This window comes from Glycine max, chromosome 12 (genome assembly GCF_000004515.6).
Source record: "Glycine max cultivar Williams 82 chromosome 12, Glycine_max_v4.0, whole genome shotgun sequence".
NCBI classification, from domain to species: domain Eukaryota; kingdom Viridiplantae; phylum Streptophyta; class Magnoliopsida; order Fabales; family Fabaceae; genus Glycine; species Glycine max.
In genome coordinates this window covers 11,460,273-11,532,361 of record NC_038248.2, presented here as the reverse complement: position 1 = coordinate 11,532,361, position 72,089 = coordinate 11,460,273, and the positions used below count along the sequence as shown (strand labels likewise).

At 34.8% G+C, this 72,089-nt stretch overlaps 6 protein-coding genes, 1 long non-coding RNA gene, 1 other non-coding gene and 2 pseudogenes across 11 annotated transcripts in view; 6 read left to right on the top strand and 4 right to left on the bottom strand.

Annotated features, from left to right (window-relative positions):
• The window catches only part of LOC100778867 (early nodulin-like protein 2), a 1,862-nt gene extending 977 nt beyond the window's left edge, over nucleotides 1-885 (top strand). The window contains exon 2 of the mRNA XM_003540873.5: nucleotides 398-885. Within this exon, the coding sequence (XP_003540921.2) occupies nucleotides 398-762 (365 nt within the window). The 3' untranslated portion in view covers nucleotides 763-885. The remainder of the gene's footprint in view (nucleotides 1-397) is intronic.
• A 12,927-nt stretch (nucleotides 886-13,812) lies between these two features.
• On the bottom strand, nucleotides 13,813-14,789 carry LOC100778327 (pentatricopeptide repeat-containing protein At3g24000, mitochondrial). The gene is made up of 2 exons (XM_014764677.2): nucleotides 14,786-14,789; nucleotides 13,813-14,425 (listed from the first exon to the last, which is right to left on the bottom strand). The coding sequence occupies exons 1-2, from the start codon at nucleotides 14,787-14,789 to the stop codon at nucleotides 13,935-13,937; spliced, it is 495 nt and encodes a 164-aa protein (XP_014620163.1). The 3' UTR covers nucleotides 13,813-13,934.
• A 5,649-nt stretch (nucleotides 14,790-20,438) lies between these two features.
• LOC100817338 (uncharacterized) lies at nucleotides 20,439-21,371 on the bottom strand. Its single transcript, XM_006592377.4, has 2 exons — nucleotides 21,231-21,371; nucleotides 20,439-20,972 (listed from the first exon to the last, which is right to left on the bottom strand). The coding sequence occupies exon 2, from the start codon at nucleotides 20,956-20,958 to the stop codon at nucleotides 20,689-20,691; it is 270 nt and encodes an 89-aa protein (XP_006592440.1). The 5' UTR covers nucleotides 20,959-20,972; nucleotides 21,231-21,371; the 3' UTR covers nucleotides 20,439-20,688.
• Nucleotides 21,081-21,184, bottom strand: LOC112998612 (small nucleolar RNA R32/R81/Z41). Its single transcript, XR_003263706.1, has one exon. It is a non-coding gene; the product is annotated as a small nucleolar RNA R32/R81/Z41 (small nucleolar RNA).
• A 12,256-nt stretch (nucleotides 21,372-33,627) lies between the features above and the next one.
• LOC100777269 (22.7 kDa class IV heat shock protein) lies at nucleotides 33,628-34,339 on the top strand. The gene has a single exon (XM_006592376.4). The coding sequence runs from the start codon at nucleotides 33,872-33,874 to the stop codon at nucleotides 34,322-34,324; it is 453 nt and encodes a 150-aa protein (XP_006592439.1). The 5' UTR covers nucleotides 33,628-33,871; the 3' UTR covers nucleotides 34,325-34,339.
• An 8,536-nt stretch (nucleotides 34,340-42,875) lies between these two features.
• Nucleotides 42,876-47,905, top strand: LOC100776191 (L-type lectin-domain containing receptor kinase VII.1-like; annotated as a pseudogene).
• A 2,288-nt stretch (nucleotides 47,906-50,193) lies between these two features.
• On the top strand, nucleotides 50,194-51,052 carry LOC121173238 (tubby-like F-box protein 8). Of its 2 annotated transcripts, XR_005887683.1 has the most exons (3): nucleotides 50,194-50,264; nucleotides 50,635-50,870; nucleotides 50,988-51,052. XR_005887683.1 is itself a non-coding variant. In XM_041007727.1 (2 exons), the coding sequence occupies exons 1-2, from the start codon at nucleotides 50,622-50,624 to the stop codon at nucleotides 51,042-51,044; spliced, it is 306 nt and encodes a 101-aa protein (XP_040863661.1). In that variant the 5' UTR covers nucleotides 50,513-50,621; the 3' UTR covers nucleotides 51,045-51,052. The 2 variants fall into 2 exon arrangements, 1 of the variants encoding a protein (XP_040863661.1); XM_041007727.1 differs by lacking the exon at nucleotides 50,194-50,264 and having other exon boundaries at nucleotides 50,513-50,870.
• Nucleotides 51,053-51,757: 705 nt separating this feature from the next.
• On the top strand, nucleotides 51,758-53,220 carry LOC100775646 (uncharacterized). Of its 3 annotated transcripts, XR_001383830.2 has the most exons (5): nucleotides 51,758-51,848; nucleotides 52,072-52,216; nucleotides 52,331-52,472; nucleotides 52,708-52,835; nucleotides 53,182-53,220. It is a non-coding gene; the product is annotated as an uncharacterized lncRNA (long non-coding RNA). The 3 variants fall into 3 exon arrangements; XR_001383831.2 differs by lacking the exon at nucleotides 53,182-53,220 and having other exon boundaries at nucleotides 52,708-52,838; XR_001383832.2 differs by lacking the exon at nucleotides 53,182-53,220 and having other exon boundaries at nucleotides 52,325-52,472; nucleotides 52,708-52,838.
• Nucleotides 53,221-55,222: 2,002 nt separating this feature from the next.
• LOC102662537 (zinc finger MYM-type protein 1-like) lies at nucleotides 55,223-69,299 on the top strand (annotated as a pseudogene).
• Nucleotides 69,300-69,839: 540 nt separating this feature from the next.
• LOC112998534 (uncharacterized) lies at nucleotides 69,840-71,428 on the bottom strand. Its single transcript, XM_026124593.2, has 4 exons — nucleotides 71,103-71,428; nucleotides 70,934-71,020; nucleotides 69,978-70,050; nucleotides 69,840-69,878 (listed from the first exon to the last, which is right to left on the bottom strand). Exons 1-4 carry the CDS (start codon nucleotides 71,414-71,416, stop codon nucleotides 69,840-69,842), a joined length of 513 nt encoding a protein of 170 aa, XP_025980378.2. The 5' UTR covers nucleotides 71,417-71,428.
• Between the last annotated feature and the right edge of the window lie 661 nt (nucleotides 71,429-72,089).

Sequence of the window (72,089 nt, the reverse complement as noted above, 5' to 3'; positions counted from 1 at the left end):
CCAACTATTACGCTGTCTGCGTTATTGCCTGCAAAAAAAATACTATACCAAATCTGGTTCTAAATTGTTCAGTTTCATAAGCCACATGGATGTTCAGAAATTGATACTCTTCAATTTTTTTTATTCCTATGTTTTTGTTATATATATCATAACATCTAGTACATTCACAGTTATTTTTCATTTATTTTTTCTCTCGGTGTAAATTGACACTTGGGTGTCTATAAATCGTTTTGGTTAAAAAAGATTAGCAAAGATAAATGTAACTTATGTATTATTTTTTCTCAAAAAATTGGTATTAATTTTGTTTAACATAAAAATAGTAAAATTAATCTATAAATGGTTAATAGAATATTAATTAATTCTTATTATTTTTTATTTTGGGGTTGCATGCATGCAGATTTCAAGTACAATAAAGGGAGTGATTCGGTTGTGGTGGTGAAGAAGGAGGACTTCGATTCATGCAACATCAACAACCCCATACAAAAGATGGATGGTGGTGATTCAACTTTCCAACTTTCCAACTCTGGCCTTTTTTACTTCATAAGTGGCAACCTTGACAACTGTAAAAATGGTCAAAAGCTCATTGTTCTTGTCATGGCTGCGAGGCAACCAATTCCTAGGGCTGCGCTGCCACCACAGAAGATTCCGGCAACCAGTTTGACTTCTCCGGCACCGACGCCGACGGACAATTCGGGTTCAGGGAGGGTTGGTGTGAGTGTGGGGATTGTTTTGATGTTCACTGGCTTTGTTGGGTTGGTTTAGTTTGTTGGTGAGGCATATGGATGAGACTTGTGGTTTTGAATTGATGGCAAAAAATAATTATTGTTTCCCCATGATTTGTACTTTGTATGGGTGTTTGATTTGAACTTTGTTCTTTTTGTAGGATTTTTTGGATTGAACTTTTTTTTTTTTTAATGTTGTGGTGGAATGATTGGTGATGCATAACTCACAAGTTTTACATTATTTTATTGTAATTAACTATGTGTTTTTGTTTACATCTTCAATTTTTTTACAATGTACTCCTTCCTTCCGTTCTTTTTTTAACGGTTAAATTTAACAGAAAGTTATTTTTATTTTTCTGTCATTTTTAAAGTTCAAGAGAACATTAATTTTTTTTTCAATTATACCCTTATTTCCATTAATTATTTTAACATATTTTTTTTATAAAATTAAATAATAAACAATTTAAAAGGTCAAAGATAAATTGATCATCTATTGATTAAAACTTTACTGGATATTTTTACTTGACAAAAGTTTCTACACTCTCATCGGCTCGTTGACTCTTGAGTAAATTAACTCTTTTATTATCGAGTCAACGAGCTAGAAAATTAAAAAAATTAGACCAAAATGTAAGTCATTTTTTTATTATTTTCTGTTTGTTTAGTATTTAATATACCTTCATTTAACACGTTATTCTCAAATACAAAATTTTTACCTTTAATAATATCAAATCATTGTTCTCTAATAATATCAAATTTTCGATGAGAATGATTTACCACTATTATAACATCTACAAATTATTATTTAGTAGTAATGTATTATTACTAGACTTAGTTATTTAAATATTCTAAACTTTATGATTTACTGTTTTCCTTTATTATATTGTTAAAATTTTTAATTAGTATGTTATTTATAAATATTTTGTTATTATTTTTATATGAAATAGACTCTTATGAGTCTATGAGTTGAGTCTATGTAACTCTGACAAGTATGTCTAAACTCTCGAGTTTGATAATTTTATTCCCAATCAATTTTTTTTATATTTATGATAATACTTGTTGTGAACCAATGGTGAACTAGTGCTTCCCACAAGCATTAAACACGTTGTAGAGATAGAGAAATTTATTAGAATAACACTAGTACTAGCTTCATAGAAACGTGCAGTGGGAGAAGCGAAATGAGAAGTGCATAATAGGAAAACTACTCACAATGTCACTGAAAATTAAAATGGTGTAATAGATTTCCTTGGTTATAAAAAAGCACTGGTAGTACAATAATAGAGTTTGAACCTAAAATTTGATGGAAATTACTTATTTAAGTTCTCTGCCCAGCAGATTCTAGTGAATTACTTCATCTTTCTCCATTCTCTCCTTATCAAAGTCATTAATAAAGAAGTTTATTCTCACGAGCAGTGTTTTAAAATTCGTAAGTAATATGAAAGTAATTTTCTTCTTCTTTTGTTTTTAGTAAATGACGATAAAAGAATGGAAAAAAGTTTATTCTCACGAGCAGTGTTAAAGTATGAAAAAAAAAAGTGATACAAAGGAGAAATTCCATTAATGGACATCAGTCAAATTCTTTAATGCATATTAAATATTTATTATCTTTATTAATAATTAATCTTTTTTAAAAAAACTTGACTAACCCAAGATTATATGAGTAATTTTTTTAATTATAAAAGAATACAAACTAAAGAAATATTATATGTTCTGTAAAAAAAAAAAGGCATACTATTATATGAGTAAAATGTTTTTTTGGTGAAGTCAATTGTTATCAAAAGGAGAAAATTGAACAAATGGATAAGTGGACCAACCTAATTTACAAAGCCGGCCCAGGATATATAAAGTGGATTTTTCATATACGAATAACATCAGATTGGGCAGAACATTTTAAATAACTTATTAAGGATATGTTCAGTATAAATTCTAATAAAACTACTTTTTAGAAGAAAAAAGGTTAATAAAGTTTATTTTAAAAATATTTTATATTAAAATATTTTGTTTGATTGATAAACAAAATACTGTTAAAATAAAAAATAATATTATTTGAATCTCACTAAATTAATTCTTTTTTATCTAAATTATAAATATCTTTCTTGTGAGTTGCGATGTAATTTTATTTTCAAGTTGAGGAGGACTGTTATGGATAATAAATTTTTTAGTTGAATATTTAATATAATTACATATTAGTACTTGAATTTGAGACCTATGTTTAAGCGAGAACAATCCACACTAATTTATTCACGCGATTGGTGGTACTAAATTAATTATTTCTCGTATAAAAAGTTATAAATTTTAAATTCTTTGGTAACCGATTCTATTCATTATAGAATTGATTTTAAAAATAAAAAATATTATTAAACCAAATAAATTCTATTAGAATTTCCAAAAAAACTGTTAGGATTGATTATTTGCATCACTTACTTACGGATCAAGACAAACAGGTACTAAAATAACAATTTCGGTTCCCACATTGTCATGCTGTTTTTCTTTTTCAACTTGTTCCACCTTTTCTTTTAGATTTTTCAAATTTATTTTAACATTTTGGGTATTATTTAATGATTTAGTAACTATATATTTAAAAAGTATCATTGGGCAAGGGAGTTAGGTAAAAATCAAAAACACCAAAAATATTCTTTTAAAATGAATAAAATGCATTGATAAATTTACCTGTAGGTTAAATGGTTAATATACATTAGAGTTCAAATTATGGTTTAAATAATTTCGGTAAATTATTCTCCCTTCTTGTGAGAGATACGAGTATTATAATTATTATTATGGTAAAGTATGAAAAAGAACAAATAAAAAGTTACCTTTTGTTTGGTTAGAGAAAAAAAGATAAATAAAAATGAAAAAAAAATCAATGTGAATTTCATATTTTTATATCTCTACTTAAATTCAAATGTTTTTTTATTCTTTTTTCTTTTCTTTCATTTCTTTCTAAACAACCAAACTCACCCAAAGGAAGAGTAGAAGAGTCCAATACAAGACCCTCTTGAATCCCATCCGGCGGAGACTTCCAGGATTGCTCCTGGACATGAGCATGCCTTCCCCACCCTAGCAACCTATCTGCTGCACTTATGTTATCTCTCTCATTTATTTCAAATATATATTTTTTATGACAAATTTGAATATATGACACTATTTAATTTATAAATTTTTTGTTAAAATTTCATTAACTTTTATTACAATTTTTTTAAATGATTTATTACAAATTATTCTTAACAAAATAACTTTTACGATAACATTCTTATGACGGATGTAAGTATTAGTGTATTGCACCGTCCTCTTGTGTTAAGGTGTATACATCTCCTTCTCTTTTGACAAATGCAAACAATTACTACAATTTACTCTTTTTTTTAAATGTTGAAAATAATTATATGACTATACTTTATCTTTATGGATTTAAATATTACATTTTCTCTTTTTTTATTTATTTAAAAATACACAATTTTTTTTCTTTTAATAAATGAAAATAAATCACTATTTTTCATTTTTTTTATATTTTCTATAAAAATATAATAATTTCTATTAAAGAATAATTTTGTTACTAGGGAATCATTTGTTAACATATTTGTGTATTTATTTTTCAAGAAATACATTTTATTAAGTTATTTTATTTTTAATATATTTTCGGTCATAAATTCTTTCTCCATTGTCATTGAGCGCCATTTCTTGCCTTTTATATACTGTCTCTTCCTATATATATACGAAGAGGTAATATTGAAATGCATATTAAATCAAATTTCCATTTCTACAGACTTGGTTGGATATGCTTGCAGTTTAGAATACTTTTCAAGGCAAAGATTCCCAAACAAAAATTTGTTGTAAGCTAAACACGTTAAATCTATAAACTGAACTTGTTTATAATAAACTAGTTAGACCAAAATGGTAAGTGAGGGATATGAGGTCTGATATGAAAAGGTGATGGCATATTATACCTCGAATAAGATGCTAAGATAATTTTAATTTGAGATAACACTTTAATTTGATATTCTGAATTCTTACACTTTAATTTGATATTCTGAATTCTTACTGGAACTGAGGATAAGGATCGATTGAACCCATTTAAGGTTTAATATGTGAAGCTCACGTTTTAGATGAGTAAAATAAGTTTGATAAGTAAAATATATGATTTTTTTAATGTCCATATCTAGTCCACAAAAAGCCCACAAATAAACTAATGAAGCTGTCTGCGGGTCAAAATAGTAATTTAAAAGTTATTTTTTATAAATAAATATTTTTAAAAAGTAAAAAATATATAAAATTAGAAGAAGAAAAAATTGACATTATTTTTTAAATTAAAATCTATCACACTAAAATATACTCATATTTTAAACATATCAAATTAATAATAATAACCTAAATTAATGATCAAAATATTAATATAAAAAATTAATAATACTTACATATTAAACTAAGACGAGTTAAACGGTTAGTTCACAAGTTCATAGATAAAATCCATACAGATTTAATAAGTCGAACTCAAAATCTTGATATAACTATGTAATTTTTTTTTTTTTAAGAAAAAAACTCTTTATTGGCAAAGTCCCCAGGCATAATGGACCGATTTGTGGATTTGGAATCATATACCCATCCCTAATTATTAATACTTTAGAAATTTAGTTTATTAAAATAATTATAATTTTAATCCTCTAGATATTTTATTATCATCGTACAATTCCAGAAAAAAAAAAAGAAGAAGATTTACCTATATGAAGAAGGTTCACAGACTAAAGGAAAAGAAATCAAGTAATGTGCTTGACAACATCCTAAGTCATCCTATAATGTATATATAGAATACTAATGCACGAGGAAATGTGTTCAAACCATAGATGAAACATATTACTCTCACTCTCATAATATCCCAAGTTTTTCTACACAAATCAAGAAAAATTTAATAAATAAATGAAAGACTTGGATAATTTTATTAAATTAATCTTATCATCATTAATTTATTTATAAACTTTGTTGTTTATTATTGATATTATAAGAGATATAAGTAAAAAAAATATCAGTTACATTGAAAAGATAATGACAATTATTTTGAGACTTATTTTTTTTTCTTCTTACATGATAATTATTATGAGATGGACTTGAGTCAAATTCAATCAAATTTGATCAACATTACTTGGCCTTACTTGTTGATGACTTTAGAAAACTGTTATTTATCATATGCCAAAAGCCAATTTCTTATTTGTGAATTGTGATAGATAAAATCAATTTGAAAAATGTTGTTTTTAGTTTTTTTTTCTTATATAAAAATTTACATTTTCTACTTTTTCAAACTCTTGTGGACTAAAGAATATTTTTTGAATTTAAAAGACTAAAAAAAATATAAATATTGGTTTTTCTAGTTTTACATTAGTTCATGGGTTTCAATCTTTCTCATCAGTGTCATGCTCAAATCCCATACCTATTTTCCAGCACACCATGATTTGTCTTTGTCGCCTCCAAATCTTCCTCACCATTATACTCAATCACACTTTCACCACCAAGACCCTATTCAGACATTTTGGGGCTTAAGACAAAAATATTAAAGAGGTCTTTTTTTTTACAAGAATTTTAAAGAGACTTAGTATATTATATAAAATATCAGTTTTTATATTAATTTTCTAGCTATTTTAGCTGCAAAATCATTTATCAGAGTTTTATAATCAAACAATTTTAACACTTCACTTTCAATAAATAAAATAACTAACTCATTCAATCTATCTTGTAACATTGTTGATTTTAGATATGATTTAAGTAATTTTAATTTTGAAAAACTTCTTTCAATAGTAGCAACTGTTACAGGGATTGTCAATAAAATTCTAGATGCAATGTAAACATTTGGAAAAGAATCTAAAGTGTTAATATAACTCAATACTTCTATTGGTGTGCTAATTTTTTCTCTTAAAACTTCTTTTAGTACTTTTAATTCTGAAAATAAATCAAGACCATCAATATCAGAGTATTCATTAAACCTTAAAAACATTTCAAGATTAATACAATATTTTTTCAATTCATCCTCATCTAAAGCTTTAATTTTTTTGGAATCAAATAAAAAACCAAAAATAGTCTCATATTATAAAAATTGTTCAAATCATGTCTCAATAGAATTAATTGATTGATCTAATATGTATAAAAAATACTCAATACGAAAAGATTCTTCATGTTTGTAATATCAGAGATTGATTAATTCAATAGAATTAATTGATTGATCTTTTGTAATAGTCAATTAATTGATTAATTCTCCAAAATTAGTCTCCATTGTAATACTCAATTAATTGATTAATTCAATGGAGATTGATTAATTCAATAGAATTAATTAATTGATCTAATATGTATAAAAAATACTCAATACGAAAAGATTCTTCAATAGAATTAATTTCATGTTTGTTTTAATTTAAAGTATTAAACTAACAATATCAGAATATGATTTTTTTTTAATTTAAAGTAAATGGAAACTAATTTTTCTATAATTTTCAAATGAATTATAAACTTCTCAAGTGATTTATAATATATCTATTTGTGTACATATATTAAAATTTTATAATTTTACTAACAGAATAATAATAAATAATAAAAAATATATTACCTAATAATTTAAATTTAAATTAATTTTTTATAAATACATATAAAATTAAGATCTTGGTGGGAGGCCTAAGGCAATGGCCTAATTGGCCTTACCATTGCCACGACACTGTTCACCGCATCCACCACATCCTACAAAGTTCTTTAGTCTCTTCTCCCATTGCATTCTTGTTTTTTATAGTATCTTTCACCTCCAAATTGACTCCCCACCATTACCCTCATCCCTCAACAAACCTCTCCAACCACCATATTTTGCTTCCAAAACCTCACTCCCACAAAGTGTTTTCTTGATGAAATAAATTTCATCTCCATTTGGCTAAAAGGACTTCATTAAATAATTTTAGGTCCCTCACTCCCAACCTACCATGACTTTTATAAGACAATGTTTAGTGTGTATGTTGTGTGTTAACGGATGATTACATAGAAGTGTTCTTAACACTTGTAGCGGAAAAATTAGGATATATTTTGCTTTCAAAACATACAACAATAATAAATAGAGAAAAATAGATTTGTGTATCCGGATGTGCATTCTTGAAGTAATTTTTTTTTCTTTAATAGTGTGAAGATACTACATGTATCCACATCGAGACCAATCCATGTTATCAACTCTTTGATGAATGAAACTCTAAAGAACAATTTCTCTTTCTCCTTTTGAGGTCTAAAACTAGACTTGAACTTTGCTAGTTTGTGTCTAATGCATTTTGCCTTAGATATATGCTTCTATCCATATGAATTTGGACATTTTTCAAAGAAAAAAAAAAGAGATTTAAAATAACTTTATATCTTTTTATCATTATAAAAATAAACATTATTTCATATATTTTATTTTAAGAAGGTTCTTGATATAAGACAAAGATAATTCATAATTAATCACATGACTAATTACGATAATTAATCTCATTCATGATATGTAGCAATAGAATAGTATTCTTATTTTATGGATAACTTCCACAATTATAAAATAATACCCCCCTTTTATATTAATTATATTTTTTGTGCTAGCAAAAAATATAATAATATTCCACTAAAATATTTATTTGATTATATTAAATTCTCTAATTTAATTATCAAATAAATTATTTTCTTTTGCAAATATTAGAACACTCGTTTGTGTGTTATTATGTAAGTTCAATACTAAATCGGTAGTAAATTTATCATAGAGTTAAAACTCATTACCAAGAGTTGATGGATTCCTTCTTGATTAATCATTAATTCTACAAGTATTTAATCATATCCAATATTCATTCATCTAGTGCCCTAAGATATTAGGTGTCCGAAATTAAAATATAAGGAAGCTATTATATTTCTTCTTGAAAACTTCCTATTGACATATCCACGTAATATTAATTAGTATGAATTCTCAATTAAATTAGTTCAATGATAACATCTGCATATACATCATCTATATGTGCAATTTAATAAATGAAATCTATTAGTCTTTATCCAATAAAGACCATTACATATATATTGATCTATCCGGATTATTGATGTCCTATTTACAATCATCCAACGATCAAGAACAATTTATATTAAACTTATAAAAGACTTGTTTCTCATTATCATAATCAGTATCGTGATAACAAACTTTTAATTTTAATCAAAGACTTGCCAAATTAAAAATTTAATAAAATAATAAATATGATAATAAAATAAAGAATAATTCTTTACTAAAATTGATAACATGATGGATTGGATCTTAGACATACATATTTATCTTCAACATTAATATCACAGATTTTTTTATTTATAATACATAAATAAAATCAGTAATTGTTACATAAATCAATTAATTACTTATTTATAGCATGTAATTGTTTAATAATAAATGTAAGATAAGAACATATCTCACACTCCCCTCAAGTTGGAGCATATATGTCATATGGTTCGAGCTTGTAACAAATGTGATCAATCCGGGAACCTTTTAGAATTGACAAAATTAATGGTAATTTCTCGTGAGTACCTTCTCTCTCACAAAGTGACAATCTATCTCTATGTGCACGGTTCGCTCATGAAAAACTGGATTTCATGCTATGTGGAGAGTGACTTGATTATTGATAATTCATGTAGTAGCTTGAGTGTCACCAAATTTGAGTTGTTGGAGAAGTTGTCTATGCATGTATTCTCGCAAGAGGCTATTGCCATTGCATTGTATTCAACTTCAATACCAGATCTGACAACTATGCCTTGCTTCTTGCTTCTCCGTGAGATCATATTCTCTCCAATAAGAACACAATACCCAAAAGTGATTCTCCTATCTAATGGTGACCCTGCCCAATCAGCTTTAGCATAAGAAATGATCTTGGTATTGATGATCTCCGGAGCAAGATATTCATAGGTTCCAATAAAGTAGTTAGACCGTGCACTAGTAGGCTCCACCATAAGTTGTGGCAGAGGACCAACCTGAGAAGCTATGTCAGCCTTCATCTTCGGAGCAAGATATTCATAGATTTTTCTCCAGCAGATAACAGAATGGAAGTAAAGCAGGAAACTTGCCAATCTAGTTGGAGACAGAAAGGAAAATAAGGAAATACAAATGGAAGAACTTTTAGTTAAACAATTTCAGGCTAGCGTAAAGTGCAGTTACTCATTTACAATAGAATGACATGATATAAAAATTCAAAAAAAAAATTGTAGGTTGGTATTAGTAGTAATAGCCATACAGAAAGCATAACGAATAACTAAAAAAAATCCTATACACTAAACAAGAAATTTTCTATATATTATCTTTAATATTTCATCAAATGGCAACAAGTAATGACAAACAATTGGAAAAAAGAAGTCAAGAACAATATTATTGAAGGAATATTAATTAATTCAAATCAAAATAAAAATATGGAAACTTTTCAGACTTATGTACGAGTGAGCAAAAGAAAGTATACAATGGGTAGAGTATGAATTTTAAATGTATTTCCAAAAATAACTCAATAAATACATGCAAGTATGTAACAACCTCACCTTCTACCTAAAAAGAAGTTAGGTACATCTCACTAGCCCATATATTTATGTTTCAAATAAATTATAACCATAGTCACGGTCAAGACTTACATTTACTTGAATTTTTGGACCAACCTTCAAGCAAATGGAGACTGTCACGCCACCTAATAAGAAGGGAATTTTGCGAACTCAAGTAGAAGCAGAGCGATTGGGCGATAATATTTGGAAAAAAAAAACTATCCCATGATACCTCTCAATGATTAGATGATATTGTTAATAATTGGCTCTACCAATAGTCCCCACATGAGCAGAAGCCATCACGAAAATGATGAAACCGATTGGTGTCTCTTACAATGATTTCCCTCTTCACCACCAATGCTACATAATTTATTGATGAGTGGCAATCACCAGAAACCCTAATATTCTTCATAATGCGTGTAGTGGATCTAGGAGGAGTATTTAGAAAGGCCAATGTAAGAGCCAACTTCTCAGTATGATATTGAAAATTTAGTTCCTTCTCTTGTTGGTCTACGAACAAAAGCACATGACTAGTGTCAGGAACATAGCCAATCTCCTTAATTTTCTGATTAAGCTTCTCCCACATTTTATGGATCTTCTCTTTCTGTGGATGAGCAGCGTCGTTTGCCACAAACACATGGACAGAATTTTCAATCTCAACCTAGCTACATGTTGGTTCCTTCTTCACTCCACTATCTTTCATTATCTTTATGACTTTTGCAACATCCCCCCACCTCCCAGCTGAGGCATACATATTGACAAGCAATGTATGTGTCCCTCGACATGAAGGATTAAGCTCAAAAACCTGTTGAGCAGCATAAGCACCCATTTTGGTGTTCTTATGCATCTTGGAATCACCAAGCAAAGCACCCTAGATAGCCACAATGGGCTCAATTGGCATTTCTTCTATGAAACTCTCTGCTTGATCAAGAAGACCAGCTCAGCCAAGAAGATCAATAATTGTTGCATAATGCGACACTTTTGGTTCAATACTGTACTTTCTCATCAATCCAAAATAATGTTTACCCTCATCCAAAAGTCTAGCATGGCTACAAGAACTTAGAACAAAGAGGACTGTTATATCATTGGGTTCAATCCCAAAGCTTATCATTTCTTCAAATTGCTGCATAGCTTCCTTCCCAAGCCCATGTTGGGCATACCTTGTCAACATCGAATTGCAAGAAACAACATCAACTTTCACCAATTTGTCAAAAAACTTCTCTACATCCCGAATTTTGCCCAACTTTGCATACATGTGAAGTAGTGTGTTCCCCACGTAAACAACTAACTTCTGACCCGGTTTCATCAAATGTGCAAGAAGCCATTTCCCTTGCTCCAAACACCCCATACTCAAATAAGAACTCAAAATCCCTGAATAAGTAAACTGGATCGGCTTATAAGCTTCCATTTGCATCCTCAGATACAAAGCCAAAGCCTCTTCTCCTTCCCCTTTCTTAGCATAACCGCCTATCAAAGCATTCCAAGAAACCTCATTCTTACACCATGAATTATCAAAAACCAACTATTCCTCCCCTAAGTAGCCACACCTAGCTTACATATTCACAAGGGAACTCCCCACAAACACGTTAGAGTGACATCCATACATCCAACAACTAGCATGAATCTACTTCCATCATTAGAACTCACCATATACTAATAAATCTCATGTCCACCATGAATGAATGAATGCAAAGCTTGCAGAAAAATAAGGTTCAAGGTCATGGGAAGTAGATAGTGAAAGAGAGAAAAATGGAGAAAAGGAAAAACTGAATATTATTTTGGATAATGTTTAAATAACCAATCTATCTTTACAAGAATACATTGAGCCTTATATAACTAATGCTAGTAAACTGTTACATAATTGGATACAAGAGTAACTAACTAAACTAATAATTAACTTATAACTAACTAATGCTAGTAACAGTGGTAATCTATATCTCTAATACTTTCCCGCAAGCTAGAAAGGGTTGAAAACAGTTTCCAGCTTGGAGAAGATAATACATCTACATTAAAGGAAATGAAAATAAAGTATGAAAAATTGGAATATAGCTAAACATGCTGGATATACATCGGCCAAAATAAAAATTTAGAAACAAAATAAAATGTAGGTGCGACCATGGTGTATAGCTCCTAAAAATCTTCGACCAACATCGACCTCCTTAAACTTCTTCCAACGTCTCCACAACATTCGCCCCAACAAATCAAGTCTAGAGCAAGCATCAAAGGCAAAAAATAAGCAAATCAAAGCTTAACCACCAAGAAAAGGCAACAACAAGACCACTTCGCAGAAGCTCAAATCATCAAAGCTTAATCATCAAGAGAAGAAGCTAAATAATGCTTAATCACTCAAGATAAAAGCAATCAAAGCTTAACCATCCATGACAGAAGCTAAAACAGTACTTAACCACCATGGACAAAAGCAAACAAAAGAATAGTACTTAACCACCACACATAACAGAAGCTAAAATCATCAAAACAAGCCTAAAAGGCAAAAAATAATAAGCCAAATATCAATTAAACATTAAGTTGTATAGTAGAAAAATGAATCTATCTTCAAAGTTAATTTTGTACAAACAGGTTGTGTGCAAGAAAACCTTATACCAAATATCAATGAAACATTGAAAAGATTAATCACCAAATGGTTGGTGTGTACCTTTTTGAAATAGTGCAAGACTTCAAATAGTAGCCAGTATCTTCAAAATCTTCAGAAGCATTTAATCAAACACCTTGTAGGCAAAAATTGGGCAATGATAGACATAGAGAAAACCTCAAGATCTACCAAACTCAAAGGCATCTAACTCGACATCAAGCCTGAGATAATAGTTCCATATGCATCCTCGCCGTAAATTGTCACTCACGGTGGAGGAAGGCGGCACACAACGATCAAAAATCGCCTCATGGTAGCGAAGACCAAAAAGATAGAGGGGTTTTGTTGTAGACGTAAAATAGCGCTTGAAAATCGTTGTCGCGGCAGAGCACGGTGGCTGAATATCGTCGACCCAGCGAAGAATGGTGGTTGGAAATCATCGACATGGCGGAGAACGGTGGCCAGAAATCGCTGACGCGATGGCGGTGACAAATGTTTAGGGGTTTTGTTATGGACAGGGAGAGGAATTGATTAGTGGTGGTGGTTTCACAAATCGTGACTCATAATGGCCAGAAATCAAAGGAAAGGGAAAATTTTAGGTTGTGTTTTGGAGAAATTTTTAGGAAAATGTAATCGAAAAATGAAAAGGGAAATATGAGAAGATGAATAAGGTTGAACGAAGGTAGGTATTGGTCAGAATCGACGACTCGTGACGGAGGACAACAACGACGATGAACGGAGAGGAAACGATATTGCTCTGATAGCATGATAAATCTCATGTCTGTCATGAATCAATGAATGCAAAGCCTACAAAAGAATAAAGTTCAAGGTCATGTGACGTAGATAGTGGAAGAGAGTAAATGGAGAAAATGAAAAAGTGGGAGAGCGGAAAATGGAGAAAAGAAAAAATTGAATATTATTTTGGATAATACTCAAATAAGAAAATCTCATATTTATATGAATACATTGAGTCTTATATAACTAATACTAGTAAGTTGTTACATAATTGGTTACAAGAGTAACTAACTAATGCTGGTAACACTAGTAATCTATATCTCTAATATATACCCACAACACTTCACCAAGCTTGACAATATGAACTAGTTCAGCTTTGTGCCCTCACTAAGTATTCGAGGAAACAACACGAGCGTGTCCTTGGCCCTTTCATTCTGAGCATAGCCACTAATCATGGAGGTCCAAGTAACCATGTCCTTTTGCAGCTTTTCGTTGAACACGTGTTGTGTGTCTTTCAAATTTCCACACCTAGCGTACATGAATAGAACAAAGTTCTGAATAACAAGGTCATCTTTGAATTTGGAATTGAACATGTGGAAGTGCACTAGTTTTCCTTCTTTGAGCTTCCCCAACTGGGTGCACCTCTTTAACAATGTGTTGTACAGGGTTAGGTCTAGTTCAAACGAACCACAGTCAATGAGGTCCAGAACGTGAAGACCAATTTTGGAGTTCAGACTCGGCCTTAGAAGGTTCTTGTTGTCTATAACATATGCTGAAATATCTGAATCACAAAAAGTGGACTGAATTGTAGATAGAGATTGCCAAAGTGTTCGAAAGCTATCAAAATGTCGTTTAACTGAAATGGAAAAAAAAAAGAGTTGATAAAATGAGTTAACATGTAATGAATAAATTAAAATGAAATTAATCATGAGAAATGTTAAGCTCGTGGGGGGGGGGGGGGGATAGGAGCAATGATTTGAAAACCAAAAAAAGAGGTTTCACATTGGATCATCCCCTCCTCAAATTCTTAGTTCTATTTGGGATTTGTTGGCAAATTAAGCTGAGTAATAATTAGGAAAAAGGTTTATTGGCTATTTAGGTGTGGGTGTTGTTGGGTTGGGTTTAGCGGTCTTTATTGGATTGAGTCCATAATTTTGTTTGGTTTGCATCAAAGTTTTATTGGGTTGCATCTAGGGCTATCAAAATGGACTCAAACCCATGGGTCAATCTCATCCACAAGAGGTTTATATAAGGTCGATGTCCAAAAAGGAAAAAAATTACAATTGACTATAAAACTTGACTCAGTCCATCTGGAGTGAACTTGGGGTAGGTTGTGTTGACTCACTTTTTGTATTTTATAATATTTTTTTAAGACTTTAAAGTGTTTATTCATTTAACTAAAAATAGAATAAAACTCAACTAAAATACACTTTAGTATTTTGAAATATTGTTCAACATTATTTTATTTAGTGTTTTGTTCAAGACTATTTTTTATATTCTTGTTATTATAGTTATAGGCTTTTAGCTTATGATAATATCTCTTGTTGTGGTGTGTGAATAGTAAAAGATTTAATTTAACTCATATTTTTCTAATTTATTCAAATTTATTTTTCTAAAAAAATTAATTCTTTTGTTGAATTTTTTTTTTATAAAAACAAATATTTTTTTTTTAAATTTTAGGTGGGTTTGTGGGCCAACTCGTTTAACCCACAACCCATGATGAATCACGGTAGATAACTTTTTCCTAGAATCAATATTAAGTGGATTGGGTTGAACTGACCCGTTTAAGGGATAAGCCAAAGTGATTTTTTTACATATTAGGTCAACCCGTTTTGACAGCTCTAGGACGAAAGAAGTATTTAAGTAATAATACCTTTAAGTTTCTCACAATTTTCATTTTGACGTACTCTTTCATTTGCATGCCATGACGACAACATAGTTATAAATCTATCCCGGCTAAAATCTCAATGGAGAGGATACATTCCCCCATCTTCAACAGGTACAACATTCCCTAAGTTTTTTATCTACAAATTCATTAACATGTGATATATACTACATCAATGATACGTTAAAATCCAATATGTTCATCTGAAACCAATTTAAAACCTAGAAAGATTCATAAACTAAAGAATATAAAACTATGCATATCAAATAGGTGTCTGGGAGCAAAAGGCCCACATTTCCAATGTGCTCTCGCTTTCCCTTTACATATGTTACAACAAATATTATGTCAATTGATCCTCTTCGATGATCAATCCACGGTTATTTGAAATGAATTTCCACTTTAGTTTTTGTTGCATAGATACCTTGATCTGGCACATTCTTGAGTCTCTTCCTTCCTTGTGATGGACCTGGAAGAGGGGGGTCATGCCAAGTATCCGCTTGGGATCATGTCTTCTTAGGACTATTTTGGATGTACAATTCCATTTCGGTAGTAATTTTTCATTTCAATTGGAAAGTACAATTAGATGTTTGGGATAGTATAAATGATCAAGGGATAGTAAATCATATTACGGGAAAATTTTGCTTAGAGTTCCATTGCCAGTAATGGTTGGCTCCGTGGTTTCTTATGGGCACAGGCATCCCAGGTAATTCAGTCTTGTATTTGATTTCATGAAAACCTCATAATACCCAAAAGAAAGAATCGTCATTGCAAGAGTCACTCCATGGGAGGAACAAAGTGTTCAGTTTGTTGCTTTTACCTCAAGCACAATTGATGTGAAAAGGTTCAATCCTAAAGGAAAGTTTCAATTTGAAGTAGAAGCAAACAAATTAAACACTGCGATTTAGCTGAGGTAAATGCAACTGTTGGAGATATACTTTTGTAACTGCATAATATTTTATTTTTCAGTTTTTAAAATAGGATTTAGTAAATAAGTTGATTTCCTATATTTTAGGAGTAAGTCAGTTTTAATGGATTAGCCTAGTCAATAAGTGGTTCCTCTTATCTTTAAGAAGCAAGTTAGTTTTAATATTCTGTTTTGCTAATATCTTGTTATCTAATTAGTTTATCTTTTGCTATTTATTGTATTGCTGCTGAGAACAATTTGAATTAGAATAGAATAATTCTATTTCCTCTGCATACGTATTGTCTCTCTTCTCTCCTCTATTTTTTTTATAATTTCCTCCATAAAACCAACAATTGGTATCAGAGCCTTATTCTTACGGGACCTCTACCATGGAAGGTGAAGCAAGTTTTTCCCACATAACTCTTCCAATCTTTGATGGAGAGAATTATGATCTTTGGGAAGTGAAAATGCAAGAAGACAAAGGCGAGGTCATGTTTGTTCACTGGTATTTCACAAATGATATTCATTAGAATCATGACTCTTAAATCACCCAAAGCAATTTGGGATTATCTGAAAGAGGAATACGCTGGAGATGATAGAATACGAAGCATGCAAGTGCTGAATTTAAGGAGGGAATTTGAGCTTCAAAGGATGCAAGAGTCAGAGACAATCAAAGAATACTCAAACAAATTGTTGGGTATTGCCAACAAGATAAAGTTGTTGGGAAGTGATTTTGCTGATTCGAGAATTGTAGAGAAAATTTGGTAACGGTGCCGGAGAGGTATGAAGCATCTATAGCTTCATTGGAGAACACAAAGGATCTGTCGAAAATCACATTGGCAGAAGTGCTACATACCCTACAAGCTCAAGAGCAGCGAAGGCTGATGAGGCAAGATCGTGTTGTCGAAGGTGCTTTGCCCGCCAAACATCATGAAGTTGATGAAAGCAAAAAAGATTTTTTCAAGAAGAATCAACCAGCAAGCAGCGAAAACAGTGCAAACAACCAAGGTAAGGATAAAAAGAAAAATTATCCACCTTGTCAGCATTGTGGCAAAAAAGGTCATGCACCTTTCAGATGTTGGAGGAGACCAGATGCAAAATGTAACAAGTGCAACCAGATAGGGCATGAAGCGGTGATCTGCACCAACAAAAATCACCATGATGAGGGAGCTCAGATTGCTAATCAAGAAGAAGAGGACCAACTGTTTGTGGCCACATGCTTCTTGAGTAGTGAATCAAGTGAAAGTTGGTTGATTGATAGTGGTTGTACGAACCACATGACATATGATAAGACTTTATTCAAAGATTTGAAGCCAACTAGTGTCTCAAAGGTTAGAATTGGGAATGGTGGCTATATTCCTGTAAAAGGAAAAGGAATTATTGCAATTTCAACGTGTTCATGTATCAAATTAATATCAGATGTTCTTTATGTACCTAACATTGACCAAAACTTGCTAAGCGTAGGTCAGTTGATTAAAAAGGGATTTAAAGTGTCCTTTGAACATCAACATTGCTTTATCTATGACAATTTTGGCCGGGAAGTTCTAAGGGTTAAAATGAAAGGTAAAAGCTTCTCATTTGATCCAGCAGAGGAGGAGCATACAACCTATTTCACTCAAGTCACACCCACGGAATTCAAGCACAAGAGACTTGATCATTGCCATCTTGAAAGAATGCTAAACATGAAAAAAAGGAAATATGCAAAATAAAATTTGAAGAAATTTCAAATGGAGGAATGCAAATCTGCTAGCACACTAATGAATCAAAAGGAGAAGTTCAGAAAAGAAGAAGGTGTTGATAACATTGATGAAAGATATTATGGGAGCTTGATTGGATGTCTAATGTATCTCACTATAACAAGGCCAAACATTCTATTTGCTCAAAAGAACAAAACTAGAATTTTTGTTGACAATCAAGTAGTCATTGCTATTGCAAACAATTCCGTGTGTCATGGGAAGACTAAACATTTCAACATCAAGTTTCATTATTTGATAAAGATGCAACAAAGTGGTGAAGTGAACTTAATTTATTGTAAGTCTAAAGATCAACTGGCTGACATGTTTACAAAGTCACTACCTATCAACAAACTTGAACTCAAAGAATTGGAGTTTGCAGTTCCAAAAGCGCAAGAAGGAGTGTTGGAGATATACTTTTGTAACTGGATAATATTTTATTTTTCAGTTTTTAAAATAAGATTTAGTAAATAAGTTGATTTCCTATATATTAGGAGTAAGTCAGTTTTAATGGATTAGTCTAATCAATAAGTGGTTCCTCTTATCTTTAAGGAGCAAATTAGTTTTAATATTATGTTTTGCTAATATCTTGTTATCTAATTAGTTTATCTTTTGTTATTTATTGTATCGTTGCTGAGAACAATTTGAATTAGAATAGAATAATTCTATTTCCTCTGCATACGTATTGTCTCTCTTCTCTCCTCTATTTTTTATAATTTCCTCCATAAAACCAACAGCAACAAACCAAACCCCGTGTGCTTCTCTTGAGTAACTATGGCAATCAACATATTCACATATTCCTTGGCATTGTTGCTTTCTGGAATGTATTGTGTGATAGACTCTTCACGGTACATTTAATCACCTTTAAGCAAATCATATTACTCTATTAGGAATATTAGGAATATGTGATGTCTATTACTTAAAGGAATGATGCACATAGCAGGAGAAAGATAAAAATAATTATCCCAAACTTGTCGATTTACTAGGTGCCAAAAGTCTAGCTATGACTACTGGGGGTGGGCAAAATGAACTGCTGGATAGAATTGAATTGATACTAAACTGCATTGAATTGGCTCATAAAAAACTGATCTGAACCGTCCAGTAGTTCAGTTCTTTTTAGCAGTTCAATTCTATTGATTTTTCAGTTTTTTTTCATCACCGGCTCACCGCAAGTCTGCAACAGCCCCCCATCGTATAGCTCACCAATCATATCCCTTGTATGTGAGAATTTTTGGCACAGTAACGTGACCAATCATGCTCACGCATTATCTTCACAAACAGGCGAATATATCTAATAACTCTAATTAGGTTATTAAATTATATAGTCATTTCATAAGTGAGACCAAAAGCAAAGAAGCTTATGAATTATGTTTGTTGTCATGGAAACTTTTGCCACTTTATTTTTTAGATGCACGACAATAATTCTCAGTTTGAGGTGGGATTCAATTTGATAAATGTTAATTTTTCTTCATAATAGCAGAATTTTTTTATTGTATATTTGCATATAAATTTTTCTTTCTCCAGAGGCTTCAAGTACAACTCCAGTACAATAAATTCCTTCGCCTATTTCTTTTGAAATCTGTTAAAATGAGAAGAAAAAAATTGTTCATAAATTTAAAAAACCGAAATTTTCAAAATGCTCAAACTTATCCTTTGAAGATTGGTCATGTACGATTGTTAATACACATTATCTACCTTTCGAATTATTGTTCATAATTTTCTTCTAAAATCAAAATAGACATTTATATTACATATTTTTTATGGCATCTCGGCTTAGTATTTCATTTTTTTTTTTTCTTATTTTGTTATGTAGAAAATAAAAAGAAAGAGACTCGTATATAAAAATAACAAATATTCTTTTTTTTTTGTCTTCAAATAACATAAAATATTCTAAATAAAGAATGAGATATGACTTGTATAAAGATGTTTTTTTTTATCTTTATACTCAATAATATTTAGTCAAATCATTATTAAAATTGAAAATAAAACAATTATTTTCTCAAACACAATTATCTTTATTTGGAGCAGTTCTGAAAAGTTCAAAAAATAGTTAAGCTCAGTTCAATGTGCTTTTAAAACAATTCGATTCAGTTTGTCCAAATTGTCTGACAGCTCAATGTTCAATTTGGAATTAGGTTCAGGTGAATTACGTTTGCAGTTCACCATAATAGATGGGTTCAATTCAATTCAAACAGTCCTACCTATCACAAATAGAAAGCTATTTCTCCCTCAACCTCAAGAAGACGAGGTTATAGCCCATTTGTATTCCTTATGAAACAATATAAGTCCGTTTCTTTCAAAGAAGGAAAAAAGAAAAAAAGTCTCTGAGTAGAACATAGATGCAATCTCACAAGAAATCATACTGAATGATTGAAAAGATGCAGAAAATATACACAATGCTCTAATTTATATTCAGCATTGAGCACTGACTAGTGGCCACAACAAGTAACTAACCATAACAATCCATTTAGCAGTAACTAACTCTAATAGAATGTTTACTAAATATCCTTATAAGACACACACTCCACTTCATGTTTTTTTCTCTAGAAAAAAAATGTATATACATTGAAAAACAATAAGCATGTGAAGATTGTTGATTAGTTGATGTGACGAGGAGGGAGTTGACCTTTTCTGAGAAAGGAGAGAGAGTACTCTGCAGCATCAATGAGATCCGCAATATTGTGCAACGAGCGTTCATCGGAGCCCACCCAGAACATTGCACGCGCCTCCGCCTTCTTCGCCAGCCTCGCCGCGAAGCCCAGCCGCAACTCCGGCGAGTTCAGACCCCGCAGTATTTGCCGGTACAGAGACAGCACGCGGGCCCTGTTGCGGCCCAAATCCTCCGCTGTGGCCCATATCCGGCCCATTTTCCAATTCGACTCTGCAACAACAGCTAATTAACGCATCAACATGTTCGTTCGTGACTTCGTGTCGTAAAATTATTCAATTATTTGATTAAATAAGTGAATTAAAAAGAGAGGTGTGGGAATGGTGAGTCAGAAAGAACGTAGCGATAGAAATTGGATCATATCAAACACATAATGCTTGATTATCACCGTTTCTCTTTGTTTATGGTTTTCATCATTTTCACCTTCACTACCACACCAGAGAGGAACAAATGAAAGAGTATTGTTGTTACCTGAATCGAAGAAGCTGCGATGAGAGTGAGGAATGTGTCAATGACGGCTTTTAAAGCGTTTTCAATTACAGGAACAACTCAAACAAACCCTAACTCCCAGGTTGGACCGAAGCTTCCGAGTTTAAGCTCAGTTTTATTTTGGGCTTTAAGCCCATTTCGATCAGTACTTGCTTTCTATTTATTTATTCTTTAACTAAACTTTCTAGCCGTGAAAGCCGAACACTAGATAGTACAGCATAAGGAAAACAATGTGAAATTTATTATTATACTTTTTTACTATTTTTAAAAAATTTTAATTATAAGATCTTTTTTTAAAAAATTATTTTTTATAAGATCATTTTTTAATTTCTAAATATATTAATTATAATTTTTTCTTATATATCTTTACTTAATTATTGTTTCTTCAAATATTAATGAAAAATAATTAAATGAATAAAAAGTTAAAAAAAATAATTTAAATATGATTAAATATATTAATTAATTTTTTTAAGAAACATGAATTAATTAAAAGAGTCTTATAATTAAAAACTGAAAAAATATTAATCATTTTAATACAATTGGTATTGTTATTATTATAAAATAATATATTATGTATTATATATCATAATTGTATGTCACACATGTATACTAATAAGATTTAAATTGTAAATAAATTTTATCACCTATTCTTCTTATAACATGGACAAAAACTCCAAAACTAACACTTTACAATAGGCAGTCACAATAAAATCAAACCATAGAAGGATCTTGCACTTTGCAAGAGAGTTATCATAAAACACCAACCCTTGCAAAGAGTGATGAAATTTGGAAGCTAGGTTGTCAGCCACACTATTAGCCTCACACAACACATGTAGGTAATCTTCACATTCCAGGAACGCCATAATGGAACAACGACCCAATTGTCTCGTGAACCCATTTATCCAATGGCCATTAGCATCACGAAGCACCCCACCATAGCTAGCCTTTTCACCACCATTAATAACAGGCATCAACATTATACTTGAAACAACGCCCAACAGGTGGCTGCCAAACAAAACCTCAGAGAAGGGTTGCCTATGCACAGAAATCTGCATGGCTTGATCAACTCCCAAACTAGTAAAAATAAGCTCATTTCTAGCCAATCAAATTCTCCAAATAGTAATACCAAAGATTGTTCTGCAAGCACAAGGCCACTTGGTAATGCTTGCCCTGACCAAACAAATTAGAGGAGAAAAAGTTACCAAATCAATATGATAAGAAGAACTCAATCTAGCCCAAACTTCCTTAACCATCGAACAATCCCGAAAGATATGAATAGGAGTTTCCGTCATATATAAACTCCACATAAGGGGCATGAATTGTGATATGATAAACCACACTCTTGCCTTTTGACATTCGTTTTAAGCCCATCTTGCAACACCACCCAAACAAAGCAACCTTACCCAATGAGGTTCCTTCCAATCTCACACAAAGCTATGATTAAAACCATTTCTCTGACCAGAATTGTTAAGGGCATCATAAATCGACTTAACCGAGAAACGATCATCAGGGGTTAACCCCCAGATAGGCCTATCAGCACCACCCAACAAGTTAGGCACATGATAGGCAAGAATTTCAAGTAAAGCAGAGAGAGGAAGGAAACTTGAAACACACTATCAATATCCCAAGCTCCACATTGATTAATTAACATGACACCTTTTATCAAGTAACACTCTCGTTGGAAATGTTTTTTTAAAGACAAAATGTTATCATATCATATATAAAAGTAAAGGGGAATACAAAGTTGTTCTATACAAGATGTACACCGAGCAATATAAATATATTGTGTTCTAAACCAAAAAATCCCTTATCTTATCAACAAAACCAACATCACGTATATTACTCCAATGCATCCAAAATACATTCCTTAGGTTAATGCACCACAAAGAGAAGAATAAACCAAAATGCTTTCCAGATCTGTGAAGGAACCATTGCCATGACATCACCAACAATGCCAACATTTTGTTTCTGAAAATGATGGAGTTCCTAGAAATCCAGATACACCAAGACCTAGCATGCAAAAAAAAAAATGACTCAATTTCTCCGCTTTCCTTTGCAACAGGCATCTTCCCATCTGTAAATATAGTTGTTCAATATCCCGTGAAATAACAAGAGATACCCAGCCACCTGAAAACCAACTGTTAGATATCAATAATTGATGTGATCTGAACTCAAGAGCAATCAAACATCAAGCTGGTGTGGGGGTGTGATCCTTGATACGGTGGAATGATGTGAGAATTAAAGATGAATTTCCATCAGAATTGTCTTTGAAAATCACTATTATAAAAAGTTTTTTTCCCTACAAAATTTTTTAGGACGATTTTCAACTGTTTAAGAGATCACTCCCGTGTAAAATCAACACTTTTTTATGATGGTTTTGTCAAAAAATCATCTTAAAAATTAATTTTTTAAAGATAAATGTTTCTAAGACAATTTTCAAAAAAGAATCATCTCACAATTCTCTAAAAAATCATTTTAAAATATTTATTTTTAAAATGAGGATTTTAAGACGGTTATGTAAAAAATTGTTTTAGAATATTTTTTTAAAAAAAATTTATAGATTCTAAGATGATTTTATTAAAAATTGTCTTAGAAAGTAAATTTTTTAAGTTGATTTTTTGAAAACTGTCTTAAAATATCATAAATTTTTTTTTAAAAAATTACAGGATTCTAAAATGATTTTTTGAGAAATCACCTTAAAAAGTCTACTTTTATAACGATTTTTTAAAGAATCATTTTAAAATACAGTATATCTATTTGAAAACTAAATTATCATTTATAATATATTAAAAGTAAAATATAAAATTAAAATTATTTTATCTTTATTTAAATATAATTAAAAAGTTATAAACATAAAAAAATTAAATAAAAAATTTATTTAAATATGATTAAAAAGTTATAAACCTCTTGTATTATTTATACGCTACATGTCTTTGTACAAATTATTTCAGCACACTAACCTAATTCACCCGCATTTTATCAGAAAATTTTGTATTCCAATTAGCATAGTATCTTATCACTTAACAACTTGAAAATTGGATACATTAAATTCCCTGTTTAACGGAGATTAGATTAGCATAATATTCACACATTTAAGTTCTTTAACCTTTTAAGACTATTGATTCTTGATACTTACAATGAACATTTTAGATTTTTCTATTCCCAAATAATTTTAAAAAAAAACGAAAAAGACTCATTTATCTAAATCCAAAATTTCTTCACGCACCCCTTCCCCCAATTCCATATAATCATACCTTCAAACCATGTCTTCGGGTGGTCAACCGCTGCAGCAAGATCACTGTTTGAAGCCAGTACAACTTTATCATTTTCTTCATCTTCACACTACAAAAAAAAAGACCAGCTTGCATTAGGAAAACGAGAAAAAACTAATTGAAGAATATAAATATAACATCTTAAACTTACCAAAATTTGGGGAAGGTTCATGGGGTCAATATAAATATAACACGTCACTTAATACTTGGTATAACCCCTTCAGCATATTGGTTATAAAATGAGGTGTTTTACTTTTTTTTTTTTAGTTTTAAATAATAGTGGTAGTTGTAGTTTTTTTCTTCAAATTATTTATTCATAGTCCAGTTCATGCCAGCAGAGATATCATTGCAACATTTAAACTAAATATATATAATATATAATGTAGTCACACTTAGATAAAGGGATGCATTGAAAATCTCACATGGCAAGTAGTTATGAAAAAAATGAAACATGTTGAAGTCTCATATCAAATAAAGATAGTGTCAAGATAAATTATATAAAGTAGGAAATTATCCTCACGTTACAAGTCAATTTTATAGGATTGAATTAAAATTCAAACCCACATTTTGACACATAATGAAGCAAAGGGTTGGTAAAATTCTAAACAAATGAAATAATGATATAGTTAATTTTCACACAACAAGGAACATGAATTGGAAGACCTTGAAAATCAAGATTCTTTGTTCTTTGATATATTCACTACTACAAAAGCAGAATTCAACGTCGGTTTAAATGGGTATACTACGTCGGTTGAAGACCGTCGTTGTCTGCGACGACGTAATAAATTCGATGGCTTTCAAAGACGGTTATAGAAAACCGTCATAGATATTACAGAATTCTAAGACGGGCTGTCGGTCAGCCCCGTCTTTAGAACTTACTAGAGACTACGACGGCCATAAGGACAACACCGTCGTAGACATAATCTTGTTCTACGACGGTTGTTTCCAAAGGACCGTCGTAGTAAGGTCCACAATTCAAACACGGCTGTCAACAGCCCCGTCGTAGAAGTAACAACAGACTACGACGGGCATGGGGACACCACCGTCGTAGAAGTAACAACAGACTACGACGGTTGTTTTCCCAGAACCGTCGTAGAAGGGTCCTATCACTACAACGGTGTTTTGTTGCGGACGACCGTCGTAAGAGACGGTGTTAATACTACTACGGTCACGTAACAACACCGTCGTTGAGATAAACGTGTTCTACGACGGTTGTATGGCATGGACCGTCGTAGACTTGTATTAATACTACTACGGTTTGCTTTGTAGGTCCGTCTTAGAAACATCACATTTCTACGACGGTCGTTTCCTTAGAACCATCGTGGAATGTTTTTTTTTTTTAACAGCAAATTGTGTAGTAATAATGTGCTGGTTCCACGGTTTTATTTTTAACCCAAGCCTTGTGGATGGCTGTTCAGGTTATAGTACGTGCACAATTGTCCTATAATTTGAACCTGATCATAATAATCGGGAGAAATATACATTTAATTAGTCAAATTTAATGATAAGAGCACATAATTAAGGAATAAAAAGATGATATAAGCACTTTGAAAATCCTAAAAGCAGATGAAAATGCTTCTTAGAAGGATACATGCATGATATATAATGTCTGTTGATTTTAAAGTCATTAAATTAAGACACAGAGCTTAATTAAGGATCCCTAGTGACTCAACCATTTGTTCATTGAAGTGATTACCTTGTAATAAGATCTGTTGAAGGTCACAGCTTGGTTGATGTGTCCCCCTGTAGCAACAACAAGAACAAACAAACCCAATAGATCATAGACTTAAATATGGTAATTTAGAGGAACAACAAAGTGACCACCACCCTGATGGTAATTTCAGGTCACCTGCAGGTTTAAACAAAGGAGGTGGCATGGGGGTACCTCCTTGTTATGAACAGAGAAGCTTCAATGGAGGGCAGCAGAGACATAACAGCAATGACAGAGGGTGAACTCACAAACACAGGGGTGCAGAAGGAAATAATACTCAAAAGAAAGGTCAAAAAGCCCACCTATTTGAAGGATTTCGTCTGAAGGAATCTAGTGAGAATTTTGCAGCTCACGCAATCTTCCACAATCCTCCTGCTGATGCTGCATATCTGAGGGGAAGCAGCCATAACAGAATTAGTTATGTAATATTCCTAGGATTATACCAATTCTAGAAGCAAATTATTCGTTCCTAGGATCTATAAATACTATGTAAATAACAGAAGGATTAATAATGAAAAAGCTGGGAATTCCTTATCTTAGATCTTCTTCTCTTGGTCTTCCTTTCTTGCTCTGGAGGAGCTGAACCTCTAAATCAGCCACATTCAAACACTCCTTGTAGTCCTTGTCAGCACCACCCTGAGTGTAAGTTACCTAGCTGGGTTTAAAGTCAGCAATTGTAGCAGTAAAAGTTAATGACACAACAATATTATGATAGACAATTAAGTACAAGCAAAAAAGTTAGTTATCAAATGTTAAGTGAAACAAAAAGCAGAGAGAAAATTAAATTCAGTATATAACTCAAGCATTAACTGAAACAATATACTGTTCAAGGCACACGGCCACATTGAAGGGCTGGATAGGAAATTGTTCAAGCTGAGAGAAAATTAAATTAAATATACAACTCAAGTTATCTAAACAATGTACTGTTCTCAGCAGACAAATAAAATTCTGGCCTACACGAAAACTGTTCCTAAGTTATCAAATTTTTTCTTGGTTCGCATTTCTTCATTTGGATAAAATAGGCCGCCCATTTATGCCGGAGTGTGGTCATGGTCTCTTCTGTTAGCGGTGATCGATCAGAAAACCACTGCACATGTATATATGAATTTATTAGTAAATGACATAGCATCAGGTAAAAAGTAATGACGTCTAATTACATTAACAAGTAAATCAATAATCAGAAACATACGTGAATCCAGTCATCCTTCAATCCACCACTTACGATGCACCATATCCATTGCATAACATAGTATCCACACTCGTAATTTCCTATTTGAACATGACTCTACACGACATACGCACACACATTACGTTGTGAATTCAGTCAACGCAAACAGAAATGACATCCATATGGCATTTGGAATTTAAATAAACATGTACCTTTGCTTCAATCCACTGAGGCCCATGCTGAGGTGGCTTTCCCTCTGCAGTTTTGGTGACTGATTTCATTGCACTATTTTCAAAATAGAAACAAAGCATTACGATCATTGGTGGTTTGCTGTAGGAGTATTGAGGCACGGTAGAGGCAGCACTAACCTGTTTACTGCACCCTTGATGGCAGCATCCGGCTTCTTCTTCAAAGAACAAAACCAAACCACTACATTGTCGCCTGGGCACAATACAACGAGCTGCCAATGGGCCCTGAACAGGTAAAGATACTTCATTAAGTCAATATGTTAAACATTACCGTACTCGACCAACATTATTTGCTCAACTTACTGGTTTAAATAAGGTGCTATGTAAATTTGTTTTCCTGCTTCCTTCAACCACCTTCCAATGTAATTTTCACACTCTTGATGTCTACTGCTTGCATTGTGGATATACTGAGGTTCAAGGAACCCATACAATGGTCCATAACCAATGCTCGCACTCCAATCATGAATAAACCTATGTAAAATTCATGGTGTCATAAAATACAGTTAATAGGTTATTTAAGGTAGCTAACTCAATTCTACAGTGTACAAATGTTTGAGCTAATATGGGTATACACTTACATAAGCCATAGCTGTAGAATGGAGATGTTTAAACACTTGTCTCCTAATATTATCTCGCTCACATCAGCGTGTGTGATGAAGAAGCCATCTTTGACATTATTGATCCCAAATTTAGCACCATCCCATGACACCTCAACAGGCCTTTGGTAAATGTCGAACAAGTTCTTCACCAACTCTCCCAATGGATCAATAACCTCAGCTACCTTTTCCTCCTCAATAGTCTTCAATGGTGAGCTCACATCCTTCTCTGCTTCCTACAGGAGTACAAAACATTTAAAAAAGACTTACGTAAGTAACCATTTTAAATTATAGGAATTAATGTTATTACGTACCTCAGGCAAGATGGGTTTGACCAAATGTGTTGGCCATGGAACAAAACTACCTAAAGCTTCTTTGACAAACTTTATTTCTGATGTAGGGATTGGAACCTCCGCATCATCGAAAATAACTTCCACCATACTCACGCGAACAACATCATCAGCATAGGGCACGTTGTGGATGGTGCCAAAACTGTCGCACCGTTTGCCCACTGCCACTAATTTGTTGGAGTTCTCAACGGTTACATGCAGGCCGACATTGTCACCATTCAACTCAGAGGGTTTTTTAGCTAATGCATTTGTCTCTGCTGCTGCACAGCTTCCCTTCGTGCTTACCCTTGCTGCTAATACTTGTATATCATTTGGCTGAAGTGGGGCTGAATGTTGTGATACAATTTGTGACAACTCCAACTTGATAGCTTCTTGTATCTGTCCTTTAAATGTGTCCATAGTGCGCTGTTTTTCCTCTTCAACCCTCCTCATCCACACCTCCTCTCTTTTAATGTTTTCTTGTTCAGCCTGTCTTTGCCATTCTTCTTTTAGGTTACCAATTATATTAGCCAACTGTTCTACAGTGATGTTTGATGAACTGGTAGACCGACGCGATGATGGACCAAAGTACTGCGTAATTGTAACCCCTGTCCCAGCCCCACGTACACGACCAGGATGCTCCGGTCTTCCAATAGCTATGTTCAAAATATCGTCACGTCCGGAAGGCACAATGCTGCCCTGCCTGCTTTGCTCTTCCAAAGAGTCCTGTTCATATAACACAAAACAAGATCAAGGCATAAAGGATGTTGTCATTTAAAACTTTGATTTGTTTGTCAGTAACAATTAATGATAAGAGTTGCTTACAATTTTGTCAGCAATTTCTTTGGCGGCTTGAGATGTCATCTGGCCATATTGTTTTGTGCGTGCACTCTTCCATTTCTCGTGTCTAGAAATTGGTGATGGTGGGAGGTACAATGAAGGGTCCTCGGTAAATGCTGCTTGTTCTTCTCGTATCTTCCTTTTTTCAGCCATTAATTTTTTTTCTAGCAGCTCATAGCCTCCCCTAGACAACAGGTGCGGAGAGTCATTATACTTTTGAATTTCTTGTGCCTTTTTCCGTATCCCCTTGAAATCAAAAAATAAGCATTTGTCAACTATGATGCAAAACATTTATTCCAAGGAAAAGCATTAACAGTTTGTAACATAATCAAAACATTAAAATTGGAAATAACCTGCCAGGTAGGGGTTTGCCTCATTTTTGCAAACTCGGCCCAATCTTTTTCATTAATGCCATATTTAACCAAAGGATCATCTTTTGCTTGGCCGTCAGTGTTACCATACACATATTTAGTTGTCAACGCCGACTTAAATTGCCTCCAACGCGTTGCCACAGTTGACATCACCTGCTTTTTGGCATTATCACCCTCGGGGATGTCGAATTTTACCTACAAAACATGTGTGTCAAACAAAAAAGCATAAACATGAATGTGTGTAACAAATATTAAATGACCAGCATGAGGGACTTACCAATATGTCATCCCATATCATGTTCTTCAGTGTTTCAGGTACATCATTCCAGCTAGCGTGAACAATTGGAATCTTGTCTCGTGCCACAACTCCAAGGTAACTGTGAAACTGATCCTTGTGAGGTCCGGATCCTCTACCAGTTGCTGGATTCACACTGACTGTTGCCCTTGCTTGCTCCAATGTTCTTGTTGTCAACCTTCTTAGCCGAGTGGCTTGTCTAGTTTTCCTAGATGTCCCATCAGAAGGAATCTCGGACTGTGTGGGAGATGGAGGGGGTGTCGTCATTCGAATGACCCTGCTGAAACAAAATACATGCAGTCTTAAGTAGTCACCAAGTAACGATTACTGCACACAAATTGTTAGCATTGTTTGTCTATGCATTCAGTGGTTATGCAGCACTTATATATGATACACATAAACAGAAACACACACATTGTTGCATTCAGAGAGTAAAATGAAACCTATTCTGAAATTGAAAAGCATGTTTCTCAAACAGAAACACACATAATCTGCAAAATTCCAATATACAAGAATGGCCTTGACCCTGAAATCGAAAAAGTGTGATTTCCTCTATGAGATTATTTCTTTATTCATCATGTAATGAGAAAATTGTGGTTGCCTCTATGAGATGAATTCTTTATTAATCATCTACAAATTTTTGGTATATAAGAATGAACCTAACCCTGAAATTGAAAAACTGTGGTTGCATAACATTTATGCATATATGAAACATATATTTTATTTTCTAAACTTGAGTATAATATGGATCATGGTGAAACTTGAAAGACATGTATTTTCTGGTATCAATCATATCTTGGTTGTTAAAAAGTCCGACATAGATTATTCCAATTCTTTGAGTTTAACTTATATATCTATTGAGCTACTTTATCTAGTGTCAATTAGTTTTTTTAAACTGAAATCTAAAATTGGCATCATAGACTCCATGAATATTAATTATGTTGATATATTGCTATCGTCTATTGAAGTGACTAGCAGTCTTGAAGTATATGGTTTGGCTAAGGCATTTGGTCCTTCATGTCATAGGAATAATATGTTTCAATTATATATAAGATAATCTCATATAAGATAATCTCATATTGGTCATGTTCTGTCAATAAATGCCATCCTGAATCCTCTGCGTAGGAGTTGTAAAGTATTTGGCAAAGCTGGAAAGTAGTTGTTTAGATGAGCATGAATGTTGACTTCAGTAGGTTCTTTTGCTGAACCTATTGGTAAATTGGTTTGGTTTTCGATCAAAATCCTATTAAAAATGAATGATTCGATTATTCTGAATGAATTAAGGAAAAATCACCTTTTTTAGTTAGTTGAGAGCTCTGCCAATAGAATTAGTTAACATAAATAATGTGTGTGCAACTGAAGAATATTGAAAAATTATTCTGAATGTTGACTACCAGAACCTGGAAGAACTGAGAAGGACTAGAGGAGGAACCAAAAGGTATATAAATTAGAAAAATATGTAATTTGTAAAAAATAATAGGAAGTGTATAAAATTAGTTATAAACTTGGTAATTGATTCCAGCATAACAAACAAATTTTAATTGACTCCACTTAACCTTTTCCCGCGCCCTAGCTCTTCCTTTTGGGATGTAGGTATGCAGTTGAATTAAATAGTTAGAAATTGGATATGGCAAGATTGAATTCTGGGTTGATATAGCCGCAACAAAGTGAATGGGGCTGGCAAAGGAAAGAGACCTAACAAAGGAAACTAGAAAGATAGATGCATATATGTGTGGCAATGTTGCAATAAAGTAAGATGTCTTTACTACTGTGGAAAGTTGAGGGCATGTGAGTGGCAGCTATTGTCTAAGCTGGCTAGATAAATGATCGTGAGGATCTCTTATTTTTCTAGCTTGTTTAAAGCATGCATGTGCCTTGTACTATTTCCCCATTAAATTCAAAAGATAAGAGAAGAAACAGCCAGGCATAAACATAAATGCATGGCTGGCCTCTTCACAATTCTACAAATTAAAATTAATTAATTACACTCTCCTCCTCCTCCTCTTAAAAATAACAATTTATACTTAATTTAATAAATTTCAATATAAATATATTTCTTAACAATAGTGGATAAATATGAAAGTATCTCCTGATAATATTTTATCTTTTTTACAATTCTCAATGCCACCAATAATTATTTTAAAACATTTATTGCTATTTTTAATATTATAAAAGGTGAGATAAAGTTTTAAATATCTTTATTGTTTGTTGTAATATTTTTTCATCTAAATTTTTTATTTCATCTTCCAATGTTACCAAATTGATGATAGCTGTTTAAAAGTTAATACTACCTAGCTATTAAATATGATGTGCATCCAGTGTCTATAGTGATGCCACCACATAGACACTACATGAGGAAAAATATCTAAAATGTCCATTTACATTAATTAAGAGGAAATTACGTACAATATATATTCATCTTTCAAGAAAGAAAAGCACAAATTTTAATTAAAATAAAATGATACATGTTCTCAGCCTGCTCCTCCTGCTGTAGGGAGGAATAATAATGGTTTCTCTTCTTCTTATTCTGGGAAAGTGGAACAAGAACCACCCACAAACGACTCTTCAACCCATCATGGTCATGGCCGCCACCACCATGATGAGGAGCTTGATTTAGAGCTCCGCTTGGGAAATAATAATTGGATTTTTTTTGTTTTTCCTTTTTCATCAACAAATATTAATTGTTAGAATGTTAGTTTTTACTGATAAAGGAGATCAAACTTGCCATATTTCCTTCCTCCCCTTCTCCCTTAGCCATCGAACCCACCTCTGGTGGATTTTTTGGTTGTTTTGATTTTTTTTTCTTTTTTTTTTGTTTCATTTTGTCATTTCTTGGTTATGTTTTTATAAGGATCTCAGTTGTTGGTTGATTGATTTTTTTAGTATGTCGTTGTTTTGTAAAAGGTGCACCTGTAGCAGCAATTTGGTTGGAAGAGATGGTGAAGAAGAGAAAGGAGAAAGGTGCACCTAGGACAGTGAAGAAGAGGAAGAAGAAGACAAGCCATATGTGAAGGGAGAATGTAAGTATTAATTTTAAAACAAATTACCAAAAATTATTAATGTGGAAGAAAGATTAGGGTTTGACGGAGACACTGAACAAAGCTTGTAGTGGAGTGTCATTTTCAGTTTCAGAATTATCTGAGTACATATATATATATATATATATATATATATATATATATATATATATATATATATATATATATATATGTCTACCTGCACATCCATCTTTGAGGTTTTTTTCACATAGTTTAATGGAATTATATTATCTTTATTATTCACACCCCTTGTTTACACTAAACTAGAAATAGGCCATTTTCAATTTCTTTTGTTGATGGACAAGCACAAGCTAGTGTCATTACAATTAATGATTAAGAAATTAAAATGCAAAATTACTTAATAAGAAATATAATATTTATTATATATACTATATTTAATTTGATACCTTTTATTTTTTAATTTTATAATAGTACCCAAAAAGCATGTCATGAAAAATATAAAATTATAAATGTCTTTAGCAAGGTATCTACACACGTACGTACACTTCACTATTGATTATAACGCTTTTATTTTGCCATATAGAGTGCATGTGGCATCGAATTTTCAAGAACCACATTATCTTCCCTTATATATACAATAACCTTGTAACTTATATATTCAATCAGCTTCAAGAAAAACAATTCAGATATAGCCAAAGTCCAACCCATATAGTCTCATTGCTTTCAATTTTCCAATACTTTTCTGAGTACCAAAACAGAAGGCACATCCGCACATACACATTCCAACGTACAAAATGAGGCACTTTTTAGTACTAGTACCACTGATCTTGCTTGTTTTTGCTGGTTTTCCATCCAAAGCAAAAGGCTCTCTGCTACCATTCACAAATCATCCAAATACCCTCTTGGCTGATCTATGGTCTAATCATTTCCCTGATCCATTTCGCGTGTTAGAGCAAATCCCATTTGGGGTTGACAAAGATGAAACATTCACAGCTCTATCATCACATGCAAGAGTGGATTGGAAGGAGACACCAGAAGGGCATGTCATAATGCTAGATGTGCCAGGGTTGAAGAGAGATGAGATCAAGATAGAAGTGGAAGGGAATAGAGTGCTGAGAGTGAGTGGAGAAAGGAAGAGGGAAGAGGAGAAGGAAGGGGATCATTGGCATAGAGTGGAGAGATCCTATGGCAAATTCTGGAGGCATTTCAAGGTGCCAGACAATGTGGACTCTCAAGGTCAATTATAAGATTTATTTGTATAACTATGCACATTTAAGTACAATTCATGGAATGAGGGAAAATGACAAGATCAATGTAAGCATGCCTATTCTTTTGTTCAATAAAACTTTTTTTAACCTATGAGATTAACTGTTATGGTTGTTATATTGCTTTGGTTTTTACAATTTGATTTTATTGCTGAAAATATTGTTTTTAGATTATATTTTTTGAAGTTGTAATCATTCTATATTCTTTAAGTTTGTTTACTGGCTTTTTTTTCACAGATCAAACATATTGAGAACAAAAAATGTCATGGATGCGTCGTGAGGGATACAGAATTTACTTAGTTTTTTTTTCTCTTATTCTTATTTGATATTATCCCTATAATTAGTTTTTCTTGCTTCAAATAGGTATTTTAATATTTTCTTTAATTTCAATGGATCAAAATGTTATTTTTACTTACTTCTTAATTCTGGTGATAAATTTTTTATATAATTTTTAAAGTTGCTTACTTTTTTAATTTCCTTCTATCTTAAAGTTTTGTTGTGTACAGAGCGTGTATATATATTAACCTCCATTCTTTCCATCATCTAATTCCTTGTACAACATTCCATCATGTCTCAACTGTGAACAGTGTAATCAAATATGGATGCTCTAGGAAGTTCATACAACAATAAGGATGGCAATTTTTGAAGGCTTTTGCTTCCACAAACCACACCATCACTCCTTCAACATGTGTGATTGTACACATAAATTATCACTGTTAGTATGCATGAGTAGAGAAATTATTTTCCATTTTCCTTTTCTCAGAACTTTGTTGCACTATTTGTTATTAATAAACAATGAAGAGCAAGGTGAGATGTGTCCAAGGGGGAATCAAAATCATGGGATATTTGTTTCTAAACTTTTTTTGTCCTGAAGGCTTTTATTTTCGGTTGTGAAAAATTCTCTTGATTTTTATTATATATCTATACTTTATTTTTTTCAGTTATTTGCAATTTTTATCTACCCAACACCTTCACGCAATTCAATTGCAAAGTGTAAAACCAAAGAGATTTACACGGTCTCATTCCTTCTTCTATCAGCAAGTTTTCACCATATATCTTCATCTTGTTTTTTTTATCTGTTTTCAATTATCTTCGTCTTCTATCTTTAAATTTTAAACCTCCCATTTTAAACTTGTTCACGTTTTAAAACTGTATAACCATCTTTAATAAACCAAAATCTAAACTCTCAATGTTTATTTATATAAAAATATAAATAAACTAAAAAGAATTTTCTTTAAATGACATTATTGAAAATTCTCGAAATTTATTCTGACAAGTGATAAGTGATTGGATGGAACTGTGATAAGTGATATAGAAGGTGGTGAGGTAACAATTGATAACTTAAAATCAACATTGAAATCTGAAAGGAAAACCTTAAGTACATTAGCAAGTAATTTATATTATAAGTATATCACCTTTAAATTCATATTTATATTAAAAAATGACCTAAGTAGATGAAAAAAAATAGATATTGAAGTAAAATTGTAATTAAAAAAATACCAAAAAATAAAAAAGTAACATTTTATGCATAACTTGTTTAGATGTTATTCCTTATGGTTCGAGTAATAATAACGATTTTTTTTTTGCATAAAACAAAGAGGGGAACGAGCAACAATTTGAAGGTTGTACATTCAGGAACTAAAGAATTCAAAATAGCTAGTAATAAGAGGGATTTGTTTTTGGGATTTTCTGAGCACCAAGAGCGGCTACGCAAGAAGCTTGCACTTGACGAGGGAAGGATATTTGCAGCTAATGAACAACTTTCTTAACTATTTGTCCTTCAGATTTGACTAATTCTTTTGCTAATATGTAAATATAAATAGTATAAGGCTATGGCTTATGGACATGGTCTTTTTTACCCCTAACAATTTTAGAAGTAAATATAGACCATGTTTTTACGCCATAGCCTTATACTATTGTCATTTACATATTAACAAAAAGAAACAGGAAAGTCTGAAGGACAAATAGTTAACAAAGTTGTTCATTAGCTGCAAATATCCTTCCCTCCTCAAGTGCAAACTTCTTGCGTAGCCGCTCTTGGTGCTCAGAAAATCCTAAAAACAAATCCCTCTTATTACTAGCTATTTTGAATTCTTAAGTTCTTGAATGTACAACCTTCAAATTGTTGCTCGTTCCCCTCTTTGTTTTATGCAAAAAAAAATCGTTATTATTACTCGAAGAATAACATCTAAACAAGTCATTAAGTCAATGTTACTTTTTCATTTTTTGGTATTTTTTAATTACAATTTTACTTCAATATCTATTTTTTTCATCTACTTAGGTCGAGGATGTTGATGAAGAGAAGGAGAAGGAAGAAAAAAAGAAAAAGAAGATTAAGGAAGTGTCACATGAATGCTCCTTGGTGAACAAGCACAAGCCCATTTGGATGAGAAAGCCTGAGGAGATGACAAAGGAGGAGTATTCTGCCATAATGAACAGCAGTTCAATCAGTTTAATAAGGAGTATGACAAAGGAGGAGTATTCTGCCAAGGTCTATCTCTACCATTAATAAGGTCTGCCCAGCCACCATAATTTCTTTAAAATACATTCACCTATTGACGTCTCTTATGTTGTCTAACTAATTTTGAGAGTTATGATGCATGTTCTTTTGAGCGTCTAGCCTATGCCCATTTATACTTGTAAATTAAAATTATTTGCAGGCAACTACTTGCATGACAAGGGTAGCAGTGTCTTGAATTCGTGGAAAATGAGGATCAGAATTGCTTTGGATGCCTCTCGAGGAATACAATATCTTCATAATTATGCAGATTCATTTATTATTCACGGAGATATCAAGTCTTCCAACATTCTTCTTGATGCCAGTTGGACGGCAAGAGTATCTGATTTTGGATGGAAGTTTATGAGAAACAGACAACGTATAATTGAGAACACTGATCCTAAGTACGTTATTCGAGGTGCATTGTCAGCAGAGAGTGATGTGCATGGGCTTGGAGTTGTACTGTTTGAACTTCTAACAGGAAAGAGACCTACATTCGTGTACGGGGAAGATGGAGGCACCCTATTAAGTAGAAAACATTTGGTAGACTTTGCTGTGACTGCTATTTCAAATGGATTTTTGGAGAAATTTTTGGATCAAAGGGCTGGACAACCCGATGTGAATGAAGCAGAAGCAGTAAAGTTAGTGGCTGATACCGCTATCCGTTGTGTGAATTTGAAACTGAAAGATAGACCAACCATGGCTGACATTGTAGTCAGATTAGAGCGGGCTTTGGCTATTTGTGATTATGATAGCATTTTCAGGGCTTTGGTTTCGAATTGTTAACTCAAAATATGGTGAACCTTCGGGCTTTATCTATGAAAACTAGATCAGCTGAACCTTCGGGCTTATATTCAACTAGATCAGCTTATAGATTGTTAACTATTGCTAACAGAGATCTACCTTAGGCTAATATTTTCAAGACAATTTCGAGGCTTAACATTCCCCCAAGAGCTGTTATTTGAGTTATGGTTTCGGGTAGGAATCTATGAGGTGGAAGCGGGTGGTCGGTCCCCTAGCAGCCTCTCCAGCATCTCACTTCATCCACTTCTGTGAAGGCTTTGGAGCTGGGAGGAATGAAATCAGATGGCCCAGATGGTGGATTGCTTTAACAAGCTCAATTTGGAAGCATAGGAATCTATTCATTTTCCAAGGCAACAGATTTGAACCACCAAAAGTCATGGAAGATGCATTGGTCATTTATCATTTTTTTAGTTCTAAGACATGTTAAATGTGTCTCTGTCTTACACATCAGACATTTTATTTATATGTGATAGACATGTAACAATTTATAGTAATTTATAAACATAATTTATACTACCAGTTAGTATAGTGAAAATTCGTCCTACTAACTAGATAACTTCATTTACGAAATTCATTTCCTAGGCATGTTTATATCATAATCAAATAACTAAAATAGTTAAACTAATCAAACAAATTATCAACAGACCAAATAATTGTTAAATTCACAGAATGCAAACACAAAAGCATAGTCATCATTCATAAGAAAATAGTATTTTTTTGGAGATGCAAACACAACTAAGGTATGTTAAGCATGCAAACTTACAATGAGAGCTGTTTCCTGGTGATGATCCCTCACTTGCTGTAATGGTCCTGTTCCAGAAAAACCCATCAATTAGGAACATGAAATGTCATCTGTGAAATTTCAGACTACAACACACACTAAGCAAAACGACATTTCAAAAGCAAACATAATGTTGACATTACAACTATGAATTTATGGGCGGGGCTAGCTAGTTAATTAGTATTTATTTTATACTACGAAATGAGTGAAAGGAGTATTAATTTATCAAGACACATCAGACTATTAATTAATACTACTACTTTTAGAGAAAAAATATACTTATTTATTCATATAAAAATTAAAGATAAAATCAGTTTTTGTTTTTTATTATACATTTTATTTAGTTTTAAATACTTATATATTTATCATAAATGAGAATAATAATAAAGTCATAATAAAAGTAAATGAACTTAGTAAATATTATGAAAAGAAGTTATGGGGCGGGATATAAAAAGATGGAATCAATTTAGTAACCTATTTTTACTTACTGAACCTAGTTGAACCTAATTTAAATGGAGTATTTAATAATGGTGAAAGTATGAATATTTAGGCAAGAGAGTGGTTATTATAGATTAATTTAGGAAGCGGGGTGTGGGTGAGGAATAATGTCAGTTGTGTTAATGAGCGACATAAGCTGATTGGTGTCATTGCTGACACTATTGTACTCTAAGTAAATTACGCAGTTATGCAGGTTGACATTACCACTATAATGAAAGGCAGTTAGGTGTCGTTATTTTCCCATAGCCCTTCATGATGGTCATGTCTCATTGCATGTTCAACATCATCTTCGTCGGTGGCCTCAATCACAGGTATTTGGTCATTGACAGGTGGCATATCAGTCACATCAAAGGGTGCATAATGACTATAGTCGATCATATCAAATTTTCTGCCTTGTATAACCACGGACCAAGTAGGGTCAGACGGATCTTCAACATAAAAAACTTGCCTGGCCTGCACTGCCATTATAAATGGCTCGTCATTGTAACCACCTTTTTTTAGGTCAACTAAGGTAAAGCCCATTTTGTCTTTGCGGACCCCTGTATTCGCATAAACCCATCGACAACTAAACACAGGAACTCTAAATTGACCGTAATCCAGCTCCCATATATCTTCAATGACTCCGTAGTACGGCATTGACGCATTAATGGGATTGTTATCAGAAACACTACTAAAGTGAGCTGCCTCACCCTCAACACTAACCCCGCTGTTCTGCATGGTACTTCTTTCATCCTGTGACTTTGTGTAGAAAGCATAGCCATTGATATCATATCCCTGCCAGGTGGGCACATTCAGATTTGGGCCAAGGGCTAATAGTCGGAGGGTTTCGGAAGCTGTGGCATCGGAAAAAATGCACTGCCTGAACCAGTTGACAAAAGTTCTATTATGTTCCTGCAACAACCTCATCTTGTTCATTCTTGGGTTTTTAGCTGACAATTGGTTTTTGTGAGAATTGTAAGTACGACATCACCTCTGCTGTGTTGTTTAACACATATAAATGCGCTTGGGACAGCCTTTGCAAATTCATGGTGACAACATCAAATCCTCGAGTTCCCCTACCTTGACTCGAGGGTTGATGCCGATTTTGAGGAACACCGACTGGTTGTGCGTTAGTTATATAATTTGATGAAAACTCTATTGCTTCTTCAGCAACATATCTTTCAACTATGCTTGCTTCTGGATGATATTGGTTCTTTGTGTATCCTTTCAGCACCTTCATGAACCTTTCAACCGGATACATCCATCATAAATAAACCGGGCCACACAACCTAACCTCGCGAACCAGATGAACAATTAAATGGATCATTATGTCAAAGAATGAGGGGGGAAAATACATCTCCAATTCACAGGCAATAATGGCAGCTTCATTCTCCAAAATATCCAACTGCGATGGGTCAATAACCTTGCTGCATATAGCATTAAAGAAAAAACACAAGCGAGTGATGGTATTACGAACTTTTTCAGGCAAGATTCCACGAATGGCCACTGGTAAAAGTTGTTGCATTAGTACGTGGCAATCATGGGATTTCAGGCCAATCAATTTCAATTCCTTAATTGACATAAGCCTCTTCATATTTGAAGAGTATCCTTGAGGAACTTTGACATTTGCTAGACATTGACAAAAACTTTTTTTCTCAGCTGTGGACATTGTGTAACATGCTGGGGGCAAATATGTCCTAGCACCTCGTAAAACTGGATGTAGTTGCTCCCGTATACCCAACTCAACCAAATCCTGTCGAGATTTTACACCATCCTTTGTCTTCCCCTTAATGTTAAGGAGGGTGCCAATCAAACTATCACACACATTCTTCTCCACATGCATAACGTCCAAACAATGCCGAACATCCAGATTGCACCAATATGGGAGATCGAAGAATATTGACCTTTTTTTCCAAATGTTCTTCGCAGACATATCCTTTTTTTGTGTCTTACCAAAGGTAGTTTCTATGTCTCTGACCCTTTGGTAAACATCATGAGCAGATAATGGTTCAGGCGCTATTTCAACCTCATTATCTCCATTAAACGCCTTCTTCAAACGCCGATATGGGTGATTTCGGCTTAAAAATCTTCTGTGCCTTGTATACACTGTCTTCTTCCCATGGGTTAGTTGGATGTAACAAGTATTTTTTTCACAAATAGGACATGCATGGTGTCCTTTGACACTGTATACGCTCAAATTACCATAAGCGGGAAAATCGTTAATCGTACAGAAGAGCATTGCACGCAAGTTGAATGACTGTTTAACATTTGCATCATACACTTCAACCCCATCAACCCACAGTTTGGTCAAGTCTTCTATCAAAGGAGCCAAGTACACGTCAATATCATTTCCGGGTTGTTTTGGACCAGCTATCATCATAGAGAGCAACATATATTTACGCTTCATGGACAACCATGGAGGAAAGTTGTAAATCATTAATAATACCGGCCACGAACTATGATTGGTGGTCAAGTTACCAAAGGGATTCATTCCATCTGAGGCAAGCGCAAGCCTTAGGTTTCTAGGCTCTTGTGCAAAAGATGGATACAAGGAGTCAAATGTCTTCCATTGTGTACAATCAGCGGGGTGCCTGATCATACCATCCATTCTTCTTTCATCTATATGCCACCTTAAGTATTTAGAATCCTGTACACTCGCAAACAACCGCTTCAACCTAGGTATTATTGGCAAATACCAACAAACCTTTGCTGGACGACTACTAGCGGTGGCTGAACCTTCAGTACCTTCCCCATCGTTGGCCTTGTACCGTGAAAGTCCGCAAGTGGGGCAGAATCGCATATCCAGAAACTCATTTCTGTAGAGAAGGCAATCATTCGGACATGCATGGATTCTTTGGTACTCCAAGCCTACGGGACATAATATCTTTTTCACCTCGTAGTGACTCTTCGGTAAGCTGTTATGTTCAGGAAACATATTTTTCAATAATAAAACCAACTCTGTGAAGCTTTTGTCACTCCACCCGAATCTAGCCTTTAGGTTAACCAAAGCTAGCACAGCTGATAACATAGTAAAGCTTTTGCATCCAACATACAATGGCGTATGCGCATCTGTTTGAAGAGCATCGTAAATATCTGCATGACATTCCCGAAAGCCCTCTTGCCCAAGATCACGTATCATGTCTTCCATGAGATCTCCGCTTTGTAGATCAACCGGATGAGGTGGACATGTTGCTGTATGACCAACCAACTCACCATGCCATATCCACTTTGTGTACGTCGGGCTAAAGCCATCACATATCAGATGCGATCTAATGTCATCCAACGAATGACGCCTCCCGTTGACACATTTAACACAAGGGCAGAAAAAGTTGCCATCTGTGGTTGCTGAATGTATTTTGGCAAATGACAAAAACTCTTCAACTCCATGTTGATAAGCTTCGCTTATGCGAGGTGCTGTAATCCAAGATCGGTCCATGCTTAGTGTTGTCTAATACAGAGCATGATGATGGGAGGCAGAACAACAAATGTTGTATATAAGATAAGAAGCTGCAATTCGTCCTTTGCAATCACAGCTTTCCTAAGCCAAATGAACAAACAAACAACGAAATTTAACAAATGGAGAAAAAGTTTAAGAATAACAATGTCCAAGCAGATGTTTGGACTTATTGGAAAAGAACATGGTAGGGAAGAATGAACATATAATAGGGGAATGAGGTCCATAGCATCAACTTCATATCAGATGAAAAGAAGAGAGGGACGGGGGAAATTTAATCCAAAAACGAGAAAGAGAAGAAATGGATCTACCATATTTACATTTCGTAATGGATTGGAGATATTAGACCTTATATTAATCTGATTATAGAGTGTTGGTAGTGCCAACATATCAGCCATGGCTCAAGGATTGTGCTGTTATTTGTCCTTAAAAGAGATGAAACAAGCGACCAACAATTTTGATGAGCCAAATGTGATAGGGGTAGGAGGGTTTGGAAAGGTTTACAAGGGTGTTATTGATAATGGGTTCAAAGTGGCTATCAAAAGATCGAATCCGCAATCAAGGTCATGTTAGTACACCCTTGAAAGGTAGCTTTGGATACTTGGATCCTGAATATTTCAGGAGGCATCAATTGACCAAGAAATCAGATGTGTACTCATTTGGGGTTGTTTTATCTGAGGCACTTTATTTGAGGAAGGTAGCTTTGGATACTTGAATTCACAGTTATAAGATAGGAGTTATGCTAGTGTCCTTAACCATATCAATTACAACCAACAATAAATTGAAATTTAATTTTTTAATCCAAGTTGCATACTGCTGATTATAAGAAAATTAAACACAAAGCTACCAAATTTATTATTTTTCAATATCACATGAACTATACTTAAGCACATAATATACTTTGAAATCAGTAGGTTCAAGTCAATGCTTTCATATCAGAATCAACCCAGAAAAAAATAAAGCAAAACAGCTTGTTCATAGACAATACTATTATGATGATTAAATACAGGATTTTCTGGGACCAGGAGTTCAATTTCCACTTCATATTAGATCAGAGCATATATAACAAGAAAAAAAAAGCTAAAATATTGTCAAAAAGCAACTTATTAAAAAGGTAGTAATCATTTCCTATGTTTAGATATTTAGCGAACTGTATATACCTATATGGTCTTATATATAGCTTGTCCTAAGCACGGGTTAATGAGGAGAGTTATGTAATAATCACCTCAATACTCAATATCAAATTCAAGAGTCAATTGGATTGCTCTGATTAGTCACATTTGTGGGCTTTGTCCATGTCGTTGGATTCACATAGCTAAACTAGCATTCTTCTGCAGGTTTACAGCATCCAGACTGCACAAAATATCCAACAAATTAATGCAAAATCCACAAGGTGTCCAAAATTAAGCATAACATATTGTGTGTCACAATGAAATTCAATCGTAAGACATCCATTAAGTAAAGCAGTCACAATAATTTGCACTTATTATGATTAAACAAATAAATCTTGTACATTGTATAACAGTATATCAATACTATCATATAAGAACATCCTAGTAATATATGAATCATTCATAATTTTATACATCCATTAATATCTTGGTATTTCTGTTCTTCTTATTTTTTTTTTTTACTCTTTCTAGTTGTTAAAGGTATTAAATAGTAAATTTTTTTTTTGAAATGCAAAGATAATTTATATTAATAAAAAGTACCAGAGGTACTTCAAGATATACATAGAAGGAATCCTGTACTAGCAGGAACAAAAACAAACAATAGACAACAAGCCCCCACCCTGCCCTACAATAGACAACAAGCCCCCACCAAGCCCCCTCTATTGTACCCTTCTGTTTCTCTTGCTAACTTCAACAAAATGATGGTTTAGAATTAAACTGAAGTTCTTAAATAATTAATAGGAATGAAGATCATTTTAGTAACACTGTATTTATCTGGATCTTTTTCTTCAACATTATCTATATGATTGGTTCAAATATATTATTATTAAAAATCTTGAATTTTGATGGATCACACAGGCCATTTAATAACTCTTTTTGTATATATAATAACTCTTTTTGTATATATATTTAGAAGTAGTACTCATCACCTAATAAATTTTAAACCTTTTCAATCAATGATAAAAATACTGTTAAAAAAACAGTGCCACTAGTATTGTTCATTGAGTGAAAAGCCGACCAAGCAAGTGACACACATGTATAAAAAAACACATGGTATAATGAATAAAAATAGGTCCTGTGATGTATTGAGAAAAGCAAAATAAATTAAGACAGATTCTTACTTTTAAGGGTAGGAAGAAAAAAATTGAATATACTAGTATAGACAGCTTCTTAGTTGTTATTTTATTAATTTTTCATAGTTTAATTAGAGATCATAAAAGAGAATATATAAATTTTAATTCATTTATACAACCTTATAATTTATTAGAGATGTTCCTAAATTAGATTCAAGTTGAAACAAAATTCTTTTTATTTAGATCGACAATTCAACCCTACCAAGTCAGTCTTATAATTTCATAAGTTGCATATAAAATAAATCGGAACCATAGATCATAGACAAATACTGATCTAGAGCAACCTAATCATTTTTAGCATGATGTGATAAGATACTAACTAACATTTACTATAATGAATAATGGATTACCCATAAGGGCTAGCAGCTGAAATCAAGTCTAAGGTTTTTTAACCAAAGTGTTTTGTTCCATTTCAATTCAGTAATATTTTCTTTAGTTTGCACTCTCTTAATAATAATCACAAGGAGTATTTCAAGCCTCAGTATTTATACAAAGTATTTTTGTGTCTTACTGTCTTCATTTCAATCACGTTCGATTCGTAACAGCATTTATGTAAACAACAAGCCAAAAGTTAGGGATATATATTCTGTATTTTTATTAACAGCATTTATACAAACAACAAATGAAAAATCTCTAAGTTAGAGATAAATTCTCTTTTCATTATATAATTACACGAAAAACACAAGAAAAAAATTGAGGTATAGGTTAAATTTTGAAAGGTAAATGGTTTGCATCATGAAGACTATCGGATGAAAGTAACCAATTAAAAGAACAAACAAGAAGTGAATCAAGTATGAAGGAGTGTTCATGGTTGGATATGTTGGGTAAACGATTACTCAGAGGTTGCTTGTTGGGTGTCCACCGAGGAGAGACAAGCAGCAAGAATAAGAGGCTTATACCTCAGAGCAATTTTATGGCAAGATATCAGCTTCTTTGACAAGGAAACCAATACTGGTGAGGTTGTTGGAAGGATGTCAGGTGACACACTTCTTATTCAAGAAGCCCTGGGAGAGAAGGTATTAATGAAAAGCTACAACTACCAAATCATCACTATTTCCTCTACAACAAAATTAAAATAAAAATAAAAATTAACTTTTTCTTTATCCTTTGTGTGATAATACCAAGTAGGAAAATTCATATAGTGTGTGGCATGTTTTTTAGGACGTTTAGTCATAGCATTCATCAAGGGTTGGCTTCTAACCCTTGTCCTTCTATGTTGTATTCCACCTCTTGTAATCTCTGGTTCCATGATGAGCTTTACTTTTGCAAAGTTGCCATCCCATGGACAAGCAGCTTATTCTGAAGCAGCAACTGTAGTAGAGCGCACAATTGATTCAATTCGACAAGTATGTCAATCTTCATAATGGAACTTGTCAATCTTGTTCTTTTACATGTTTGTAGACAGTAGAATATAAAAGATACACATTCTTCCAATGCAGGTTGCATCATTTACAGGCGAGAGTCAAGCTATAGCTCAATACAATCAATCCTTAACCAAAGCTTACAGGACTGCAGTGCAAGATGGAGTGGTTGCTGGTTTAGGCCTGGGGTCAATCCTTAACCAAAGCTTATAGGCCTTGTCAGTCAGGAACCAATACTCTTTAGTTGCAGCATCAAAGAAAACATTGCCTATGGTAAGGATGGGGCAACAAATGAAGAAATCAGAGCTGCCACTGAAGTTGCTAATGCAGCAAAATTCATTGATAGATTTCCACATGTGAGTTCGCACTTTCATATTTTGAAATTTCCATTGTTCTGCCTTTGCAACAATATTAATTTCAAATTTCACAATACGAAGACTACTACAGCATCAGGAACCAGGAAAAGTGAACTGTTTGTGGCTGATGTCAACACCCAGTTGAAGAACAAAAACATCACTACTGATATCAAATAATTATTCAACAGGGAGGATAATAGACAGTGCTAAGATTCTTGCTTGGAGTTTTAGTGATTCAAATTTTTCAATTGGTGATGCATTAGTGACAGAAAATTTGCCTTCATTTGTTCATCATAAAAAGTGGTTTCCTGGAGCACAAGCTTTCGCGGTAGGTGTCACCAGTATTGTGTTTGTGTTAATCATTGGTTTTGGTTATGTCGCATTTTTCGTTCTCCGCAGAAGAAAGACACAAGAAGAAGTTGAAGATTGGGAACTGGAGTATTGGCCTCACAGGATAGGTTTCCATGAGATCGATGCAGCAACAACGGGGTTTTCTGAAGAGAATGTGGTTGTTGTAGGAAGGACCAGGAAGGTATATAAAGGGGTTTTGCATGGGGTAGAAGTTGCAGTCAAGAGAATTCCTCAAGAAAGGGAAGAAGGGATGAGACAGTTTTTGGCCGAGGTTTCAAGCCTTGGCAGAATGAAGCACAGAAATTTAGTAGGATTAAGAGGCTGGTGCAAAAAAGAAAATGGAAATTTGATTCTAGTTTATGACTTCATGAGAAATGGAAGTTTAGACAAATGGATATTTGAGTGTGAAGAGGGAATGATGCTAACATGGGAAGAGAGGATTCAAGTTTTGAAAAATGTAGCCACAGGGATTCTATACCTGCATGAGGGTTGGGAAGTTAAGGTCTTGCATAGGGACATTCAAGCAAACAATGTTCTTCTTCATAAGGACATGAATGCAAGGCTGGGAGATTTCGGATTGCCTCGTATGCATGATCATCAGGGACAAGTGGTCAGCACAACAAGAGTAATAGGGACACTAGGATACATTGCTCCTGAAGTGATTCAAAGAGGAACAACGTGAACTTTGTCTGATGTGTTTGGTTTTGGAATATTGGTGTTGGAAGTAATTTGCGGACGAAGACCTATTGAAGAACATAAGCCGGGGCTAATTGAATGGCTGATGTCCTTAATGGTGCAAGGCCAATTGCACAGTGCAGTTGATGAAAGGTTGAAGGCTAAAGGGGGATACACCATAGAGGAAGGTGAGAGATTGCTTCATTTAGGTTTGTTGTGTTCACATACAGACCCTAGTATTAGACCAACAATGAGGCAGGTTGTGAAAATTTTGGAGGTGGAAATTGACAGCATTGAGTCTGATGAAGATAACATGGAAATGAGTTTGCTTGGAAAAATAAGATCAGCTACTATGTGGTCTAGAGCTGAATGTGCTTTACCATACAGTGGTTACCCTTCTTTTGATGAAGTTAAGATGTTCAGTTTTAATTCTAGGACTTCTAGAAGTGCCTCAAGTACCTTTCCAGGATCAGAATCAGAAATCACCAGTATTAATATGTAACCCCCATAGTTAGTTGAATAATTAGAGAGTTAGTTAGGGGATGAGTTGAAAAGGGGTTCAGAGGGAGATTCAACTCTTTCCATCACTACTCATAACATTTCATACAAGCTACTGCAACTACCAAAATGTTTCATCTTAACGGCAATTATAAAATAAATCAATTTACTTATGTAATTCATCAAATAAAACTTTTACAAACAACATACTTATATATAATTTATTCTCCAGTTTATTCAATTACAAACACAACTAAACATGAAGACAGTAAATCTGAAGCTCAAATTAAACATCATGGGTTTCATCTTGTTCAGTGTACTAACTTAGACCAAACGCTCAACGAAACTGATAATGTGGCACATGATGACACACCACTGATGAAGGATGGCAGCAGGCTGTTCCCGAAAGTCGTTCACTCACTGCCCGTAAGTCAGCTTCATCAACGAGCCCCACATAAACCCCACTGAAACGCAAAAAAAAAAAAAATTACAACCCATAGCTGCAGATTACATAAGAAGGTAGACAAAAATCGTACTTTCTCTCACAAAACACACAATGTATCTTACCTTATGGAACCAGCTTATCTTCCTTAAACAGTACAATGTAGACCACGATGAAGACAACCAACAACAACCAAGGGCCTGAGACGAAAACGAAGCAGAATCATAACATGAATGAAGGAATATAACACATGCAAATGAAGGGATACACAAAGAAGAGCTAAATGCACCCATACCTTTGTCGGCGGCGGCTTCAAACGGAACGAGACGCAACGGACACGAGATGGTGGTTGTCGGAGACGATGGTCTTTGTCGGAGAAGAAATAATGAGTAGCTAGGGCGCCAAAGCAATAATGAGTAGTCGAAAAAATGGAGAAAAGAAGTGATACGGCGCGCCAACGTAAGAGATAGTAAGAAGCACGTGTCGTAAACGTGATACAATTTAGGATACAACGACGGGTCCTACCAAAGACCGTCTTTGAGTGACAACAACAACAACCACCAGGGGGCCGCCACGTGTCTATACTAAACATACAACGACGGCTCTTTGGGTAAACCCGTCTTTGTATGTTAACGCATTAAATCACGTGCAATCCACGTGTACCACAAACAATACGAAGACGGGTGTTGCGGTAGGACCGTCTTTGATGACGTGTTTATACTGTAACCATACAAAGACGGGTGTTAGCCAAAAACCGTCTTTGTATTTTAACGCCTCCAATCACGTGGCCTACACGTGAAACCACCAACAATCCAAAGACGGGTATTTGGATAAAACCGTCTTTGGATTTTAAATCCTCAAATCACGTGGCTGCCACGTGAAAGTACTTTAAAAACAACGACGGTCTCGCCAGTGAACCGTCTTTGTATACTCGTCGGCCCACTCAAATGCTTGCCACGTGCTACCATTTACGATACAAAGACGGTTCTTTCCACAAAAACCGTCTTTGTAACTTACCCAGCTAAATACGAATCGCCACAACAGCTGGATGTCTACGACGAGTAGCGGCAAACGTCGTCGTTCTGAAGCCCTTAATTACGGATATGCCACCGGTTGAGCTTCTACGACGTTTCTTTGAAACCGTCGTTGAATTGCTGACGTAGTAAGCTGCTTTTGTAGTAGTGATTACGGGGCAGTCTCTTCAACTTGTGTTAAGACATGAAAGTTTACATGTTCAATTCAAGAAAATTAGCTATCAAAATGACTCACCACACACAAAACATAATGGATGAAGAATTCAATTATTACTAGCGAGTTGCGACATGTGTGCAACCAAGTTCAAAAGCACCTAATATTTGTGTAAATGGAAAGAAAGTTAGATAAGCATTGCATTGCATAGAGTTGGATATAGATGACTGCTAAAACTAGCCATCAAAAACCAAACAATAGAAAAAGGCATTGAGAGGCACTACTACAATAATTGCATTTTACGGCAGGGTTACTACGCCGGTTAAATAAAAATGTCGTTGAAGGTAACACAGTGGCAATGTTGTAATTTTAAGAAATGCATACGACGTCGGTTATTGAAAGACCGCCCTAGGAGGTGAGTTTCATAATTACTAGGACGGGTAGGAAAAGATCGTTGTAGTTGTATTAGTGTACAACGACGGCTTTTTTCTTTTGACCGTCTTTGAATCATTTACTTATTTTTAATAATTAATAATAACGTTAACCTAGCTTTGTCCTTGAGAGCTCTCAGTCGTGCCTTGCTTCTTCTCAATCAGCTTCCGCTCATCGCTAAAAGAAAAAGGAGGGAGGTAACTTAGTCCCTCTCCTTCTCCCTTTCCGCGCGTAACAGAATCAGCCCATGAGCTCCTCTTTCATCATCTCGAATGAGTCCTTTTCGTGGTTATCGACTCGGGTAAGAATCTAGGGTTCTTATTCTCCTGTTTTGCTCACTCCTTGCAAATCTCGTGTTACGCATGCGTTTCTTCTTCGCTTTGTTTATTTAATTGGAGCTTAGCACTGATCTATCGAAAACTCAAGTCCTCTGAGGTTTTTCCTAGAATCTAGCTAGGGTTTAGTTTTTGCTGCTTAATTTGATGCTCTTTGTTGTATCTGTGCCGTTTGATCTGTCTTCCCTGGCTCTTGTTAAATGCTTGTTTTTCTATTCGTTAATTGGTTTGATTTGCATGGGAAATTTCATCACTTACATTTGTTTATTGGACATTTTCTACCACCAGTTATTTAACAATTATGCATAGCCTTAGATCTTATTATGCACAGTTCAGTCCACGAGTTGCAGGATCAGCCACCGGTTATACAGAACAGCCGGTGGGCTAGCCTTCCTCTGGAGCTTCTTGGTGATGTTATTAATAGATTGGAAGCAAGCGAGAGTACATGGCCTGGTCGTAAGCATGTGGTTGCATGTGTTGCCATGTGCAAGTCCTGGAGAGAAATGTGCAAAGAAATTGTCAGCAGTCCTGAATTTTGTGGGAAGATTACTTTCCCTGTTTCCTTGAAGCAGGTAAGATTTTCTTGTTCTTCTATTCTATGCCTAAAATATGTCTAAAATAAGTAAAATATGAAATTTGTACCATGACTGAAGTTTAAATTTTTATGCTTGGTTGATTCTTGTTTACAGCCTGGGCATAGGGATGGACCCATTCAGTGTTTCATCAAGAGAGACAAATCAAGCTGACATACCACCTCTTCCTTTGCCTTAGTCCTGGTAAGTTTTCTGTTGTTCACACCTAACTTATATGGATTTATATAATCATCTTGTTTTGTGATTTCTTTGATTTTTTATCGTATAATTTATGTATTTATGGCATTTGATATATGTGTTGAATTTTTTTCCTTGTGAATCTAGGTTGAATGTAGAATTTATTTATGTTTACTTGATTTTCGATTTTGCTAAATTGAATATGATATTCATTTCTATGTTTGGATTGGTGAAAAGTGATGGAATCAAGTGGATGCTTTCTTGTATTGATAGCTCATGACGCTTGAATGCAAATCTACTCAATAAATTGCAACCTTTGGTACCATTAACTACATCTTACTAACTGCTTCCAAGTGATAGTGGGAATTGTTTGCCGTAACTAAATTTTCATGGAAACTAAGTTCTTGTTTGTGCAATTTTGATATATGGCAAGTGCCACATATGATGGTCAAATTCTTTTCTGTGGCCCACTTATGAGTTTCTTGTGGTTATTTATTGAAGTTTATGATAATAGCTAATGGTTTACCAAGTTACTCTAGTATTGGGTGTGCTGATGCCACATCATGCTTAATTGCTTAATTGCTTATTGTTATTGTTATTGTCTTTTGGACCTGTTTTGGACTCATAAGTCAGTTCTACTCCTACAGTCTTGCTTGTTGAAAATGGAAAGTTTCTTCTCTCTGCAAAATGGACAAGAAGAACAACTTGCACAGAGTATATTATATCAATGAATACAGATAACATATCAAGATCTAGTAGTACTTACATTGGAAAACTGAGGTAAGACTTAATTTTTGGTACTCGTTTGGGACCTACTTGACATTCATTTTGCACTAACAATCATTGAATTGTTTAAGATCTAAGACTATTATTTTGGTGTGTGTGTGTGAGAGAGAGCGAATGATGATAAAGGTATAGGGAGGGAAAAAGGTTCTGATTCACTTAGTCTTTGGTGAATACTTTCAATGCTTTTTTTAATGGTCAATACTACTATTATTTTCAGGATAAATGGCTTCCTCTCCACACTCTTGCTGCATGTGGAGAATTTTACCTTTTAGATTCTCTGTTGAAGCACAATGTTGATATCAATGTTCTGAAAAATGAAGATTCAGGGCCATTGAAGGAATCCACATCCTTGATTGAGCACCGTAAGTGGGATGGATTATATTGTCTTCCTTCGGAGAAGAGTGAGATTGTTTCAGATGAGTATCTTCCTACAAATGATCCAAAGTCTAACAATAATATAAATGATGAAGCTGCAGAACTAGTCAAGCTGACAGAGCAATCACTTCTTCTCAAGAAAAGGACAAACCAAACAAAGCCCAGGCCTATAGTAGTGAGATTGGATGATGGAGATGTGGCACCAATTTCAGTCAAAAGACCAGAGCCAATGGATGATATTGTGTAAGTGTATAATGTTTGTATGCATGTATTATGCCCCCAATTAATAAAGTCCATAGTAGAAGGTCTGAAAGGTCCCACCAGTTCACAGTTTGGCATAGTTTTATAGATAATGCTTTGGGAAATCTCCCATTTTGTCCCACCCAAATTTGTAAAGTTACACTCTTTCTAGTTTCTTTTACATTATTACAAGCAAGATTATGAAGATTGAATAACAAGAGTTATTGATGTTTTTCAGATTGAATTACAAGCAAGTGGGAATGAGAACATTATTGAAAGTATTCTCCTTAGTTGGCTCATGTTGGAGTATTCTCCCTTCTTCCTCTGTATCTTCTAATGGCTATGTGGTGTTATCATTATTGAAAGGTAGTAATTCAAATTTCAACGAATTCTATGTTTATCAAAAATAAAAAATTATCAGCAATATAATGATCTGGTAAGGATTAGTTCTAAATTATTTTACTATATGGCTGCTTTGATGGGGATGTCCGCCAGCAATGCATATAATCAAAATTCAAATCAATGAAAGAAACTAAAAGATTATTGCATGATTTCTATATTGTTATAGTATCTGTCTAAATATTTCAAATAATTTATATCCAGCTACATTTTCTTTTTTAGATGACTACGTATCAATCTGCATTTAAAACTTGTCTTAAAATAAGCTGTTGGATATAAAACTTTGGCAAACTTACATGGTTGTGAATTTTAGGTAAAAAAATCAAGTGAAAAGCAAGAAAGACAATGTAAGTATATTCTCATTCTTGAAACTACATGCCTTTTAGTTCTTGAATCTTCTTTTAGTGTTTTGTTATTATTTTAATTTTCATGCTTAATATAATGCTACCAAACCAGGAACTCGGGAAAGCACTTTTCATACATGTAAAAGTGTTAATTTGTATATGAATATGTAAAAGTGTTAATTCTAGAAACTAATTTGTCAATTTAATCAATAAAATTATAAAAACATTACTTTAGTATTTGAAATTATAACAATAAAGACTAAAATGATTAGCATTTGGTAATTTCAAAAATTGAAAAGCTATTTTTATATAATTTCAGAAACTAGATTAACTAGTACATACAATTATGGAAACTAATTTTGATGTATTGTTACTTTTATATTTTTTTATCAACAATGTTATTTCCTTTTGCTTGTGTGAAGTGCCAAAGTTCATATTAAGAGAGAAAGAGAGAGATAGAAGGGAAAAAAGCATCAAAGATCATGAAACCCAACTTTTCCTTTTTATCTAAGCTTTTGATACTGCAATATCTATCAGTTTTATGCATTTCTCAGGAATTTGATTTCTTCTACTTTGTTCAGCAGGTAAGTCATGATGAGTTCTGCATATTATAACGTTGAATAGTTTAGTGTTTCATTTTCTTTCTTTTTTACTTCTACTGGATTCATTTATGTATGTCTTTGTGTATTCACATTTTATTCTGATTAATTCTTCACATATCATGCAGTGGCCAGGAGCATACTGTGACACAAAGCAGAGCTGCTGCTATCCTAAGACTGGGAAACCTGCTATCTATCATATTTTGGTGCTAGAGGTAAATTGCCTTGCCTCCACGCTCAAAGTCTTAAATCTCACTTAATTTTACCTAATACATGACTTTGGGTTTGATTTGAATAAATCTTTTTTTCCTTCTCTAATTTCTTTTTAAACAACTACTAGGAAAAAAGAAAAAAAGCACACAGTTTTTGCGTAGTTTGTTCTAGAACATTTAATCATCATAATTTTTAATTTAAAAAATAATGGAGTAGGTTATCTATAATTTCGTCTTATATAGCTCAACAAAAAGATCTGCAACCAATCAACATAAAATATAAATAGGCACCGATGTATGAATATGTCTAGAAAATAAAGCTTTCTACATCGGTCGTAAAAGGACCGATGTAGAACATGTGATAAACAAATTCGTTTCTATGCAGGCGGCGATGTAGAAATCATAACTTTCTACATCGGTCATAAAAGGACCGTCGTAGAACACGTCATAAAAGAAGTCGTGTCTACAACACCACCGATGTAGAAAATCACATGTTTCTAAGATGGTCCTTTTACGACCGTCGTAGAAATCCACCCTCTACAACGACACTCGTTTCAAAGACGGGCGTCCACCGTCTTTGAAATACGTTTTCCACCGATGTAAAATGGGATTTTTCTAGTAGTGAGGAAAGGCAAAAGGTTCAAGTGAAATACCTAAAAAAATGTAATGGAATTTACTATACATTAATGAGAAAGGAGGGTCTCAGTTAAAGATATCACAAATTGCTTTTAACAAATAGACTAACGAAGCAAGCGTACCAATATAGTTTTCTTTACAACAAAAATATATATCTTTATTAAAATAATACTATTTAGTTAAATAACACTTCCCCAAGCCACAAACCCTAAAAGGCTGTGAGCTAAATTCCTAAACCAAAACTAACCTTGAAAAAAATTTCTAAAATCCTTACCAATAGTGATGTCATGAGCTACATTATTAACCATCTCCTCTGACACAACTAGCTCAGGTAAAGTTGGTGGTTGTCTGCTTGAAAAGAAAAACATACCAATGTAAGTTTTAAAGTTTTAAAAATGATGAAAAATACACAATGATCAAAATTAGCAATGCATAAAATGACACCCAAGGAAACATGCTACCTCTTCCACAATAGAACATTAACATCTACAACAGAGACAAAGGAAAGCAAACATCGGAATTAATGTAACCATATTGAATCTGAAAAACAAAGATATGCTAGCATGCAGTGTTATGATCTTTGGCAATTATATCCAAAATTTGTAAAGGTAAAAAAGAAAAGAGTTTAATTTATTAAAAGAAATTATTATCTGGTTTGAATTAGATCTTCACATGGACAAATAAAAATTTTCAGCTCAAAAATAGTTTTCAATCCCAAATCCAAACCATTAGGATTAGAATATGTTGACCAACGCAAAATGAAAGAAAGAAGAATAAATCATTACAATCTTCCATGAATCCAATTCAAGCAATGCATCAGCACCCTATGCACTCAGGGGTGGATCCACGCTGAGGCAGAGTGTGGCTATAGCCACACCAGAATTTTTAAGTTTTTTTTGTTTGTTTCAAAAGGACGTTGTTTTGATTAGTAGGTTTTTTTAAACAAAACTTCATTCTCTCTCTTGTTCACTGCTGTTGTGCTGCACCTGACCTAGGGTTCCTTCTCTCTCTCGTTCACGGTGAATTGTGCCTCTTCTTCCATTGCGTCGTGCGCTGCCGCCGCCGTTGCCCCTCTCGGCCTCTCCGCCTCTTCCCTTCCACCGTTCCACGGCTTTGTTGAGGTAAGGTTTCCATGAAATAGCTTAGATTATTAACAGCCTTGATTATGAATTGTTGGAAACAGATCCAGGAATTAGGCCTCCAAAAATAGCTTAGATTATTAATAGCCTTGCTCCTACTGATCATCATATGCCTTCCTTTTTCTTAGAAATATTGAGTTATTAACAAAGAGTGTAACGGGGTTTATCTTTAGTGCATTTCTTATCATACCGAGCCTAGCATAAATAACCTACCTGGGTAAACTTTATATACATTATGATGTATTGCAACATTACCTAGGCCTGTTTTCTGATGTGCGATGATTAATAAAATCCAATATTACCTTAGGCTTAATACAATTTTCCTGATCTACTTTCATGTTTAAATTGAATTTTTATTTTCTTTGTTATAAAAGCTTAGAGCTCTTATTTCAATATTTTGATAGTTTTCTTGGGTGCATTGAAAATAGTGCTCCAAAACTCCTTTCTATTACTATTACATTTCACATTGCACATCTTGTAATTTATAAAGAGCATGTGAATAAAGTTGAGTTCAGAGCATTTAGAACATTTAAATCTTCTGAACTTTTATTTTTGTAATGATGCAATCAGTAAAGGATAAACCTCTTAATTTAAATATCATACCTTTTTTATGTTGATGTTAACTGATGGCATGCCTTGTTGGACTCCTTTCTTGTTTAACTCTTGAGCTAATAGCATCACAACTATTGACATAATATTAATTGTAGGCATGCTTAGTTATTTCTATCAATCCCAGATAGCAGACGCGTAGCAGCTGACACCAAAATTGCTATAGTAGTATAGTTGATAGTGCATAACAATATGACTGCTATTTTCAAAAATTTTATACAGTTTATATAATTCATACTAACTATATATAAAAATTCTCAAATTAAAAAAAATCTTAACTTGTTCATAATTAACAATAAAAAGTTATAGGTCTTAGCTCTTAAAACAAACATGCTAGCAAAATTGTTACAACGGGTGCCATGACTAACCAAATAGAGAGAGAGAGAGAGAGAACAAAGGAGTAAAGAGTGTTCAGTTTAATCCATTCCCTTATTTATGCTTTCATGAAGGAATTGGAAAATCTAGTTGTTGAGATAGGCATTTTAACAATAAGAAAATTGCTTTTGCTCTGTCCATTTTGTTTCTTTTTCCTTCCTCTTTCAGGGACTTGGTCCTTTTCCTTTTTCACCAGATAAACCTCAAAATTCAACTTCTTGTAATGAATTATTAAAGCACATCTAAAGATAACAGTGGCTTTGAGTTAGATAATTAACTAATTTTAGTGGTTTCATTGTCTCTTTATAGGATGAAGAAATTTTTTCCTGTGCTTTCTAGAGACAAATCTACTTCTTCGGTAAATCTAGAAGCATAAAAAACTCAACATCCAAGTGAGAGTATTAAAGTTGTTGATTATGAATTGTTGGAAACAGATCCAGGAATTAGGCCTCCAATTTCAAACTATCATCCTGACATCCAAAATGAGGTAAGCAAAGCTTATTTAAAAATAGGTTGTCATCAACCTCCTCATAATTTCGTTTACCCTTGGTCTCTTAAAGGTAATCAAAGACGTAGATTTGGCAAAAATTGGTTTGATTTGTATGATTGGATTGATTATAGTGAATCTAAGGACCTAGCATTTTGCTTGCCATGTTTTTTGTTTAAGAATGTCTCTAAATACGGGGGAGATCACTTTGTGACTGAGGGGTTTAGTGATTGGAAGAATTCTCAAAGATTGGCTAATCATGCTACTTCTTCCAATAGTCATGTTGATTGTGTGCATATGAGTTATGCTCTCATGAACCCAAACCAAAGTATTAAGGCTGCATTTGTTAATCAAACTAAACAAAGGAATTCTGAATATCGTGTTCGTGTAAACACATCTCTTATAGCTACTAAGTTTCTTTTGAGGTGTGGCATGCCATTTAGAGGGAGTGACGAGTCCTTTAACTCTTTATTTAAGGGGCCATTTCTTGAGTTGGTGGACACTTTAAAGGAAATTAACCCAGAGATAGCTAATGTAATAGATTGTGCTCCAGGCAATAACTTTATGACTGCTCCTACGATTCAAAAGGATCTTGCTGCTGCTTGTGCATGTGAAATAACTCAACAAATTGTTTGTGATATTGCGGATGATGTATTTTGTGTTTTGATTGATGAATCTGGTGATGTTACTGGTAAAGAACAAATGGTTGTTGTTATTCGCTATGTTAATAGTGAAGGTTTGGTAAAAGAAAGGTTTCTTGGGATTGTTAGTGTTAAAGAAACAAGTGCTAAGTCACTTAAGGAGGCACTTGAGAAGTTGTTGTCTATTAATGGCTTGAGTTTATCTAGCATAAGGGGGCAAAGATATGATGGAGCTAGCAATATGCGAGGTAAATTTGGTGGTTTGAGAACTTTAATTCAAAATGAAAATCCATCTGCTTATTATGTGCATTGTTTTGCCCATCAACTTCAATTGGCACTTGTTGCATGTGCTAAGACTCACAAAGATGTTAGTGGTTTTTTCGGTAAGGTCAATATGCTTGTTAATTTCATACGATCTTCTAATAAGAGACAAGAATTGCTTCGGGACAAACAAGTATCTCAATTTGCTAAATTGATTGAAGAGGGTCAGATAGAGATTGATAGTGGATTAAATCAAGAATCGTCTATTGCTAGAGCGGGTGACACTCGTTGGGGTTACCACTTTAGGACTCTCACTAGTTTGATGACTATATATGGTGCCATTATTGAGGTACTTGAAGAAGTCGGGAAAGATACGTCATTTGAAAAATATGGTGAAACTATGCTTTTGCTAGATGTGCTTCAGTCCTTTGATTTTATTTTCATGTTATACATGATGGTTGAGATTTTAGGATTTACAAATGATTTAAGTGTAGCGCTACAAAAGCGTGATCAAGATCTTTTGAATGCTTTATCACTTGTCAAAGCCACCAAAGAAGAATTACAAGAAATGAGGAATGATGGATGGGAAGAACTTATATCTAAGGTTATGGAAATTTGCAATAAGCATGATATTGACGTGCCTGATTTGGATGCACCGTATGTGCAAAGGAAGAAACCTAGATGACATGCTACCACTTCTAGTGTTTCTAATTTGCATCATTATAAGAATGATTGTTTATTTAGTGTTTTAGATTTGTAGTTGCATGAGCTCAATGCTAGGTTTGATGAAGAGAATACTGAACTTTTACAATGTGTTTCATGTTTGAGTCCCTCATCATCATTTGAAGCTTTTGATGTGCAAAAATTGTTGAGGATGGTTGAACTTTATCCAAATGATTTTGTAGATGTGCCGGAAGTGGTGGTGCGACATCAGCTTCAGAATTATGTTAGAAATGTTTGATGTGATCCAAAATTTGCAAAGTTAAAAGGACTTTCAGACCTTTGTGCAAAGCTTGTGGAAACAAAAAAGTGCAACACATTTGATATAGTTTATAGGCTTCTGAAGTTGGCTTTAGTCTTGCCGGTAGCAACTGCAAGCGTGGTACATGTTTTTTCAGCTATGAAGTTTGTGAAGAGTCAGCTATGTAACAAAATGGGTGATCAATGGTTAAATGATCTGAAATTCTGATACTGGGGACAGATGTCGTACAGGATGTCACGACATCGCGCTTCAGAACATGCAGATTATATGTGTGTCCGTATGAACAGATTAAACAAGTAAATAACACAAGAGAATTGTTAACCCAGTTCGGTGCAACCTCACCTACATCTGGGGGCTACCAAGCCAGGGAGGAAATCCACTAAAATAGTGTTAGTTCAAGGTCTAACAGCCACTGTTTACAACCTTCTCACCTAACCACTACCCATGCGACCTCTACCTAAGAGCCACTCTTAGATATGAGAAACCCCGCTCACTCCCTCTCAATCACACTCCCGTGTTTACAATTAAATCAAAGACACACCAGAGATCAACTCTGAACAAAAGGGATCAACCCTACACACTAGAGATCAACTCTACACACTAGAGATCAACTCTACACACACAGGTCCAACACTTGATGTTAGGATAACATCAAGGTGGCTCACAAAACACTCAAGTCCCAAAACTCACAAAATAACTCTTCAATCCCGGACTTGGTACAGAACTCGTGCAGCCTTCGTGTTTATATAGCAATGTGCGTTTCTGGGCTGCAACTGCTTGTGCTGGATGAGATCTATCATTTTCCTGAAAATCTGCACTTAAAGATCTAAAAGATACAGTTTGATCTTTTAGTTTTTATCTTTAATCTTTAATCCCTGAACGAACTCTTCTACTTTGAAATTCGAACTTTAATTATCTTTTAATTCGTTCCTAAAGATAGATCATCTAATCTCTTGCTAACTGCACAATAATCTGTTAAAGATATAACAGATTTATGTGTCCAGTATTTTCGGGCAAGATGTCAGGACATCGTGGATCCTGCAGCTTCAATGCTTCATTTGACATTTTATCTTGACTTATGCATTGTGCAGCAACTCCAGTATTTTCGGGCAGGATGTCAGGACATTGTATCCGACATCGTGGATCCTGCAACTTCAATTCTTCATTTGACATTTTATCTTGCCTTGTGCATTGTGCAGCCCGATCTTATTCTTTGACATAACGTTGGACATCATGTGCAGCAACTCCAGCTTTCCTTCATTGTCTAAGTGCTTATGTTTTAACAAAATCTTAGCCAATCTTTTAAAACTCAGTAGAGCTAAGCACTAACAATCTCCCCCTTTGGCAAATTTTGTCTAAAACATACTTAGACACTTCCTGAGCAGGTACGAGCAGTTATGCAAGTGGGATCAGCAACTTTCATTATCAGAGTAATCAAGCACAGCGGAAATTCTGCAAGTTGCAAATCTACAAGTCTTCTCCAGGATGTCAAGACATCTCACGTGACATCAGCTTTCTGCTTCTGCTCCCCCTGTCTTCATGCTTACTGCAGCATCTTCTATCAGCTACTAGTCTTTTCCAGGATGTCAAGACATCTCATGTGACATCCGCTTTCTGCTCCCCCTGTCTTCATGCTCTTACTGCAGCATCTTCTATCAGCTACTAGTAGCTTACATCAGTCATCCTCAGCAGCAGCAGTCTCCCCCTCAAGATCATATTCATACAACTCCCCCTCAAAATCATGAATCATGCATACATCGTTTCCTACTGCCATACATCGTATCAATCATGCATAATACGACTATTGCATACATAGTATCCTACTGCTCAAAATCATGCATAATAGCAAGCATAATACTATTACTCCCCCTTTTTAGACAGAATTTGACAAAGGTAGAATGCATGAACTTAAGGTGCAAATATTACAGACCAATAACTAGTAATTGTTCAAGGGACATGCCCCTTTAGCTAGTAAAAGTAAAAAATATAAAGGTCTGATGATCATGGGGTGGCTTCAGAATCATCATCATCGGATTCTGTATCCTCTGCTGCATCTTCGTCATCGGCTTCTTCTTCTTCTTCCTCAGCTTCTTCTTCTTCTTGCTCAGCTGCTTCTTCTTCCTCGGCTGCTTCACCATCATCAATGCCACTTTCTGAGAGCCTTTTGATTAGCCGTTCTAGCTCCATCTTCTTCTCTGTGGTGGCTTTGATGGTTGCTTCCAGCACCTTGCATGTGTCCTTGAGTTCAGCAATCAAGGCATCCTTGGACACAGCACCTGAAGCAGCTTTCCCTGATGTCGAGACAATGTCTGGGACATGTGTCCCCTCAAACAATTTGTAATGCAGGGATAGAGGAGATTCTCTCTTCATCACAGAGTCAGTGTAGTTTAACATATTGGGATGTTGACTCAACATAATGCCACACAATACAGTAGGGAAGGTAATGGGTAATTTGACAGCAAAAGATTCTGAATGCTTAACAGTTTGATCAAAAATATAGTTTCCAAAATTAAATTTGGACTTGGTTCCAACAGCATACAGAAATTTACCCAAACCTGTGGCAACAGTGGAAGTATGATTGGTGGGTACCCAGTTTGCAGCGCCAATCCTATGCAAAATTGCATACTTCACACTCAGCTTCCCTGCAGAAAGCTTCCGTTTCTTTGGCCAATGCTGGACTCGTTTGGCAGTGATTTCCTTGGCAATCTGATGCTCAGAAACATCAATATCCACCACTCCTTCAGTAGGTCTGCCCAGGTACTTGTTGATCACAGCAGGGGAGAATCTAATACACTTTCCTCTGACAAATACCTTTTGATACTCATCACTCTTTCTGTTTGTTATGTCAGAGGGAATGTTGACAATAAATTCCCTGACTAGGTTTTCATAACAGTCTCCCAACTTGGTGACTGTCTTCAGTAGTCCAGCAGCCTTGATGAGTTCCATGGTCTCCTTGCAATCCAAGGCATTTCTTCCCAGTTCTCTTTCTAAAGCAATCCTGCGTTGATATACAAATTTCCACCTTTCAACATTGCCAATGGAGTGGAATGAGATGTTGTCCAATGGTGCATCAGGGACATTTTCAGGCACCTTTTTCCCAGATTTCTTGGCCCTCTTTGATGTCGAGACATCTAGTTCGACATCATCATCAGAATCAGATGAGGAAATTTCTTTCCTCTTCTTGGAAGGAATTGCGACTTTGCTCCGTCTGGATGTGGTAGGAGTGATTGGAGTACTCTTCTTCTGTGCCATAGTTTTGATTCGTCCAGACCTCTTAATGGGGGTTTTTCCCTTTCTGTTTTGTAACCTTTCTGCAATGCCAGGTGCCAACCTGTTGGCAATGGGTTCTTCATCAGATTCTACTTCTTCTAGGTCAATGAGGTCACCTGGAGCAGGTTCTGGTGCCCGTGGTGCAGGGATCTCCTCTGTGGCTTGATCATCTTCCTCTGTTGATCTCTCTTTGCTGGGGGAAGAGAGTACTTCAGCATTTGGGCCGGAAGATGTTGGAACATCTTTCTCAACATCAGGCACAGAAACATTCGGGGTGGAAGATGTTGGGACATCTTCATCAGCTTCAGGGACAGCAACATCTGGGGTGGAGGATGTTGGAACATCTTTCTCAGCATCAGGAACAGAGGCGTCTTTCAAAATGCTACTCACAATACTGCGGATTTTCTTGTCCATCTCCGTGTCTACTTCCCTAGGACTTGTTGTAAGGCTAGGGTTTTCAGCAATCTTCACTCCCTGTTGTCTTCTGGGAACCAGTTTCTCAGGGACAGGAGCTTGGCCAGGAATCATTTGTATGGGTTGGATGTTGAATTCAGGTTGTTCCTGGTGCGGAGATGATGGTACAGAGGGTGAACCAGGAGCTGCAGTATCTTTTGGTGAGGTAGCCATGGAGAAGCAGAGCGTTTGGAATGGTTTCGCAAATTTCTGAGAGCTGTTGGGGAATGCTGAAAACGAGATTACCACGAAAATATAAGTTTGAATGAGGAATGTAGAGGGGCGTGTGAAGCAACGGTCGAATTCGTTTTGGCTTAGCAGTGAACGTGCTATTAATGTTAAGTGATTCGTTTGGGCACGTTCAGATATCAGTAGTTGCTACAATTCCTCTAGCAGACAAATGCCCAGCTTGCCCCTCAGTTTTTCAAACTGTTTTGCATCCAATGCCTTTGTGAAAATATCTGCTATTTGTTCCTCAGTGTCAACATGCTCCAGTGTGATAACTTTATCATCAACAAGCTCTCTAATATAGTGATGTCTAATGTCAATGTGCTTGGTTCTGCTGTGTTGCACAGGATTTTTAGAAATATTAATAGCACTCAAGTTGTCACAGTATAATGTCATGACATCTTGTTCGACATTGTACTCTTTGAGCATCTGCTTCATCCAAACTAGTTGTGAACAGCTGCTTCCTGCTGCAATATACTCTGCTTCTACGGTAGATAGGGACACACAGTTCTGCTTCTTGCTGAACCATGAAATAAGATTGGTTCCCAAATAGAAACATCCACCAGAAGTGCTTTTTCTGTCATCTGCACTTCCAGCCCAATCAGCATCACAATACCCAACCAGCATTGAATCTGAACAATGACAGTACATAATCCCATAGTCACTGGTGCCATTTACATATTTCAGAATTCTCTTTACTTGATTCAAGTGACTTATCTTGGGATTGGCTTGATATCTTGCACAAACACCCACTGCATAGGTGATGTCAGGTCTGCTAGCTGTTAAATATAGTAAGCTCCCTATCATGCTTCTGTACAGGCTTTGATCAACACTGGTCCCAGCTTCATCTTTTGACAGCTTCAAGTGAGTAGGTGCAGGTGTTCTTTTATGGCTGGCATTCTCCATCCCAAACTTCTTGACAATGTTCTTTGCATACTTGCTTTGTGAGAGGAATATGGAGTCTTCCATCTGCTTCACTTGAAGTCCCAGAAAATAAGTCAGCTCTCCAACAAGACTCATCTCAAATTCAGATTGCATCTGTTGAACAAAATGTCGAAGCATCTCATTCGACATCCCTCCAAACACAATGTCATCAACATATATCTGTGCTATCATCAAGTTTTCAGCATCTTGCTTGACAAAGAGAGTCTTGTCAATTCCTCCCTTCCTATACCCTTGCTGAGTAAGGAACTCTGTTAGCCTTTCATACCAAGCTCTTGGAGCTTGCTTCAATCCATAGAGAGCCTTCTTGAGCCTGTATACATGATCTGGATGAGTTGGATCTACAAATCCCTTTGGCTGCTCCACGTAGGCTTCTTCATTCAGGTATCCATTCAGAAACGCGCTCTTCACGTCCATTTGGTACAGCTTGAATTTGAGGATGCAAGCTACACCAAGTAACAATCTGATGGATTCAAGTCTAGCAACAGGAGCGAAAGTTTCATCAAAGTCTACACCTTCAATCTGAGTGTAGCCTTGAGCAACAAGTCTGGCCTTGTTTCTGGTTATAACACCTTCTTCATTGGTTTTGTTCTTGAAGATCCACTTGGTGCCAATCACATTAGTTCCCTCGGGTCTCGGAACTAGCTCCCAGACTTCATTCCTTTTGAATTGCTCCAATTCTTCTTGCATAGCATTGATCCAGAACTCATCAGTCAGTGCCTCTTTCACATTCTTGGGCTCAATTTTGGAGACAAAACATGAGTTGGAGACAATCTCAATCTCCCTTGATCTTGTAGTGACTCCTCTGTTTGGATCTCCTATAATCAGCTCCTTGGGGTGCATCTTCTGGATTCTAGTGGAGGGTCTCTTATCAGGTTGGTTGATGTCTGGTTCATCTGTAGCAGAATCAGAGTTTTCTGTATTTTCTGCACTTTTAGCTGTATCTGCTACATTGTCTCCCGATGTTCTGACATCTTCTTCGACATCCTTCCTTCTTGCTGGAGTTAGATCATCAACAACCACATTGATGGATTCCATCACAGTTCTGGTTCTGGAATTGAATACTCTATATGCTTTGCTGTTTGTAGAGTATCCCAGGAATATTCCTGCATCACTCTTGGGATCCATCTTTCTCCTTTGCTCTCTATCTGCTAAAATGTAACATGGACTTCCAAAGATGTGGAAGTGCTTGACAGTTGGCTTCCTCCCTTTCCAGATTTCATACAGTGTGGTTGGAGTCCCTCTTCTCAGTGTAACTCTGTTGTGGATGTAGCATGCTGTGTTCATGGCTTCAGCCCAGAGATTATAGGGAAGTTCTTTGGCATGGAGCATGACCCTAGCAGCCTCTTGCAAAGTCCTGTTTTTCCTCTCAACTATGCCATTCTGTTGTGGTGTAATGGCTGCAGAGAACTCATGAGTGATGCCTTCAGATGTGCAGAATTCAGTAAACCTGCTGTTTTCAAACTCTCTGCCATGGTCACTCCTGATTCTCTTGATGACACAGTCTTTTTCTCTTTGAAGTCTTAGACTCAACTCCTTGAATACTTCAAAGGTGTCTGATTTTTCTCTGATAAAGTTGACCCAGGTAAATCTAGAGAAATCATCCACAACAACATAGGCATACCTTTTTCCTCCAAGGCTTTCAACTTGCATAGGCCCCATCAAGTCCATGTGAAGTAGTTCCAGCACCCTGGAAGTGGTCTGATGTTGAAGCTTCTGGTGGGACATCTTGACTTGCTTTCCAATCTGACATTCACCACAGATTCTGCCTTCTTCTATTTTCGGATTGGGAATGCCTCTAACAGCACCTTTGTCAATGATTTTCTTTATGCCTCTTAAGTGCAGATGTCCAAATCTTTGATGCCATATTCTGACTTCATCTTCTTTGGAGGATGGACATGTGGAGGAGTAACTGGTTTCTTGAGGTGTCCATAGGTAGCAGTTGTCCTTTGATCTGCTGCCCTTCATTAGAACTTCACTCTTCTCATTTGTCACCAAGCATTCTGACTTTGTGAAGTTTACATTGAATCCTTCATCACACAGCTGACTGATGCTGATCAAGTTTGCAGTCAGTCCCTTCACCAGCAGTACTTTGTCCAGACTAGGAAGTCCATCATGGACTAGCTTTCCCATTCCAGTGATCTTTCCTTTAGAACCATCTCCAAATGTCACATAGCTAGTGGAGCAAGGTTCAATGTTCACCAGGAATTCTTTGACTCCTGTCATGTGTCTGGAACAGCCGCTATCTAGGTACCAATCTTCCTTAGTTGATGCTCTAAGTGAAGTATGAACAACAAGACTAACAGTCTTGTGTTTTGGAACCCACATCATCTTCCTTCCACTGCTGCTCCCTTGAGTTCCATGATGTGGATGGCCATGCAAATGATAGCAAAAGGGCTTTATGTGACCATACCTGCCACAGTAGTGACACCTCCACTTCTTTCTTTTGCTCCTTTTCTGCTGCGTTCCATGATGTCGAGACCGATGTTGTGACATCGTGGCTCCAGTGCTGTTTTTGGCAGGAACAAATTCTGTCATGGTTGTTCTGCCAGCAGACTTATGATTAAATCCAAGTCCTCTCTGGTTTCCAACATTCTTCCCAAGCTGTAGCACCTCATCAAGCACATCTGAGCCTTTATTCAGCATCTTTATTGACTTTGTCATATTTTCCAGTTTAGAATTCAGAAAGCCAATTTCTCCTTTAAGTTCAGAGATTTCCTCTTCATGTGCCTCCTTCTCAGCCTCCAGATTTGCAATGACCTTCTTCAGTTGTGCTTCTTGCTGAAGAATCTTCTCACTTTTGATGCATAGTTTTCTATAGGATGTAGCAAGCTCATCAAAAGTGATTTCACTGCCTGTATCACTTGAATCTTCAGCAGATTCAAATCTCCCAGTGAGTGCATTCACATCTCTGTCAGAGTCACTTTCTTGTTCACTCTCTGTATCATCTGACCGACTTACAGAAAGACCTTTCCTCTGCTTCTTGAGATGAGTGGGACATTCAGCTTTGATGTGTCCAAAGCCTTCACACCCACGGCATTGAATTCCTTTGCAGTGACTGGGCTTTTCATCTGACCTTTTCTTGTATTCACTACCTTTCCTGATGTCGAAAGGGATGTTCTGGACATGTGGTTTCTGCCTCCTGTCCATTCTGTTCATCACTTTGTTGAACTGTTTTCCAAGGAGCACAACTGCATTAGTCAGACCTTCATCAGTATCCAGGTCATACTCATCTTCTTCTCCTTCATCATTGGACACGAAAGCCAGATTCTTGCTCTTCTTTTCAGCCCTATCCGAGAGTCCTAGCTCAAAGGTTTGAAGGGAACCAATGAGTTCATCTACTCTCATGTTGCAAATGTCTTGGGCCTCCTCTATTGCAGTGACTTTCATGTCAAATCTCTTAGGCAAGGATCTGAGGATCTTTCTCACCAGCTTTTCATCTGTCATCCTCTCTCCCAAGGCAGTGCAAGCATTGGCAATTTCAAGAATGTTCATGTGGAAGTCATGAATACATTCTTCCTCCTTCATCTTCAGATTTTCGAATTTTGTAGCCAACAGTTGCAATCTGGACATCTTCACTTTGGAGGTTCCTTCATGAGAGGTTTTCAGGATCTCCCATGCATCCTTGGCCACTGTGCATGTGTTGATCAGTCTAAAGATATTCTTGTCAACTCCATTGAATAGAGCATTCAAGGCTTTGGAGTTTCCAAGTGCCAATTCGTCTTCTTCTTTTGTCCAGTCTTCTTCTGGCTTCAATTCATTAGTGGGCTTTCCTTCTGTGTCCAGCATCTTGGGATGTTCCCAGCCTTTGATGACAGCTTTCCAGGTTCTGCTATCCAGTGATTTGAGGAAGGCCACCATTCTTGCTTTCCAGTATTCATAGTTGCTTCCATCAAGAATTGGTGGTCTGTTCACTGGTCCTCCTTCTTTCTCCATGTTCATCAGAATTTATCTCCCTAGATCTCACTCAGTGATTTCGAGTGCCTGCTTTGATACCAATTGAAATTCTGATACTGGGGACAGATGTCGTACAGGATGTCACGACATCGCGCTTCAGAACATGCAGATTATATGTGTGTCCGTATGAACAGATTAAACAAGTAAATAACACAAGAGAATTGTTAACCCAGTTCGGTGCAACCTCACCTACATCTGGGGGCTACCAAGCCAGGGAGGAAATCCACTAAAATAGTGTTAGTTCAAGGTCTAACAGCCACTGTTTACAACCTTCTCACCTAACCACTACCCGTGCGACCTCTACCTAAGAGCCACTCTTAGATATGAGAAACCCCGCTCACTCCCTCTCAATCACACTCCCGTGTTTACAATTAAATCAAAGACACACCAGAGATCAACTCTGAACAAAAGGGATCAACCCTACACACTAGAGATCAACTCTACACACTAGAGATCAACTCTACACACACAGGTCCAACACTTGATGTTAGGATAACATCAAGGTGGCTCACAAAACACTCAAGTCCCAAAACTCACAAAATAACTCTTCAATCCCGGACTTGGTACAGAACTCGTGCAGCCTTCGTGTTTATATAGCAATGTGCGTTTCTGGGCTGCAACTGCTTGTGCTGGATGAGATCTATCATTTTCCTGAAAATCTGCACTTAAAGATCTAAAAGATACAGTTTGATCTTTTAGTTTTTATCTTTAATCTTTAATCCCTGAACGAACTCTTCTACTTTGAAATTCGAACTTTAATTATCTTTTAATTCGTTCCTAAAGATAGATCATCTAATCTCTTGCTAACTGCACAATAATCTGTTAAAGATATAACAGATTTATGTGTCAAGTATTTTCGGGCAAGATGTCAGGACATCGTATCCGACATCGTGGATCCTGCAGCTTCAATGCTTCATTTGACATTTTATCTTGACTTATGCATTGTGCAGCAACTCCAGTATTTTCGGGCAGGATGTCAGGACATTGTATCCGACATCGTGGATCCTGCAACTTCAATTCTTCATTTGACATTTTATCTTGCCTTGTGCATTGTGCAGCCCGATCTTATTCTTTGACATAACGTTGGACATCATGTGCAGCAACTCCAACTTTCCTTCATTGTCTAAGTGCTTATGTTTTAACAAAATCTTAGCCAATCTTTTAAAACTCAGTAGAGCTAAGCACTAACATGATCGTCTTGTAACTTTTATAGAAAGAGATGTTCTTGGAACAATAAACAATGATGTTATTTTAGCACATTTTCAAAAAATGAGTAGTAGACGATTTTCATTGTAAATACATTTCATTAAACAACATTATTTCTTATTTTCAATATATTTTAGTCTATAATTTCTTTTATATTTTAGCCACACTGATATTTATTGTCTGGATCCGCCCTTGTATTCACTTGAAAAACAAACACTTGCCCAAGTTAGAGTGGAAAGTGGAAATGCACAAAGTATGTGCATACCAATGGAGACTTTCCGGTTTCCTAGAATGTGAAATATTGCTTCATTTGAAAAGACAAAATAAAGAACATATGTTTAGTCACTGGACCAACCTCTAATAGTTGCTATTAGCCAATAATAGCCTTAAGTAGGTAGAAGTAGAAAGTAAGAAAATGTTTTAGTTTGAGATGAAAAAAAATAATTTCACACAATAACATTTAGAAAGAAAATAATAAAAGATGATAATATTTACATATCATACAATAAGCTTTTTACACAGATGTCTGGGAGAAGATGGTAGCCCAAAAAATAACCCGCGGGTAGAGGAGGTAATATAAATCTCTTAGTTAAGCCCATTGCATTTGTCGTTGAGTTCTCTGATGTAGAATCACTTGTAGACACTTTCATTTGTCCTGAGAATCTTCACCTGAAAGCAAGCCACACCATGAACATCATGCTATGTTCTAATTAGGGCAGAAACCAAACAACAGATGTAAATCACAACTCACAACACATTCTAGCATACCCGGTTGAGCCAATCAAAAGAAGTAGATAACAACAACATGATAAGGCGACAATACAGAGAAAACGCCAGCATGCTGTCCGATAAAAGAGAAAGTGTGAAAAAGTGTAAACATTGAAAAGAAGATTTTGTAAAATCGTCTTTTAAATTATTTAATTATAACGGTTTTTTGAATACTTAAATTCACACTTCTAAAATGTTTATTAATAAACTTAATTATAATACTGCTACCAAATTGACTTTAAAGATGGTTTCTAATCAACCTTATTGATGATGTATCGTAATAAATAATTTTTATAATAATAGATGAGTTGGTTATTATTTAGTAGTGAGTGAGAACTACCACAAAATAGAGAATTAATATTATTAAATCTATGTCGGTTATTGAAAAATTGATGTAACAAACTATGTGGTGACATTTTTGAAATTTTAATAAACTTTTTGAAGATGTTAAAGACGGTTTTTATATAACTGTTTTTTATTTTATGGAAATGTTACAAAAGATGATTTTATAAAAATGCTGTTTGTTTGTAACTAGATTACTACGGTTTTTTACCACCGTCATTGAAGTGATAATATTTTAAATCTCGTTGCTACTGCTACATTCAGCTAGCTTCTCTAAACATAGTAAAGGCATTTTCTGGAAACCTCCAAACGCAACCGCAAGCTTCGTCGTACCTCCTTCACTCCGCCATAAGCTTCGAATTGTGCCGCCATTGCCATTGTCTGTCTTAGTTGCGACAGCCAGCTGCCTCCGACCGTTGAAAGTAAGTACCACTATTGTGTTCGTCCTCGTAAATTTAATTTATTTGTTTGTTGTTCGTGGTCCCTCATAGGTTTCATTCATACATGCCTGGTGTTTATCATATTATCATTTTGTTGACATTCTAAGTTTCTGTTTGTTTAAACCCTAAATTTACTTAGTTGTGAGTAGAAATCCCTTTTTGGATTATACAAACCTGGCATCATAGCTTTGTTGTAAAAGCCCGGTCTTGTCGACAGAGAGGTTGTAATTTCGGGAACCTAATTCAGGGGCAAAGAATAGACTATATTTCATAGGTGAGATAACAACAGGTAGCAAGGTGTAGTGGGAATGCAGAATGTTCGGTTTTATTTATGCTTAGTAACGATGATGCCATCGCCACGTGGCCTTTGAAGAGGAAGAGGGCTAAGATGCCAGTGAAGAAGGCCGTTTTGCTCATCTTCCAAATGTGGAAAATGGGGACAATCAACTTCTTCTCTGGTGGCTTCTCCTCTTCTGGTTTATTCTCTTCTTCTGCAGGTTTTTCAACATCTTTGCTCTCTTCTTTCTTTTCTGGTTCAGGTTCTGGCTGGGGAACTATCTTGGCGTGCTTTTTGGTGCATCTATATACATAATCCACTAGCTTGTTTGCATCCGTGGTTCCTGTCACAAGAACCTTCCCTGTGCTAAACTCTGTCATTGTTGTTTGAACTCCTACATCAATCAACACAGGTTTTCACATTAATTACATATGAAGACGGAATTATATCTTTACTTTAAAAAAGAATAGTGAATTTAGATAAATAAAATAATCTTATTCTTAGCATTTACTACATTTAAAGATGTTATTAAATTGTTTTTAAGATTAGAATGCTATTAGTATTTGAATTTTGTATTACACTTAAGCTATATATATATATAGAGAGAGAGTCTAAGAGTAGAAGTTTATCAAGCTCATAGTAAAATATATCTCCACTTCTTTGGAAAAATAATTTTTCTATCGAGAATCCCAACAATTTGTTGATAAATTAGAAGGGGAAGGACAGGAACAATTTGAATTTTGTACTATGAAAATTATCAAAAGAATATATTTCTAAACTCTATAGATATGAAATGTCATTCACTAGTCTTGGAAAAGCTAGATTGACTGAAGTTAAAAGAGAAAAATAAGAAGACAATAAAGGAGAAGATATTGAGAATAGTTTAGATTTGTTGACATTAATCTGTAAGATATTGTTGCAAATTTCGTGGCTGGAAAAAGAATTACAATAAGATGACACTAATGCATGGCCTCATCGATCTGAATTGATCAGTGTCAATAATTCTTGAAACAGAACATATTGAAACCCAGTGAACTTGATTTTTTTTTTCTA

Excerpts from the sequence above, each read along its gene's own strand:
- LOC100817338 (XM_006592377.4), bottom strand. The coding sequence starts at position 20,958 with ATGGGCCGGATATGGGCCACAGCGGAGGATTTGGGCCGCAACAGGGCC.
- LOC100777269 (XM_006592376.4), top strand. The coding sequence starts at position 33,872 with ATGAGGCACTTTTTAGTACTAGTACCACTGATCTTGCTTGTTTTTGCT.
- LOC121173238 (XM_041007727.1), top strand. The coding sequence starts at position 50,622 with ATGCACAGTTCAGTCCACGAGTTGCAGGATCAGCCACCGGTTATACAG. Across the intron at positions 50,871-50,987 it reads TCCCTGTTTCCTTGAAGCAG|CCTGGGCATAGGGATGGACC; the intron begins GTAAGATTTTCT and ends TCTTGTTTACAG.
- LOC112998534 (XM_026124593.2), bottom strand. The coding sequence starts at position 71,416 with ATGACAGAGTTTAGCACAGGGAAGGTTCTTGTGACAGGAACCACGGAT. Across the intron at positions 71,021-71,102 it reads CACGTGGCGATGGCATCATC|TCTATTCTTTGCCCCTGAAT; the intron begins GTTACTAAGCAT and ends TATGAAATATAG. Across the intron at positions 69,879-69,977 it reads CTTTTGATTGGCTCAACCGG|GTGAAGATTCTCAGGACAAA; the intron begins GTATGCTAGAAT and ends GCTTGCTTTCAG.